General features: G+C 38.2%; 6 protein-coding genes across 6 annotated transcripts; 2 read left to right on the forward strand and 4 right to left on the reverse strand.

Annotated features, from left to right (window-relative positions):
- Positions 1–16242: 16242 nt before the first annotated feature.
- LOC115623949 (basic salivary proline-rich protein 4-like) lies at positions 16243–17563 on the reverse strand. Its single transcript, XM_030518512.1, has 3 exons — positions 16674–17563; positions 16390–16625; positions 16243–16298 (listed from the first exon to the last, which is right to left on the reverse strand). The coding sequence occupies exons 1-3, from the start codon at positions 17561–17563 to the stop codon at positions 16243–16245; spliced, it is 1182 nt and encodes a 393-aa protein (XP_030374372.1).
- Positions 17564–37145: 19582 nt separating this feature from the next.
- On the reverse strand, positions 37146–38752 carry LOC115624045. Its single transcript, XM_030518625.1, has one exon. The coding sequence runs from the start codon at positions 38634–38636 to the stop codon at positions 37998–38000; it is 639 nt and encodes a 212-aa protein (XP_030374485.1). The 5' UTR covers positions 38637–38752; the 3' UTR covers positions 37146–37997.
- Positions 38753–39059: 307 nt separating this feature from the next.
- On the forward strand, positions 39060–40830 carry LOC115623950 (nuclear pore complex protein Nup58). The gene is made up of 2 exons (XM_030518513.1): positions 39060–39947; positions 40008–40830. The coding sequence occupies exons 1-2, from the start codon at positions 39060–39062 to the stop codon at positions 40737–40739; spliced, it is 1620 nt and encodes a 539-aa protein (XP_030374373.1). The 3' UTR covers positions 40740–40830.
- A 217-nt stretch (positions 40831–41047) lies between these two features.
- LOC115623977 (developmentally-regulated GTP-binding protein 2) lies at positions 41048–43158 on the reverse strand. The gene is made up of 4 exons (XM_030518548.1): positions 43000–43158; positions 42679–42879; positions 41955–42619; positions 41048–41367 (listed from the first exon to the last, which is right to left on the reverse strand). The coding sequence occupies exons 1-4, from the start codon at positions 43061–43063 to the stop codon at positions 41206–41208; spliced, it is 1092 nt and encodes a 363-aa protein (XP_030374408.1). The 5' UTR covers positions 43064–43158; the 3' UTR covers positions 41048–41205.
- A 1001-nt stretch (positions 43159–44159) lies between these two features.
- LOC115623988 lies at positions 44160–50749 on the reverse strand. The gene is made up of 7 exons (XM_030518559.1): positions 50631–50749; positions 48162–48343; positions 47420–48091; positions 46491–47349; positions 45421–45872; positions 44708–45365; positions 44160–44650 (listed from the first exon to the last, which is right to left on the reverse strand). Exons 1-7 carry the CDS (start codon positions 50716–50718, stop codon positions 44400–44402), a joined length of 3162 nt encoding a protein of 1053 aa, XP_030374419.1. The 5' UTR covers positions 50719–50749; the 3' UTR covers positions 44160–44399.
- A 7084-nt stretch (positions 50750–57833) lies between these two features.
- On the forward strand, positions 57834–60708 carry LOC115624030 (glycine receptor subunit alpha-4). The gene is made up of 4 exons (XM_030518607.1): positions 57834–57904; positions 57979–58433; positions 59404–60044; positions 60302–60708. The coding sequence occupies exons 1-4, from the start codon at positions 57834–57836 to the stop codon at positions 60599–60601; spliced, it is 1467 nt and encodes a 488-aa protein (XP_030374467.1). The 3' UTR covers positions 60602–60708.
- The last annotated feature ends 240 nt before the right edge of the window (positions 60709–60948 follow it).

A 60948-nucleotide genomic window follows, 5' to 3' on the forward strand; every position in this document is an offset into this window, starting at 1 on the left:
AAAACGGCGTCATCTCTGATACCGGAGTTTGATGGCAAAGCCGAAAATTTGAGAAGCTTCTTGGACGCGTTGCAGTTGGTGGACTCAATTAAAGAGACACACGAGTCAACGGCAGTCCAATTAATAAAAACAAAGCTCAAAGGCAACGCACGCAATTTAATTAGCACTGAGAACTCAATTGCTGAAATTGTTTGCAAACTTTCTGCCACTGTAAAAGGTGACTCAGTTGAGGTTATTACAGCCAAACTGATGAACCTTCAACAGAAGAGCAAGACGGCTAATCAGTATACCCAAGAGGTAGAAAAACTGACAAAGTCTCTAGAGAGTGCATACATAAACGATGGACTTTCATTGGAGATAGCCGCTAAATACAGTACGCAACATGCTGTAAAATCAATGATGAAGAATTGTAACATTGACAGGGTAAAGCTGGTAATGGAGGCCGGCCAATTCAACAATATGAATGAGGCTGTCTCCAAGTTTGTCAATAGTTGTACCGATGCAACTGGACGAACAGATACAATTTTGTATTATAAAAACCAGCAAATAGACAGACGCTTCAGTAATAATCATAGAGCCAGAGGTAATAATAACCATCGCGTTGGAAATAGCTATCGGGGTGGAAATAACTATCGCGGTGGAAATAACTATCGCGGTGGAAATAACTATCGCGGTGGAGATAACCATCGTGGTGGTAGAAACTACCAGAATGGCTACCAACGAAATAACAGCAATTATAACCAAGTCCGACTGGTGCAAACCACGTCGGAAAACCAGTAAAAACCCTTGGGATAAAGAAAACTGTGGAACAAACGGTTCACGCAATAAACCTTAATTTCAATCTTTATGTTACACTAAAAAATGAAGCAACACATAAGTTGTACACATTGCTGGTTGATACAGGTGCAGATGTGTCTTTAATAAAGGAAGATACGGACTCGTTTGATAACGTCAATTATAATAATATTACTCAATTGTCCGGTATAGGTGAGGGAACAACCAATTCCAAAGGATCGGCAATGATAGAACTCCTATCAACATGCTATGCCATCCCTCATGACTTTCATATAGTAGATTCAGACTTTCCGCTTCCATGTAATGGAATAATAGGTATAGATTTTATGAAGAAATATAATTGTCAAATAGACTTAAATCAGGAGAGTGATTGGCTCATACTGAGACCTAATAATATTGATCACTCAATAAAAATCCCAATACATCATACACTTCAAAATAGTTACACAATTTTGCCAGCAAGATCCGAAGTCGTCCGAAAAATTTCCATAAATACTACAAGCAAGTATATATTCATACCAAATCAAGAAATTCAAAACGGAGTATACATTGGGAACTCCATTGCAGACTCTAAAAATATTTTTGTCCGAATTTTGAATACCACAGATAAAAATGCAATCATTCAGTTAAACGAAGTAAATTTTGAACCATTGAGTGATTATGAAATAATAGAAACAAATATGAACAGCAGTCACATTGAGGTCTTGGACAAACTAAGTAAAAATTTCCCACCACAGTTCGAACACGCTCTTACGGAGATATGCACCAAGTACATTGACGTATTCGGAATAGAAACCGAATCGATATCAACCAATAATTTCTACAAACAAAAGATAAGAATGAAAGATGATGAACCAGTTTATATTAAGAACTATAGAATTCCACATAGCCAAAAAGAAGAGGTAGACAAGCAAGTCGAGAAGCTAATAAAAGACAAAATAGTAGAACCGTCAGTCTCAGAATATAATAGCCCATTATTGATAGTTCCAAAAAAGTCATTGCCGGGTTCTGATAGTAAAAGATGGCGTTTGGTGATTGACTATCGCCAGATCAATAAAAAAATCTTATCCGACAAGTTTCCGTTGCCCAGAATTGATGATATTCTCGATCAATTGGGTAGAGCTAAGTACTTCTCATGTTTGGATCTGATGTCAGGATTTCATCAGATAGAGCTTGAGGAAAGCTCCAGAAACATAACGTCTTTTTCCACGAGCAATGGCTCTTATCGCTTCACGCGATTACCATATGGTTTAAAAATAGCACCAAATTCATTTCAAAGAATGATGACAATCGCATTTTCGGGTATAGAACCTACTCAGGCATTCTTATATATGGATGACCTGATTGTCATCGGGTGTTCAGAAAAACATATGATTAAGAATCTTACAAGCGTTTTTGATTTGTGTAGAAAACACAACCTTAAATTGCACCCCGAAAAGTGCTCATTCTTCAGGCACGAGGTAACCTTTTTGGGCCATAAGTGTACTGATAAGGGTATTTTGCCAGACAGCAAGAAATATGATGTCATAGAAAGGTACCCAGTCCCAACGGACGCTGATAGCGCTAGAAGATTCGTTGCATTCTGCAATTATTATAGACGTTTTATAAAAAATTTCGCCGATTATTCGCGGCACATAACAAGATTATGTAGAAAGAATGTTAAGTTTGAGTGGACCGGTGAATGTCAAAAAGCATTCGAATATTTAAAAGTCCAGTTGATGAAGCCTACGTTGTTGCAGTACCCAGATTTTAGCAAAGAATTTTGCATAACGACGGATGCGAGTAAACAAGCTTGTGGAGCTGTACTGACCCAAAATCATAATGGGACACAACTGCCAGTAGCGTATGCATCAAGATCGTTTACAAAAGGGGAAAGTAACAAAAATACAACGGAGCAAGAACTGGCAGCCATCCATTGGGCAATAAACCATTTTCGACCATATATTTATGGCAGACACTTCACAGTCAAAACCGATCATAGGCCCTTAACTTACTTGTTTTCAATGACGAACCCGAGCTCAAAACTGACGCGCATGAGACTTGACTTAGAGGAGTATGATTTCACAGTTGAATACCTCAAGGGAAAAGACAACCATATAGCAGATGCGTTGTCGAGAATAACTATAACAGACTTAAAAGATATACATAAAGGAAACAAAATACTAAAAGTCACTACAAGAAATCAAAGTAAACAGAAAAATCTCTGCGCAGAGAAAGACAAAGTAGATTTGCATAAGCAAACTAAAAATAAAGCTTCAAAGCCCAACGTATACGAAGTCATTATAAATGACGAGGTACGAAAAGTAGTGACCTTGCGTACGACAGATTCAACATGTTTACTAAAGCATGGAAAAAAAGTCATAGCAAGAATTGATGTTAGCGATATGTACTCCAATGGAATTCTCGACTTAGGTCAGTTCTTCCAAAGGCTTGAAAGGCAAGCCGGTGTGCTTAATATCAGCCGACTCAAAGTGGCACCGAGCGAAAAGATTTTTGAAACAACTTCAATAGAATCTTTTAAAGAAATGGGCAATAAAATATTGAAATCATTAAGAGTAGCGCTACTCAAGCCGGTGACCCAAATAAATAAAGAAAAAGAAAAAGAAGCAATACTGTTTACATTCCATGACGATCCAATACAAGGAGGCCATACGGGTATAGCAAGAACAATGGCAAAAATAAAAAGGCATTATTACTGGAAAAATATAACAAGAGACATTACAAATTATATAAAAAAATGTCGAAAATGTCAAAAGTCGAAATCGACTAAACATACCAGAGCCCCATTGATAATAACAGATACGCCAATAAAGGCTTTCGATAGGGTAATTGTGGATACGATCGGTCCACTACCTAGGTCAGAAAAAGGAAATGAATACGCAGTAACTTTAATCTGCGATTTAACAAAATACCTTGTAGCCATACCAATAGAGAACAAAAGTGCAAAGACAGTAGCCAAGGCTATATTTGAACATTTTATTCTGAAGTACGGTCCAATGAAGACGTTCATTACGGACATGGGAACAGAGTATAAGAATTCAATAATTGAAGATTTATGTAAAAATCTAAATATTAAAAACATAACATCTACTGCACATCATCACCAGACTGTAGGAACCGTGGAGCGAAGCCACAGAACATTTAATGAGTTCATCAGGTCATACATCTCAGTCGACAAATCAGATTGGGATGTGTGGTTACAGTACTTCGTATATTCTTTTAATACTACACCCTCAATGGCACATGATTACTGTCCATATGAGCTAGTTTTTGGTAGAACCTCAAATTTACCAGAGTATTTCAATAGCATAGATAGAATAGAACCACTTTACAATATAGAAGATTATGCTAAGGAATCTAAGTTTAGGATAGAACAAGCTTTGAAAAGAGCAAGATTAATGCTAGAGTCAAATAAACATAAACAGAAAATTAGTTATGACAAGAATAGTTTAGATCTGAAGTTAAAAATAGGAGACCAGGTTCTATTGAAAAATGAAACAGGTCACAAGCTAGATTTTAAATATACAGGACCATATAAGGTAGAAAAAGTAGAAGAAAATAATAACATAATAATATCAAATAATAAAGACAAAAAACAAACAGTACATAAGGATAGGTTAAAGATTTTTAATTCGTAACTTGAAGTATGGCCATACACAAGCATAAATACATATATATAAATATCAATAAATACAAAAAAAAATATACATCAATTTTCTATGATTCCATCGAAAAAAAATAATAATAGAAAGAAAAAAATATATATATATACATATACATATAAAAAAAAAATAATAAAATAAAATAAAAATAAGATAAAAAAAAAAAAAACAAAATTTATACATACAAATAAGTATATACATACATATATCAATTTTCCCTTTAAAAACATTATTAAACAAACAAAACAAATAGATTAATAAGAAACGAATCATAAAGATATAAACATATTTCATAACTAGATATACATGAAATTAATAGATAAATAATTTAGAAAATAACTTCATAATATTACGTTATTTTTCAAAAGGAGGGAGATGTAGTGTGCATACATAAGGAGTACACACTGTACGCAGTGCACTCTTAAGAACATACACTGTAACACTTTATTGCAGTGAATAAATTAATTCAAAAAGCCAAGCATAATTCGGACGCGATGTAATATGATCGCACATGCATTGGGCGACATAAGTGCAGCGTCAGTGCAACTAGTGTCAGCCACCTCAAGTGCACATAACATTCTCCCTCGCGCTCTCGCTGCCAACAGCGCTGAGTACAAATACATAAGTAAAATACATAATGCGGCCGCTCCGCTGCCGGCGTCTCTGGCAGCGCAGCTACGAGGCCTTAGCTAAGTTCATTTTAAGTAAAATGTAAGAAATCAGTATAAGTTCAAGTTTTAAGATTGAGTGTCATAAAAGTTAATAAATAATTAATAAAAACTCATAATAAAAAGTACGTATGTTATTACACATATTTATTTTGTATTGTTAAGGAAGAAGAGTATGAACTTGAATAAAGTTTCGCAAAAGTTGTTGTTTAGTATTTAATTATATTGCTTTGAAACAAGAAAATACAATGCCTCTCTTTCGAAAAAAGGGAACATTTCCAATAGCGATTCCTGAGCTTAAGTAATCATCTTAACATATGTAGTTAAGTAGAACAAATGCAAATGTAGTTAATTTAAAATGGATTCCGTTACGGAGTTCAATTTAAATGTTGCATAAAACTTATATAAACACGTCGATTACATGTTTCTTACTTATGAAGTACACATAAGAGATGCTTTGACTTCAAACGAAAAAACGAATTTCTTTTAAAAACTTCATGATAATGTAATATAATTTCACTTTACTCATTAGATAAATATGTGTGGCTACAAATTATGTTACTTTATCGATCATTAATTGAAAGCGAATGTTTCCACTTGGCCTCCAATCCTTTGTTGGCCACTTACGCCTTTTTCTTCTCAAAAGCCGCTTTAATTATGTCAAGAGCTTTTTGCATAGATTTTGGCATATCGGCAGGCTTTTTGGTTCCCGGACTCACCGACACGTAATCCTTCTTTGGCATGAGCTTCTGGCTTATGCTTTGTATAGTCTCGACCACCTTGGCGAATATTGGCGATAATTGCGGCCCCTTCACCAGCTCGGGTTGGGTTCTCTGTATTTTCTGGATACCGCCAATTGCATTCTGCAGTTGCTTTAAAATATTAGTCGTCGGTTGCCAATTATTTTGGTTGTGTTGAAGCTGGTTAGCCTGCTGTGCCGCTTTTTGAACTTGGTCCATAATGTTGAAGTGTGGACCTCCGGGCAGAAACGGATTCCCACCACCTGGCGGAAACGGATTCCCACCACCTGGCGGAAACGGATTCCCACCGCCTGGCGGAAACAGATTCCCACCGGGTGGCGGAAACATATTCCCACCGCCTGGTGGAACCAGATTCCCACCGCCTGGCGGAAACGGATTCCCACCGGCTGGCGGAAACAGATTCGCACCGCCTGTTTGTGGTGGTGGTATAAATAGTGGCGGCTGCGTACTACCCTTGGGTGATATCACATCCATCATCGTATTTGTTAAGGTCTCCACCAATGGTTTTATCGCCGCTGGAACAAATGCCCACAGTAAAGACAACAATGGGGTTAACAGATTAAAACCCAGGAAACTTCGTGGTTCGATAGCATGTGGTGTGTCCTCTTCAAAGTTGAATACAGCGCCTATTTCTACCAGTATTAAGCTTAATAGCAACATGAAGCAGACCACACATTTCGCCATTTTACTAGGAAGTGTGAGTGTTGTCTGAAATTATAGCTCTGGCAATAACGCTACTCTAAGCGATACCGATCAATTTTTAGGTGGAACTACAAGTGTCTTCGGTTTTTTATTTTGTGCTCAAATTACATTTGATTAGTTAAAAATTAGTTACGAAGTATGACTGCTACTCAAACAACAAAGAAATGTTGAGTCGAATGGTCCAACTTTTAAATACCCTGAGTGCACTCCAACAAATCTGTGTGGGTGCAGAACCGAGTTGAGTCATGGGCAGCGGCAACATTTATAGCTGCAACTTCCTTCAATAACGTCCTTTCCAACTATTAACTGCCAAATTTAAGTTAAAAATTCCTGGAATTCCTGTTGCTATGAAAAATCAGTTATAGCGAGAGAGTGGGACGTGCATCAGAAATAAAACATAAACTTGATCTGCCTAAATCTTGGAGGAACCTGTATACCAAGTTTGGTTATTCTAGCTCTTATACTTTATGTCATCCTTTCGATCATACAGACGGACGGACATCGGCTCGTCTTGTCACCCTGATCACGAATAATAATATACTTTGTGGGGTCTCTGTTACATACATTCTCATTGAATAGTATACCCTTTTGGATACAGGGTATACAAATTTTACACCGAACTAAAAAGTATTATGCAAAAACAATTGTTGCAGTTTTTTCATGGATGTAAGAACAACAGGCATTTCGAATTTGGAGCTTTAAGGTAGCTTTTATACATTTTATAACGAAGAATATAAACCAATTAGAATATATTTTGCAAGTTTCTTTCTTATAGTGTACACATCTTTCCTGTTTGGCTTTAAAATAACAAACAAAACTTATTGCAATCTTTCAGGAAAATATATAATTACATAAATATGTGTGGCTACAAATATTGTAAGTTTATCGATCGTTGCCACTTAGTTGTCAATCCTTTATTGGCTGCTTACTCATTTTTCTTCGTAAAAGCCATGGAAATTATCTCCAGGTTTTTAAGAATAGATTTTGGTACATTGGGCGGTATTTTGGGTCCCGAACCCGCCGACACCAAATCCTTCTTTGGCACGAGCTTCGTGCTTATGCTTTTAAAAGTCTCGACCACCTTGGCGAATACTGGCGACAATTGCGGCCCCTTCACCAGCTCGGGTTGGGCTTTCTGTATTTTCTGGATGCCGCCTAATGCATTCTGCAGTTTCTTTAAAATATCAGCCGTTGGCTCCCAATTATTTTGGTTGGATTGAAGCTGTTCAGCCTGCTGTGCCGCTGTCTGAAGTTGGTCCATAATGCTGGAGCGTGGACCTCCGGCCAAAAACGGATGTGACTCGGGTAGCGAAACCGGATTCCCACCGCCTGTCGGTGGTAGTGGTACATTAATTGGTGGCTGCTTATTATCTGTGGATTGTATCACCTTCACAATCGTATTGATTATGGCATCCAACAGTGGATGTAGCGGCGGTGGAACCCATTTAAAAATCACAAAGTACAACATGACCAGCGGAGGAAAAGTTCGTGGTTCAATAGCATGTGGAGTGTCCTCTTCAAAGTTGAAAACAGCGCCTATTTCTACCAGTATTAAGCTTAATAGCAACATGAAGCAGACCACACATTTCGCCATTTTACTAGGAAGTGTGAGTGTTGTCTGAAATTATAGCTCTGGCAATAACGCTACACTAAGCGATACCGATCAATTTTTAGGTGGAACTACAAGTGTCTTCGGTTTTTTATTTTGTGCTCAAATTACATTTGATTAGTTAAAAATTAGTTACGAAGTATGACTGCTACTCAAACAACAAGGAAATGTTGAGTCGAATGGCCCAACTTTTAAATACCCTGAATGCACTCCAACAAATCTGTGTGGGTGCAGTAGAGTGTTGAGCCATGGGCAGCGGCAACATTTATAGCTGCAACTTCCTTCAATAACGTCCTTTCCAACTATTAAACACTCTATTCGGATGTAACTGCCAAATTTAAGTTAAAAATTCCTGGAATTCCTGTTGCTATGAAAAATCAGTTATAGCGAGAGAGTGAGACGTGCATCAGAAATAAAACATAAACTTGATCTGCCTAAATGTTGGAGGTACCTGGATACCAAGTTTGGTTATTCTAGCTCTTATACTTTATGTCATCCTCTCGATCATACAGACGGACGGACATCGCTACATCGGCTCGTCTTGTCACCCTGATCACGAATAATAATATACTTTGTGGGGTCTCTATTACATACATTCTCATTGAATAGTATACCCTTTTGGGTACAGGGTATACAAATTTTACACCGAACTAAAAAGTATTATGCAAAAACAATTGTTGCAGTCTTTTCATGGATGTAAGAACAACAGGCATTTCGAATTTGGAGCTTTAAGGTAGCTTTTATACATTTTTTAACGAAGAATATAAACCAATTAGAATATATTTTGCAAGTTTCTTTCTTATAGTGTACACATCTTTCCTGTTTGGCTTTAAAATAACAAACAAAACTTATTGCAATCTTTCAGGAAAATATATAATTACATAAATATGTGTGGCTACAAATATTGTAAGTTTATCGATCGTTGCCACTTAGTTGTCAATCCTTTATTGGCTGCTTACTCATTTTTCTTCGTAAAAGCCATGGAAATTATCTCCAGATTTTTAAGAATAGATTTTGGTACATTGGGCGGTATTTTGGGTCCCGAACCCGCCGACACCAAATCCTTCTTTGGCACGAGCTTCGTGCTTATGCTTTTAAAAGTCTCGACCACCTTGGCGAATACTGGCGACAATTGCGGCCCCTTCACCAGCTCGGGTTGGGCTTTCTGTATTTTCTGGATGCCGCCTAATGCATTCTGCAGTTTCTTTAAAATATCAGCCGTTGGCTCCCAATTATTTTGGTTGGATTGAAGCTGTTCAGCCTGCTGTGCCGCTGTCTGAAGTTGGTCCATAATGCTGGAGCGTGGACCTCCGGCCAAAAACGGATGTGACTCGGGTAGCGAAACCGGATTCCCACCGCCTGTCGGTGGTAGTGGTACATTAATTGGTGGCTGCTTATTATCTGTGGATTGTATCACCTTCACAATCGTATTGATTATGGCATCCAACAGTGGATGTAGCGGCGTTGGAACCCATTTAAAAATCACAAAGTACAACATGACCAGCGGAGGAAAAGTTCGTGGTTCAATAGCATGTGGAGTGTCCTCTTCAAAGTTGAAAACAGCGCCTATTTCTACCAGTATTAAGCTTAATAGCAACATGAAGCAGACCACACATTTCGCCATTTTCCTAAGAAGTGTAAGTGTTGTCCGAAATTATAGCTCTGGTAATAACGCTACACCAAGCGATACCGATCAATTTATAGGTGTTCGAATTACATTTGATAAGTTAAAAAGTAGTAATGAGCCATGACTGCTACTCAAACAAGAAAGAAATGCTGGAGTCGAACGGCCCAACTTTTAAATACCCTAAGTGCACTCCAACAAATCTTGGTGTGTGCAGTAGAGTGTTGAGCCATGGGCAGAGGCTACATTTATAACTACAACTTCCTTCAATAACGTCCTTTCCAACTATTAAACACTCTATTCGGATGTAACTGTCAAATTTAAGTTAAAAATTCCTGGAATTCCTGTGGCTATGAAAAATCAGTTATAGCGAGAGAGTGGGCGGTGCATCAGAAATAAAACATAAACTTGATCTGCCTAAATCTTGGAGGTACCTGGATACCAAGTTTGGTTATTCTAGCTCTTATACTTTATGTCATCCTTTCGATCATACAGACGGACGGACATCGCTACATCGGATCTTCTTGTTATCCTGATCACGAATAATCATTGAATAGTATACCCTTTTGGGTACAGGGTATACAAATTGTACGCCAAATTAAAAAATATTATGCAAAAAAAATTCGTTCAATCTTTCATGGATGGAATTTTGAATTTTTAGGTTGCCTATATAATTTTTTAAAGAATAATATAAACCAATGAGAATATATTTTGCAAGTACAATCATTTAATACGACAAATGTAGTTTTGTCAATTTCAGATTAGTATCCGTCTTTATTCAGAATATAATCCAGCTGAAACAAATATATTTGCCGTCGTCGTACCTATTGGGTACCATTTATGGTTTTTTCCCCAATGCCGCTTTAATTACAGACAGATTGCGTTCCACCTCTTTTGATAATTGTTGCTTTTTATCAGGTAGACCTCTTGCGGGTGACTTTTTTTTCAAGAACGCATCCGCAACTCCTTTAACTATTTCAAACGCCTTGGCGAAGACAGTCGATATTGTTGTGTCCTTCACAGCATCTGGGGTTTTTTGCTTTATATTTAGAATATTTGTTAAAGCACTCAGTGTATCCTTCAGAAAATTGCCTGCTTGTGAAACAATTTCTTGGGGTTGGAGCTTTAGAGCCTGCTGTGCGGTAGCCTGCAATTGATCTATTGCTTTGCCCTGTGGCCCGGGTGGTGCCACAAAATTCGCAGCAGGTGGTTGTAAAACAATTTGATAGCTTGGAGGAGCTAACAACTTTGCCATTATACCTATTAATCCCTCTAGAAGGGGCCGTATCGGTGCCGGTAATAACGACAAAAGTGTGTTTAACAATGGCGTTAAAAGATCAAAGTTTTTCAGGAAACTGCGTGGTTGAGGGATTGATGTCCTTTCCTCTCCAAAGCCCAAGCTTGTGCTGCATATGAGCACTATTAAACAACTCCAAAACATTGCCATTTCAGTTTCTAGAGCCAGTGAAGAGCTTACACAGAAGTTTGCCGATATACTAAGCTGAATCATTAAATTGAACTATGCGATACCAAAATGTTTCGATTTAAGAAACTAATTGCTTAATTTGGTGTGTAATATTATTTATATAATAAACATCTTGAAGAGGTAAAAATCTAGTGGCGAAATCCGTTACTCCCATTACATTTATGTGAAAACTCATGGCCAACAATGATCGTTGATGTCCATAAAACGGTGTACCAGTCTTTTCGCCACTACATGACCTACAGTAGTGATTTTGAAAACACACACACGTGAAAATGTCCAAAACTAGTGGCGAAAACAATTTCGTATGAGAAAACACACATGGGCTTGGACTGCAATAGTGGATTTAATATTACGAAAGGCTAATTGCCTTACTACTCTAAGATAGAAATGGAATATATATAGAAAGATAAATCTCTTGCAAGGCCGGTTTTGCGAAATTTTTTTCAGACCTTTCCCATTTTCAACTTTACTTCTTCATCGTTAAAGAACTTTTATTGTCATTTTTAATGTTTATGATAGTAGCTGATTCAATTCCATTATAAAATATGCACACCCCTCTTCCAAAACGTGATACGTTTTATTTCCATTTATTTTACATTTTTAATGTAAAAATTTAGATGACCAATCGATAGTTCCGCATTCGATTAACCACCTATTGCAGACCACTTATGGCTTTTTCTTCAATGCAGCCTTAAGAACCGCCAGGTGTTGTTGTACACTCTTGGGCAAATTATTAGCTGTTTGCGATTGAAATGAAATGGGTTGCTTTTTGGGTAGGAGCCAACCACCGACAGTTTTCAGAACTTTAAACACATCTCCGATGACTTTTGAAACGGTCACATCCTTTACAGCGGCTGGATTTTTCTCCTGTATGACCTGCAGCTTTTCTACTGCCTCTGTTGCCTGCTTTAAAATTTCGTTTGTTGGTGGCGTAATGCCTGCGTTGGGATTCACTTTTTGAGCCTGATCTAAAAGAGCTTGTATTTGCTTCACTATGTCCCCTTGCTGTCCGGGAGGTGGCACGTAATTGGGCGGCACTTCCGGTATATAAAAGTGATGATGTATCTGTGGTTGCTCCTTTTTTCCAGGTGATACTACTTTTGACAACAGGCCCGTCAATTTTTGTATTAAGAAGCCTGCTGGTGGTGGCAAAATTGGCCAGATCAGGTTTAACATTGGAGTTAAAAGATCGAAGGTGCGCGGTTGCACAACTAACTCATTGTCATTCGCTTCACAGTTTAAATTGTTTCCCAGTATTAGCAATACTGCAAAGATCGAAACCAACGCCATTTCAGTAAGCAGCAGCAAGCGACGCCTCGGATTGTGAGTTTGGCAATACACTAGTCGGAAATTGGATAGACCCGATCAATATTTGAGGTGGAACAAACGTGTTTCGAATGCATTTCACCTTCATTTTATGCAACAACTATTTTTGTTTGCATAACAACACAATCTGTCCAACAATTACAGGGCTAAGCTATTTAACCATAACCCCAAGGTCTCATCATATTTAAACAAATCATTATTAATCAAAGTCTTTGATAGTTATAAAATTGAGAAGGTCTTGTCCATTATTATATTTTCTAAGAAACATCTAAAACGATTTTTATATAGAATGCTGCTACAAATGTTGCATTTTATATTAACTTTAATATTAATATATGTATAATTTAATATTAACTTTTCTAAGTTTGTTTTTATAAAAAATATTTTTTAATTATGGTTATTTTTAATTGTAGATTTTGCGTTTTCACCCCCCAATTATATAGCCATTGAGCAACCATTCCTATTATTAAACTATATGTTATACAGTAAGCCGGACTATTGTCTTTTTATTAAAGCAATCAAAGAATATGTTTGTTAATTAAATAATTCGGGGCGACCATGCTGCAGATGTTAATGTGATAATGGAGTTATAGTAATAGTAACGATATGAGCTTGCCTATGTACACCATCTTGGCAGGTAACTAAAACCACGTAATAAAGCAGACCGAGAACAATGTAGAGTTTCATGTTCCTCCTTCAACATAAGACGGTTGTTCTAAACAAAAAACTGTGGCACACAGTCTTTATAAAGGGTTACGAGTACCTGTCTAAGATATGCCTTATTCCCTTTTGCAAGTGGAACTGATGTCGTTTAACTCTGTCGGCAGCCTTATATAAGAAATCGTGACGACATATGTTAATATTACTGATTATGAGAAAGAAAGTTATAGCCATAAATGTAATTTCTGCCCAAGCTCTGCCCGCAACTGTTGTTGTTGTTGGCTCAACTCTGTACAGCGCACATGCTCGCACACAGACAGGCATAGACCCGCAATTCCTATGTACATGTGGATTTATACACGTACCCCCTTTAAGAGAGTTCGTATACCAAAGCTGCTTTAAACGATCAACAATTCTTAACTCTTTCTTCAAATTTCTTCATTTTACAATTCAATATTTTTAAAAATATATTAAAAATAGATTTCTATATATTTCTTCTTGTTTTTCCTAAATAATAGTATTTATAGCTATTTATTATACTGATTCTTCTTTCTTTAAATCTGTTTACTTCAAGTTTTATTCTTGTAATTTTATTTCTCTTAAGCTATATTTTGTATTTCCTCTCCCAATCATATAACCATTAATGAGCAATTCCTATTATTAAATTATATGCTATTCAGCAATTACACTTGAGCGAAACTTGGTCTTTTTATTTTAGAAATCAAAGAACATTTTTGTTAATTAAATAATTTGAGGCGACCGTGCTCCAGATGTTAAGTGGCTGGTGGTTCATTTTCAGCGGCATCGTTGGTGGCAGCTCCTTTGCCCGGACCGCCACCATTTGCACCACCAATCTTAATTTTGTTTATGTTGGTATTATTACTTGTAGATTGGCCGGTTACTGAAGCCACGTAATAAAGCAGACCGAGAACAATGTAGAGTTTCATGTTCCTCCTTCAAAATAAGACGGTTGTTCTAAACAAAAAAACTGTGGCACACCGTCTTTATAAAGTGTTACGCGTATTTGCCTGAGGGATGCCTTATGCCCTTTCGCAGGCGGAACTGATGTCGTTTAACTATATCGGCAACTTTATGTAAGCAATAGTGACGTCATAGGTTTCACATGCAACGAGAACAAACAATTTGAAAGAAAGCAAATTGCTTTATTTGAAACGATATATAACTATATTGTCGATATATAGTCATGCTGTCATTGATATTCTTACAAAATGATTCTTATAATATTCCAACTGTGTGTAAATTGCATTTCATAACTGATTCTAAGTGGATTAGAGTAAAAGAAAATAGCGTTGTGCACCGATTTATATAACACGACCTTTAGCAGCAAATCAAAGTTATTGCACTACTTTCTACCCTCTACCATCTGGAATAATAGCGATTGAAATATTTGTATAAGTGTCTAACAAAACTAACTTCCAATTAACAGATATATATTGTGTCTTAATTTAATAATTATTTTAAAAGAATGTAGTAGGCTTTCTTTCTTTGCTTAATTTATTAATTATTTTAAAAGAATATAGTAGGCTTTCTTTGAATATTTTTATCAATTTTTTTAGCAGCAAATTTATAAATTTAATTAAGGAAAATTGCTTTTAAAGTATTCCGTATTTTTAAAATTTTGGTAATAAAATTAATAAATATTTTACAGATTTTGCAACTACAAGTTACAATTGAAAACTATTTTCAGATAACATATGTATTATTATAATATTTGAAGAGACCGACTAATTTCTGTTAGCTAACAAAATTTAACAAAAAGTCACGAAATTAAAAAAAAAAATAAACTCGTCCTTTCTCGGACCTAGGAGAATCTGGATGCCAACTTTGGTTATTCTAGCTTTTATAGTTTCTGAGATCCTCGCGTTCATCTAGACGGACAGACGGACGGACATATGTACAGACGGACGGACATGTGTAGATCGATTTCTCTCGTCATGCTGATTCAGAATATATATACTTTATGGGGTCGGAGATGCTTCCTTCTGCATGTTACATACTTTGCACAAACCTAATATACCCTTTTTACCCTACGGGTACAGGGTATAAAAATATTACCATTACGATATCTGATTACAAATTCAGTTGCCACTTAATATGCTGGAAAATAATGCCCTATAAAAATCTGCAAAAGATTGTAAGATTAAGAGCACGTACATTTATATATATATATATATATATATATATATATATATATATATAAATCGGTTTGTTCTGACTGACTGACTGATTGGCAATCAGTGCACAGCCGAAACGGTAAGAGGTAGGAAGCTGAAATTGGGACACAAGTTGTCTATTATGGTGTGGTGAGCACTAAGTATCACTTAGAAAATTCGAACGCCAAAGGGGGGCAAAACGGGCTCCAAATATTGTATGAAAAATCTGCAATTTGCATTTGAATGTCTTCATACTTGGTTCTTTCCTCTTTCCTCGGGCATGAAAAAAGGGTGATTTCCCGTGGAAAAATTGAAGCACAATCAACACCCTACAGCCCAAACAGTAAGAAAGGCTTTTGGAAAATTCGAGCTCCAAAGGGGGAAAACAAGCTTTAAAAATATTTTAATTTTAATTTTTAGTGGTCATGTGTGTGTACGTTTAACGAAATATTTTGACAAGAAGAAAATTGTAGCGGACTACTGAACAATTTGTTGTCAAGAACAGAAAACCTACTGATAACTAATAAGGTGAAAACATATAGGTAGGTCATGTACACACAAAATAAATACAATCTGAAACATTATATTAAGCCGGGTTAAGACAGGAAATACCTGCTAGTATTTATAAATATACACCAGATGGTAGGTATAAATTGAAATTTTAGATACAGTTAACATTATATAATGCATTATGTGTCCGTTAAAAATGGATTTATTAAAGAACCAATATCAGCTTAAAGCTTGCGGCTGCGCATGTGAATCATAATATACTTCATTATTCCAACCCTGTGGTGCAGGGGTTGGAGGCACTAAGAGCCGTCAATGCCTTAACTGCGAATATATTGGGGAAATGGTTGGTTTCGTTTGGACCCAATTGGCCGGGGAGCTGTTATATAGTGACCATTGGCGCCAACATATATACCGCCACCAGATGGATGACCGAATCCTCCAATGGGTGGATTCAATACTTTAACAATTCTGCCATCCGGGCCAATTATTACATGTCGATAATATCGATAAGGCATATAAACGTATCCTTTGCCAAAATCTTGCACTTCTCCCGATGATCCAATTGGCGGACGTCCTATAATTTCTCCAGATCCTCCAATAGGTGGCCGGAATCCAAATGGCGGACGATTTATGAGCTCAGCGGATCCTCTAAAAGGAGGAATTATTGGTCGAACGGGGGGACGGATTACTCTATACTCTCCAGATACCCCACCAATAGGAGGATGAATAATAGGTCGAATGGGCGAAAGACTTTCACCGGATTCTCCTGCTGTACTACCAGGAGGACGATATGGTGGATATCGAATAGGTCGCTTTGGAGGTCGAAACGGTGGATGGATTTCTCCAGATTCTTGGAATCCTCCACCAGGCGGTCGATATGGTGGTCGAACTATAGGTCGAATTGCTGGACCGATTTCTCCAGATTCTTGAAATACTACACCAGGTGGTCGCTTTATAGGTCGATGTGGTGGACGGATTCCCATGGACTCTTGAGACACTGCACCACTAGGTCTAACTATAGGTCGAACTTTAGGTCGACCTATAGGTCGAATTGGTGGACCGATTTCTCCAGATTCTTGGGATACTACACCAGGCGGTCGCTTTATAGGTCGATGTGGTGGACGGATTCCTATGGACTCTTGAGATACTGCATCAATAGGTCGAACTATAGGTCGAATTGCTGGGCCAATTTCTCCAGACTCTTTGGATAATCCACCAGGAGGTCGCACTATAAGTCGAACTGGTGGACGGTTTCCCATGGATTCTTGGGATACTCCACCAGGAGGTCGCACTATAGGTCGGACTGGTGGACGGACTTCAAACGATACTTCAGGTTTTCCTTTTTCAGGACGAGCGGACACATTTTCTTCTGCCCCTTTCGGTGGCGGGGGATGTGTTACTTTTTCACCCAACTTTTCATTGCCAATATTGATGGTATTAATGTTCAAATTATCGTTTTTTGATTTAGTTTTTCCATCCGCCTTCTTTTTTAAATCATCCTTTGCAAGTGCGACGCCAAGACAAAAGGCTGCGAACAGGACCAGCAACTTCATCTTAATGATGAGTTCTAGGTAGTTGGAGCACATTTTCTTCTTATTGTTAATTCGATTTGTCACATTTTTAATGCGCTTGTCATATGACTAATTAGTTTAATTTAGAACATTAATGACGTTAAATATATTTTCACGTTGCAAAGGTCGAGGCGTAGCGCAAAAATACCATTAAATGTGTTGAAAATACATTCTAAAGAATCAAACTGGTTGTTCATAGAAGAACTCCTCTAAGACCAGATACAAGCTATTTCACATACTTAGTAAACCAATTTGATTTAATTTTGTTGGTTGCAATAGCATTCAAAACGAATAAATTCTTTAAAAATGGCTATCATTTCTTTAACAGCTATATGATATAGCAAACCGATTTGATTCAAATTCAAGTATGTGTTGTGGCTTTAAACAACTTTGTGACTTTAAAAATCGGCCGACTATTTCCATGGAAGCTACATATATGATATAGGATACCAAATAGATAGACGTTGAAACATTATACAATACTACTATTTATCAAATTTGGTTGGGATATCTTTCGAAACGAAAAGTAACAAATCGGCCAATCGTTGATATGGCAGCTATATGATATAGTACACTGATTTGATTAAAACTTAAAGATTAAAAAGTTAATGTTTTAGCATTATACAACACTACACTACACATTTAAATTTGTTGAGGAAGTTGTCGAAGTGGAAATGTTATTGAAAATACGGCAGATCGTTTCTATGGCAGATATATAAAACATCATCGGCTAGTATTAATATATTATCGGCTTAAAAAAATAAGAAGTCTCTACACAAAATTTCAGCGTGCTATAATGCCAGCAGCTATAGTCCCATCGCCGTCATCAGCAGAGACGCCTTTTGGCTTTTTAGTTGTTTTCTTCGGTTTCTTCACTGTTGGTCCTGTAAGCTTTATCGACGCTACAGTAGTTCTGCGGCTTACCACCCATAAGGGGAACCATGTGCCTCCTCCCCCTCCCTGTGCCGAACTGGCTGTTGGCTTGACGGTTATAGCGACAAGTTTATATCCTGGAGGAGGGACAAACTCAGCTGCCGCCGCTTCTTGTGCTGCAGATCCTGCTCCTGCTGCTGCCCCTGTTCCTGCTCCTGCTCCTGCTCCTGTTCCAACTGTCGGAAATTGAACTTGTTGTGTGTCCCCGGTCACATTGTTTATAATTATATATATATTATTTATATTTGTATTTGTGTTGTTCACATGAATAGTCTTGCCGGCAAATGCTCCATCCAGGAAAAAGAGCAACAGTCCAAGAAGCAACTTCATGTCTTATGGTCAACACTATTTGAATTTGCTAGCACGCTGTGCAATTGTTTTAACCAACAAACTATATACTCGCAAAACCGTTATGTAACAAGTGTAACAAATTTTCTGAGCGTTTAACAACGTCTGATCATCATGAGAGCTAGCAAAGAGCAAAGAGTTATTTAAATAAAACAGACAGTGTATTTAACTTATTCTTGTTCTCGACACTTTTGAGAATCAGCCTATCAAAGTTTTGTTACTCTACAACTAGAGGAAAAAAATTAAAATCGCTAGCTTGTTTTAATGCAACTTTTATCTTCAATAGACAGTCTATATTCGCTTTTGAGCCAAATATAAAGCTGGTACTAACATTAATAATATAATATTTTTAGATTTAATATATTTCTGTAATTTATTATCTCTTACACCAGTAAAAAGATAAGAGTTACACGAGCACTTTCAGCTTAAATATTGCTTATTTTACTTTCAAAAATGTTTTAAAAATTGAAAAAAGTTGAAAGAGTTATTTTTGAATTCAGCTGTTATTTATATGTATTTATTAGTGATGTAATTGTTCTATTTGAGAACTAAATTTGAATTCCAATATATATTGAAAATTAAAATTAACATTATAAAGTTTCTTATTGTCTTGCTTTGTCTAACTTTTAATGAAGAAGATTCTTCTCACGGACAGGTGCGATCGTTTTATTATTTAAAGACAACAATCAGACATAGTTGAAGGGAACTTAGGAAGCGAAATTTTGTTATAGAAACGTTAAATATTTTTAGACAATTTACATTTATACGTTCCGTTCAAAAAATGCTATTTTTTTCTGACAAAAATTATTTACATTTTATTATGCCATAATCCTAGAGAACAATCCCAGATTGAACTAAATATGTTTTCAAACATTCTATATGTTCGACTTTTCAAGAATTAGCAGTAGAAACAGATAGTCAGATAGATAAATTTCTTCACTATGATTTAATCACTCGTTTTAGGTAAGCCTAAAATTTTAGAAAGGAAATGATGCATAAAGTACTAAATTAGTCGAAATATTTTGTTAATCTTTACATTTTGCGAGAATACTTATTAGGGGGACTTCCCCTTCCGCACTTTACGCGCCTCGTTAGCTACCGGGTTGGCTTTCCTTTTAGCCGAATAAATCTGTTTCTGTGGCAAAAATATGAATATGAATATAAATACGAATATGTGAATAAATAGCATGTGCAGTATGGCATGCGTTTTTATGACATAAAAACCCTTTCTTTATATTCGTGGTACTCCTCGCTCACACACGACTGAGCAAAAACTTTCACACTCACACACATACACACACACACAGAGAGATTGAAATATGGTTGGAGTGGCTGCCAGCGCAGATGTTAGAAACATTTTTGCGCTGATTTTATGGTATATTTATTTTTATTTGATATTCATAGCATTCGTGTTCACATCTAGTATGCATGTCTGTTATTTATTCTTCTGTTGTTGGCAACTTTCGCATTTGACGAACATACACTTCTTAAGCACTTGGTTCGACCTCCCCATCTTCTCTCTGATCTACCAACAAATTCCCAGCCCACAAGGCAGCTGATGGCATTCCCATCACAAGCCGGCAGCGTGTGGCTGACTAATTAAATTTTAAACTTAACATTTTTCACCTTTCATTTTTCTCGTTTAATTAAAAGCGTGCACTCAATATTTAATTTATTATATTGTATATGTAATATGCCATGGGCTGAATTACGTTTATTGTTGCAGCGCGCAGCGAAGAAATGAAATTAACAACTAATTAATTTTCTTCATAAAGCAGACAAAATAGCCGCAGGACTACGTCCGTCCAGCTGCCGGATAGATGGCCAAGTTCTACGACTGAAGTACGAGAGTTGGCCATCGCTCGCAGGCAAAGAACTTTGCTATTTTATTTCCATTGCTGGAAGGGCTGCCCTTTAACAAAACAGTTCCGCTGTATGCCGATGCGAAGGAACTTAACACAACTTTAAGCCGTTTTTATTCTACTATTCGTATATTTATATTTCAAATCCTTTAGTAAACGAGTGAGCGTTAAAGTCGTGGCAGCCCAACACTTCTTTACCCTGAACCCACTGCTATTGTTGCTATAACTATTCGATTAAAATCAGCTATATGCTATAAGTAGTAAGCAGATTTTTATGCCCCTTCAAAAGTCAGGAACTATAAAAAAATACATTTCGTGTTTTGAAACGATTCTGAAATTAATGAAAAGAGGCTGGTACTAAGATTGATTTGTACATCGATCGTTCCTATGAGAGCTATATGATATGGTGCACCAACTATTTATAATACTTTAGATTATTGTAAGGATCTACAAAAGCTCGTAAATGTCAAACTAAGTTGCAAACAAAAGATCTACAAAGCTCGTAAGGATCTACAAAAGCTCCCAAACATAAATCTAAGTTGCAAACAAAGTTTTTGGTAACAAGATTGTTTTTTAAAACGATCGTTCCTATGGCAGCCATATACTATGGTGGACAGAATATGATAAGATATGATTAGATTATATATAAGGCACTGCATGAAATTTATAAACATCAAATTTGGGTGAGATTTTTACTAAATGTGATTTTTCCAGTGATCGATCGTATGGCACCTATGTAAAATATTGAACCTGTAAATGATTCGTAATAAACTCGTCCTGCATATACATATAACAAGCCTATTTATAGTGGTTGGTGTCCCTGGTACTTAAGGTTCAAAAGTTCCCGGTGTTCATACAGCCGAACAAAGGTTCAGACGGACGGACGAACAGGCGGAAATTGTCTATTTCAATTCGTCTCGTGGTGCTGGTCATATATGTATGCAAACATATATTTATACTTATTTCAAGTTCATACGTTTTCTTTAAAATTTCCTTAATAACGATTTCCTAAACTGAGCTCGTTTTATAAAGATTTCCCTTCTAAAGCTTACTTTCTAATTTCGATAGAAATATAAGTGCTTTTATTGTAAATAAAATGTTTTTCGTTTAGTAAGCGTATTATATTTTAGAACATTCCTTAATTGACCGATTTTTTTTAAGGAGATAAGCTGCCTACAAGTGATTTCCCCCTAAGAGTTTCATAGAAGTTAGTATTTTTGAAAGTGCATAAAGAAAACTAACACTAGCAATAAAAGTTATTATACTTTACGCACAAAGTATGGGAGTTTCAGATCCAAATAATTAATTAAGAGAACTTACCAACTGTATTTGCAATTAAGGAGAGTAAGGCTGCCTTTAGTTTAGCACTAGAAAGAGAACGAAGATGAAAGATTATTTTTAGCTCAAAGCTGGCTTATTTCGAAATTTCTTTATCATCTTCAACTTATTTTATACAGAGCATAGAAGTTCCTGATTTAATCTCCATCAACTTAGCAGAGAATAACAGCCTTTAGTTAACTTTCAAATACGGAGGACCTATTTGAGACTTATTAGACGATCGATTATCTAACTGCAGTAATACAAGTTTTCATATTTTAAGCACAGAGTATAGAAGTTCCTCATAGAAGCGCCATCATGTGAACTGCAACCCCAACTGTACTTGCAACTAATGCAGAAATTTATTGTGACTTTTGCCACTGACGGCAACAGCTGCTGCATATTCTGTGTTCATGTCTGTCTGTCTGTCCTTCTGTTTGTCTGTCGGTGTGTGTTTTTGGGAGACTATAGCTATAGCTACAAATTGAACCCACCAGCCAGCCAAGCGACTTGAGTTGGAGTCTGGGGCTGCCGAAATATAAAATAAAAAAAAAACAGACACACACATGTCTCTCTCCCTTAGTTTTATCTGAGCTCTGCACGCGGCACATTTGCATATTTCGTGCATTGCAGCAACAACAAATTTATTTTATTTTATTAATGTGGAAAATGTAATTTCAGGCATTTGCTTGCAACTGCAGCAGTGGCAGTGGCAGTGGCAGGCGCCGTGGCACAAAGGCAGCAGTGGCGTCCCAAAAATTGGCATGTGGAAAATTGCAAGAGCCTCAGAAGTTTGCCGAGCTAAAAATAATTTGCGGTTAGACACAAGAATTCAATCAAAGTGGCTGACAGGAGCAGCAACAACAACAGCAACGCTCGTTAGATCCTTGTTGCCTGTCCTGTAAGAATGTGCTTTGACAGAAAGCTGCCAAAAAGTCTGCCAATCCACATTGAGGTGAGAGCAGTCGGCCAAGATTAGATTAGGACTTCATTGTGTGCTTTGCTCCTGTGAGTTCACACAATACATTTCTGCTGTCGTTCACGTAATAAAATGCAAGCAGAGATAATTTTATAATAAATTCAGAAGAAATTTCTAAGTTCAGAGAAAATTCCTGAATGGGAAACGTAAATAAGATAATTTTTATTCCAGAGATAATTTTATAATAAATTCAGCAGAAGTATTTAAGAGTTCAGAGAAGATTCCTTAATGGGAAACGTAAATAAATGTATTTCTTAATTTTCAAGATAATTTCAGATAAGATAGATTAGACGAGATAACTTTTTTTCAGAGATAATTTTATAATAAATTCAGCAGAAATATTTAAGAGAACAGAGGAGATTCCTTAATGGGAAACGTAAATACATGTATTTATTAATTTTCAAGATAATTTTAGATAAGATAGATTAGACAAGATACTTTTTTTCAGAGATAATTTTATAATAAATTCAGCAGAAATATTTAAGAGTTCATTGAAGATTCCTGAATGGGAAACAGAAATATTACATGTACTTTTTAATTTTTAAATCATTTCTTAGGTGAAGAGCTGTCCAGTTTTTTTTTTTTTGCCATGTACATAAATATTTGATTTATCAGAAGCTGGCTAATAATAGCACGCGATACAGATTCTAATAATAGATTCGATTCACCTGCCATTTGTAAGCCTCCAACACGCTCGTTTCGATTAGAAGTGTGTAATCTAATACAGCACGGCACCACGTGCCATCTACTCCTTAAACTTTGTAGTTTCCACAACAACAATAGAAGAAGAAAAAAGGAGAACAACTGATTCGTAGAAACTTTGACTTTTTATTTCGCTAAGCATTTTGTTTGTTTTGAAATTGTGCAGCACTTGGAAGTTTTCAGAAACTTAAATGGTAGTGTATGCGTTGGCTGAGGGACAAAAGTCGAATCAAGTCGAGTCGAGAATATCTGACACGTGCTTAAAGCTTAGAAGCAGCTTTAAAGTAGTTTTGAGTGCAGAACGAGCCAACTTTCCATTTTGCTGTTATTCGTGCCCCTTCCGCAGTTTTCCCTTCATTTCCTTTATATATTTTGTTGCTTTGTATTTGGCTCTAATGCACTGGGGAAGCAGTTGGCAGGACTTAGGCAGTGAAGACGACGACAACGACCCTTGGCTCATAAATAAATAGAAATATCTTTGCCGGTTTTGCTTGGCAACTAGCGCATAAATACCGAGAACGGCACGCAAAGCACTAAACTAAATCCTTTAACTTGTGTATAAGTAGTGGTAATGGGATAAGTCCAGGCAGGACCTGGCAGGACTAGGCAGGAGATTCAGGACCACAGCAAAGTGGCACTTCTTGCACTGCAATGCAGCCAACGGCCTGGAATCGGGCATCGAGTGCTTGTTGTTGGGGTCGCATGACAAGTGATGTAAGCTGCCAGGGATAAGGGAAGGGGAGGGGTGGGGAGGGGAGGGGAAGGGAGCGGGCTGCCAATTGCCCTCTGACTGCACACAATGCGGCAATGAGGCAAATTCAGCTGGCACTGCCACTGCCACTGCAACTGCTGCCTTTTCTATTTTCATTATTATTGTTGGCGTGGCCTGGAAAAACCACAAAAATAAGCCAAATATTTTGCGGCTGCAAGGAAGTGGCAACAGCAACGGCACTTTTCATAATCTTTTGCATTTTATGGTCGAGCGGTGGCAAACAAAGTCAAACAGGCAGCGCAAAAATTCAAATGAATACCAAATTGTGGCGCCCACAAACACACAAACAGCGGCGGGCGGCCTGGCGGCTGGCGGCTGCCGGTGGGCGGTGGTTGGCGTTGCACGGAAACAGCTGTTTCCGTTACAAAACTTTCAACCTAACCCTAAAAATGGCTCGCCATGCCAACAAAATTATTATTACGTTTTATGCGAATTAAACGAATCCGCATTGTAAGCTCGCAAGCGGAAGTGCTGGGCGGTCGGTTGGGCGTGGCATGTCGGATGCGTTCAGCGAATAAATTTGCATGCATGTGGCAAGCGTTTCTCAGGCAGCAAACGCGAACAATCATGCCCCGGGGCTCCCCCAACCACAGCTTTTTTTTCTCAGGTCAGGTAAACTCACTTCATTGTTTAGCTAACGAGCCACGCAAAAAATAGGGTGTTGAACACTAGCGAGTGGAATGCCAAGCATTTAAATACTCTCTACTGTAACACAGTATTCACTATGAAATGCATTTTATATTAAAATGGCATTAAAAGACTGAAGGATATTGGAGTAGAGAGTTGAAGCCCAACTCTTGAATATCCTTAACTCAAGCTTTTCCCGCTACAGCCTTAGAAATAACCGCTCTTATATAATGCAGTGCCTCTTTTTAAAAAACTAATTCAAAACTTCTTACTTCAACTGATATATTTAACGACTTCTTGTAATAAAATTCGCGCGTTTGTTAGCCACATTTGGTGTCCTTAGCTGTTAAGGCTTTAAAGTTTTCAATGTACAGATATACAGATTGCTGAAACAAATATAGTGAAGCAGTCATAGCCAGTTAAATAAAATCAAGAGTTTACGAAGAATTTTGGAGCCCATTGGCTTGTAGACATATTACAAAAATATCGTATCCTGCATACTAATATAGCTGGCGATCTGGTGAATTAACACTGAAACAGATAAGCTAAGTCTCAGTTTAGCGGCATAAGATTGTTTTAAACACATTTACCTCAACTTATACTAATAGTTATACCCTATACCTTAAAGGTAAGAGTAGTTTTAGATTATTGATATGCTTTATTACATCGTTAATTGCTTTGAAACTTAAATAAAATATTTAAAATTTTTGTTTGATTTTCTACACATCAAAGAAATTCGATAGTTGGTGGGTGCTGGCATTGAAAAGAGTCGACTAATTCAGTTACATTTTAATATACATTATAAATGTTAAATTGTAATTAAGACTGAACACCTAGTTTAAGTTGTATTTGTATTTAACTAAAAGTTTAAGTTATAAATATAACAGTACAATCAAAAAAAAAAAAACATTACAATTGCATCTTCCGATTAAGCAGTATTAAGAATAAAGCAAGCTGTTAGAGCTAAAATAAATATGAATTTAAAAATAATAGCACGCCCACCTGCTGTTGTAACACACATTGCCAATCTTTGATGCATACCCTTTCATACAGCCTGTGTAGGGTATGATAAAAAGGTAGCCACATAAATTGCCGCAACACCCCGTTTCTGATTAAACAACATGCGCATGGCCAAGGTCGTAAAAAATGGTGATGGAGAGCATAAATATTGTGGAGCGCATAAAAGTATGCTACAAAAAGTCACAACCTTACACAAATTCATGAGTTTTCAGTGCAACACACACACACACACACACAAACACACAGCAAGGACCTCAACTATGTGTGTTCATAGTCGCTCGGTAGTTGGTCAACACTAGGCGGAAGTTAATATTTTTGCAATTTTGCGCTGAACTTTAATTTGCAAAAAATAAAAAGGAAGGAGGAAAATAGTGGAGCGTACAAAATTTATAACGCCCTGCCTCCTCGACGAGTGCAAAATTAATGAGCCAACTTAAAGGCGCGCTGCCAGCTCGGACACAGCCTCCACATCCTAATTTCGTATGCGGCACACACAAATCTTGTCATTATTAACAGGCTCCGACACCGTACAATGGCTGCTTCCTTTTAATCTGCTGGAAAAAACAATTTCTCGTTGCGGAAAATTGGTTGCAAATGCAATTTTTTACAAGATACTTATTTATATTGATTTTTTACACATTTTATGTGCAAATAAATATTTTATGGGTTTTTTATAAGAAATAACAAGAAAACAATTGCATCATAGCTGCAGCAACTAGAGACAACGATCTTTAAAGCGATGTTTTGGGAAAAATGCAAACATCACTGTCTTACTTCTTAATATCGATTTTTTTTAAACTATTTAAAGTGACTAGTGCTTTAACATACTAAAAGTAACTCCACTTGTTGCACTAGGAAGTAATTAATACTAAATAAATAATTATTATAGTGCCGAGAACCAAGTGCATCTAAAGAAGCCGAATCTTTACAATATTAAACAGAAAATGCAAAATGTTGTTTTAGAAAAGGATATTATTACAAATTTTGTATCTAGCATAATGTTGTCAAGATGTCCTAATACATATATGTATGTATGTTACATGTATGTGTGTGCCAGCTACGTTCTGCGAATCAGAACACCAAAGCAGGACAGAGCATTGCTGGCCGCAGATGCTCCTTAAAACCAAATATAATCGACGAGCTCTTGTTCCTTAACTAAATATATTATAGTAGTATTATGGAGTGCTCGATGGTGTTTAGGCGAACAGCGATTATAGCAGTTATATAAATAAATTAAATAAATATATATTTTCATAATTTTTTATATAATTTAAAAACAAATAATAATATAGTACGTAACTGTAAATAAAATTTAACAACATTTTTTATGGAAGAGCATTTTTTCCACAGTTCATATTATACTTAAAATTCGGAACTAAAAATTCTGAAGAGTAGAAAATACGCTCAGTAATAAAATGGAAATTTAAAAAAAAGACCAGCCAAGTAAAAAAGAAGCCATAAATCATAATTAATTTTCATTTAAAACTATTATTCATTTAACCTTTTAGTACACATGAATAGCTGCCGGACTGGCTAAAAAATCTTCCCCCTCCGGGTCTGAGATTCCAATTTTTTTTTTTCATTTTTTTTCTTTTTAAAATAAGCTTTTAAGTAATTCTAACCTTCTTTTCTCTTGATATTATTTGATTAGATTTCTCCTTCTTAGGCTTTTCTTGCTTATCAGATGATTTTTATAATTTTTATATATTTTCCTCCTATGTCGACATAAATAAATAAATAAATCAATAAATAAATAAATACTTAGTGCTATTCCCTTCTCTTCTCCGCTATTTCCTTCATTATTTTCTATTCTTTGAAAAAACCTTTACTATTTGTGAATCAGTTTTTGCTTTTAAGGAGCTTCCTTTCAGAACTTCATTTGGAGTTTGTTTAAATTTTAAGAGCATCACTTTTAAGTGTAAACGACTGTGCCTGCTGGAGGTTTGGCTGCCTTTTGCTCGTTTGATTTGCTCCATTAATTTTGAGTGGTCGGTCTGTCGGTTTGTCGGTTGGTCGGTTGTTCGGCCTCCGTCCCTCGACCCTCGGCCGCTCGTTAAACTTCTGTCACATCAGCTTTGGTCGCACTGTTGTTTGCTTGTTGATTTGTGTGTGGCTCTTTTCTGGGTGATTAAGTCATTCATCAGACGCCAAGTCCAAGTTTTTGGCTTTTTTTTTCCAAGTGCACGCGGTTTTTTAATGAAGCGCGGCGCCAATTTTTGTTTGTAAGCCTCTTGGGCTGTCTGCGTGTGTGTATGAGTGTTGAATGATGGAACAGTCGTGCCACATTTACAAAATAATTAGAAGCGTAATGAGTGGCCGTTCATGTTGGGAGCACACGCTCCGTTTCCAAGAAGTTGGACTGCTTGCTAGCTATCGAGCTTAAATCCAATTGAAAACTTTGCCTGCTTCGAAAGCGAATAAGCTGCGTCATTATTATGCAATTTCCTAGATATTCCAATTTACAAATAGTACGTGCCCAGCAACACGTTGCGTATACGCAATATGAGAGCAATGATTGGACATTTTGCATCGCACCCTCACACACAAACAGACACACACACACACACATGTACAACTATAATAAAGCATTCAACTTTAAAACTAATCGCTTTTAATTGGCATTAAAGCCCTACAGCATAAGGTGGGAATGGCTTTTTAACAATATAGTGGGGCTAGGGCCAGGAATAAGCGCAAATTTCCAGTTGCAAGAAGTGTATCTAATTTTCAAATGATTTGTAATCAACTTAGAAAAGAAAACAGTAGTAAGTAGGGATTTATTTCTTAATTAGTAGTTTCTAAAAGTAATATTATAAAGCCTTCAAATATAGCAATTAATGCGTTCATTCTGCAGCATCCGGTAATACATATGGGTACTCAACAATAGTCGACTAGTGTTGAATATAAGTGTTTCTAATCTAAACATATTTCGTTACTTCGAAGCAATATCAAGACAATTAGGTAATAGAAAAGAGTATCTGGTATCTGCATGATTCATAGACTAACCTATACATACTAATAGAATAGGCAGGGAAAAGTTGCATGAAAATTGAAGGACGGTTTATTTTTTTAATTTTACGCAGGAAGCTAGTCAGATGATGGTAGAATTCATTATTTTTATTGGAAAGCTGCCTTTTCTTAATTTTTAAGAAAAGTTTTGCTTGACTTGATATAGAAGATAATCGGCGAAGAAACAAAGTTTATTTATTATAATATAAACAACGTTTTTCTACAAAGATTGATTTAGCCATCGATTGTTTCGATGTTATTTGCTGAAGTTATCTTCACAAACAAACAGAAAGGTATTCTGCTAAGTACGAGTGTTCAATAGATCGGTCCTATGGCAGCTATATCAAATAATGAGGATATACACGGTTTGACATAAACTTCTTTTGCTTATGGACGAGTTTACATATAAAGTTGGGTGTCTCTAGCACTGAACGGAAAAACAAACAGACAGAAGGACGAAAATTCGACTTATCATGCTAATAATAATATTTGTACCTATAACAAGGCATCTGCCGAGCTCCCTTCTGCATGTACATATATTGAGCGCTTTGATATTCTAGTATACTTTTTACTTTTCGGATGCAGGGTACACAAATGCTGAAATATTTGAGCAAACAACACAAATACTGACCTGCCGAATGCTTAACTAACCACAAAAGTTCTTTACATTCATTCGTATTTCGTGTCCTGGCAACTTGTACTGACCTTGTTGTTGCATACTTTGAAGCATTGAGTCTGCAGTTCACGTAAAAGTTATCTAGGAAAAGATGCAGAAGCTGCGATAAAACAATTCGCAAATGCAAGCATAAAATGTGCAGGAAGTAAACTTGAGGCGGAAACAGCAACAACAACAACAACAACTGCGAAATATGTGTTTCAAGGCAGAAAGGATTATGACACGTACCGAAAGCCCCGACGCGTTGCACGTTACATGCGGCGGTAATGCGATGGCATGTGATACACACCTAACTGTGTGTGTGTGTGTGTGTGTGTGTGGATGTCCTGGGGCAGGACTTAACTCACGTCTGCCTGCAGGCACTAGAAAATATATATGTGTATGTCTGTGTGTGTCCCTGCAGTGCAGAAAAGTACGAATTACAAAATTAAAACTGCTTTAAAAAAAGCACACAAAACAAATTAATGCAACTGCAAAGAGAAATGGAACGAAGTGGAAGCTTCATTTTCATTTAAATCCGAATGCTGTGCAGCGATTAGCCAATTATAAAGTCCAGGTTGGGAAAAAAATATAAAAACTTGCAAAATAAAGAAAATACATAACATACATTTAATTAATGTTTTTTGCAATATTTGGTGACTAATTTGTGAAGCTAATAAACAGCTAAGCTTTATGGCTATTTGCTATATTCTCAATTGCACGTTTGAACCTACCAAAGCTTAAAATTGTGTGAATAATGTTTTTAAAACTCTCTTAAATATTAAATTAATTCTTAAATTACAGCCCTACACAACTTCTCTCTTAACGAATCGAAGCTGCGAGCACTGTTGCCAGAGAGCGATTAAAAAGGCGAGATCAAGCGACAAAAATGTGGAGAACGGGAATTAGAAGAGTAACAAAAGGAATGCGAAATCACGCCTTTGTTGTGTCGCCTTTTTCGCCATTTACAAATTAAAGGCGTAATTTTAATTACTGATAGAGAGGGAACATGTAGCACACCTAATTCAGCTTTTACACGGTCTCTTTTTACACGATTTTGATTTAAAACGGTTTGAAAATTAATAACTTTATTCCATTTAGCACAATTCAAAATAACATATGATTAATCTCTTTTTTTACACGACTTTTTCTGGAACCAAACTACCGTGTAAAAAGAATTTGGTGCATATAAATTCTCATATAGTATTTGTCATTAACTAAATTTTATATATTATATATATATAATATGCCCATAGCATTTCTCTATGCACAACAACAATACATATAACTCGTAAAAACGAGACAGAAAATACTAACAGAATTTAATTGTACATTTTGCATAGACGCACTTAACATTAACTACACGAGTATGTACAAATATATTGCAATAATTATGTGCATTTATTATTATTGTTAATTAAACAAATGATAACTGAACGATTTTCCTATAATTGTTCGCATTTAACAAACACGCGCTGGGACGATCTCTACAGTACAATGGAAACTGTGATTTAACTTGCATTTGCAAGAAGCTCACTGCTACAACACTTCAAACGTGAGAGCGAAGGAATTCAAAATTGAAGCAAATCAAATAACTAACTGTAAATTATTTAGAGTACAAAGCAGTGTTGCAAATTTGGCTTTTTTTTACGTCAAATCTGGTTGTTTTTGAAATGAGATTGGGGGAAGCGGTAATTCTGGATTTTTAAAAATACATTTAGCTTTTTTGCATAAAATGATTAGCTTCATTTCACTCTCCTTCCCGTCAAAACAGCTTTTTTCCTTCTAAAAAGTTGGCAACACTGGTTCAAAAAAAAAAAAAATGAGTGTCGACTGAAATAACAACTGATCGCAGCATGAAGCTAGACATCGTTTGATAATGTACTTTTAGTTGGTTGAACATGTTCGAAGGTTGCACAGTGGCTCCAACTCCAACATGTTGTAATAGCTAAGTTAGATCGGCACAAGAGCTTGCTCCTTAACAAACTTTCTTGTGTATGTATGAGTGTGTGTGCTCCCTGTAGGTATTGGTGCTTCCATTATTAATAATGCCTGCCTGCTTTCTTTTTGTTTACAGCTCTTTTTGTCACTTTTGTTTGTAATTTTTCAGCAAAGAGAGCGCGTGCGGGCTTAAGAGAGAAGGCGGAGACACACACACACACAATGACAGTTTTTTGCGTGCGTGTTAGTGACAGAAATTATTCTTGTTGACACATAAAAATGTTTAACCCTTATTTTCCCTTTCCGTTACTGTTGCTATTGTTGTTGTTGTTGTTGTGAAAATGAAAAATGACAACAGATGATAAAATGCGCTTAGTTGTTTTGGTTGTATGTGTGTGCGTGTGCGTGTGGGTGAAACGTTTTGTAGACTTTGATGTATTTGGGTCAGCTTGTGCAGCAATTTGCCAGAAGAATTGTCGAAACAAAAAATGTGTATTTGTCAATTGTGTGGCAGTTTGTTTATATCTACTCGTATATATTTGCTTTTCGAATTTTATGCTGACTCATTAGGAACAAGCTGGTGGGATAAATGCTTTTATGCTTTTAATTGGCTTTTAATTGTTGTTGCAGTTCTGTTTTGCATTTCAAGTGTTTGGCGTTATTTAAGCTTTGCACGTTTCTCGCTTTGTTTGTTGTTTTTGTTTTTGTTTTTTCTCCCCGCCAGCTCATTAGCTTAATAGAGTTTTCGGCTGTGGCCGCTAATGAAGCATAGTTTTGGGCGCCTTCAATTAGCAATGCTGACTTTTTTTCCCGCTGCGACCATTAAATCTAATGGCAGTTGCTTAGATACAACAACAGCCAACAGCCCCACAAGCGCTTCAAAAATGTGCCAACAAGCAGTGCCAACCAATGGCCGGATATATCATTTTGACCAAAAACCGAGCCAGCAACAACCAAAATACCAAAAAAGTTTCGCAAAAAAAAAGCAAAAAGTACGCAGTATGTTGGCAGAACCTGCGGTCACAAAAGGGCAGTAAATTAAAATTTACCCGACATGAAATTGAAGTGCAATGTATTTTTCATTCCTTTTCAGTTTTTCTTTTACCGCAGCCCTACCTTTTTCTGGTTCATCGCATTGCCCTACTATGGCACTACTTGGCATATGCGTGGCAATAAGTTAATTAGACCCACAAAGTGGGCACAGAAAGGTTGTTCAAGTTTTACAAATTCTACAAAATAGAAATGTCTATTTTTTTAATTTTTAATATAGGTAGAATTTATTAAGGTAACGAACGCTTTAAAAAAATTAACAAAAATAAAAACACAATCCAAATTTTAAGAAAAGCTTTTTTACGTTAAACTTTTCGATTGTAAAGGTAGTTTAAAAAAAAAAAAAAGAAATTGAAGAAGATCTAATCAAATATAGATGGAATTTCCAAAAATACAAAACAATTTAGTTGCGGAGTATTTCTAAAATGTTTAAGATTTTAAAATATATTAAAATATATAATCAAATATAGATTGAAAAATACAATACAATTCAGTTGTGAAGTATTTCTAAAGAGTTGTAGATTCGAAAATATTAAAATATATAATCAAATATAGATTGAATTTCCAAAAATACAATACAATTCAGTTGTGAAGTATTTCTAAAAAGTTGTAGATTCGAAAATATTATGTTATGATTCGTGAATTTCTTTTTCAATTTGAATTTAATATATAATATCAATCTTTTCCGAAATGATTTCACAAGTCCTTCAAGCAAAAGCGTAAAGCGAACAAATATTATGAATCCTGTTACACAAAATTCACAAATGTTTTGAAACGTATTGGAACGACTAAATATATATATATATTTCAGTCGTTAATTCAAAGCTTAATAGTATGGTAAAACAATTTGCATACAAATTTGTGTTATTTTACAAATAGACATTAAAAAGTAATTCGCAATGAATTTTGTAGCAGCAGAAAATTATATCTAAGTACAGTTAGTTAGTTAGTTTTTGAAATAACATTACATACGTGCAGAATTCGACCAGTTTGTGCAAATTACTTGCCCGTCTGACCATAGCTTAGGTCCTCTAAAAAAATCTATTTTTATGTTTAAAGTTTCCTTTGCAGCGTCTTCTTTTAGAATAACACTCATCTGAACATATTTTAAAATTTTTGTTTCAAAAGCGAATACACTTCGTAGTGCCATTAACTGTCAGTGCATTCAGTCGGCGTTGTTGCCAGCCTTGGGTTTATTGCCTGACACCCCAGGCGGTTTTATTTGCTTTTTGACTCAATGCCTCAATGTGCAGTTTGTTTTTTGTGCGCCACCGCTTCCCGATGGGCTCGTATTTTACGTTTAAAGTTTTACGTTTCCCCAAAACTGACATGGAAAAGCAGATTTTCGTCCTTCCTTTTTTATTTAGATGTGCAGGCAAAGGCCGCTGGTCGCTGTCCGCTGGCCACTTTGCAGGCTGCGGCTTCCAGCATGCAAAGATTAAATGGCAGAGAGAATGCAGCTTAAGTTTAGGAGACGACCAATGCGGCGCCATTTTGTTTCAATCAATTATCACGCCGCTTGTTTTGGCAGCCATTTTGTTAGCGAAATCACCCCTCGCCGCACTGACAGCCGCAATTTGCCGTTAAACGGCAATTTCCGCAGCGATTATTCACGTTAGTTGCAGCCACAAATATACAAAATACAAAATAAAAACATACTAACTAAAAAGCAGAGCTAAGCCAGATAAACGGAGGCGGAAATACTCTCTTATTTTTTGATGGAAAGGTTATGTAGAGTTTATTTTCGTTACACTTTTGATTGCTAAAAAAGGTACGCCTGATACCCCGAATACCCTGCAACTAAGCGATAAAAGGGTATATTTCTTTTATATTCTCTGTTAACTTTTAAGATTAATGCGTGTAAGTATTCAACATTTTCAATTAAAAATGTAGGGATGGAAATTTTTGGATTCCAAAAACCGAGTGAAAAAAGTTCATAAATTAATTGCTTGATCGTTCCAAACATTGTATTGGGTTAAATGGTTTATATTTTAAATATATATTAGCTTTGAAATAAATGTATAGTAATACCAGACATGTTTTATTCAATTAATAAAAAGGTCGGCTAGTTTTAGATCACACTGTCCATACTACATCGAATAACTTTATTTTCTTCTCTTCTGCCAATTGTTGCAAACACTATCAGGATGGTAAGGGTATCAGAGTTGGGTTGTGGAGCCAAGCATTGCAATTAAAAACAGCCGTCACAGTATTTAGTCTATATTTTATTTTTATTTGCTTTTCGCTTGCTATTTTATTTTATGGCATATTTTTTGACACTTTTTTGGCTTTTTCTCGTTTTGGCCAACAAATATTTATGTAAGCGGCTGCAGTTTATTTGTCAAACTGACATGCAGCTGTCCCGTTCCAGCGGATTAGAAAGATTTATCGCACAGATGCAAAATAACAACAGCAACATTTTTGCAGACATTTTTCCCCATTTTTTATGCCGTTGTTAGCGCAAAATATAGGTATCAACATACTATAAATTCGACATTGAATCGGTTTTTTGCGGACTAGGGATACTGGTTATTTTAAAAAGATGTTGCTTTAAGTTTTTGTTTTAATGAAAGGAGTAATGAGAAAAGTTGACGCTTTTTATAAATTCATATTTCAGCGACTACATAGATGTTTGAAATATTCATACGAGTATACATATCTTTGTGGGTTCATATGTAAGTAGACTTTTATTTTTTTAAATTCAGGAAATTTAAGAAATAGCTTTTTAACTGCTAATAATTAAAACCTGGTTTGAGGAATTGTATTTTTAATTTTTTTTTAAATTACTAAAAATTGCGAAGCACTCGTTCTTTCTGCAATTGTGAGAAGAAAATGTTTATATGAAATTATCACAAAGAAAATCAATCAGTTTTTTTTTTATCGAGGACCAAATTTTATAAAAAACGTGTTTAAATATCCAAGTTAAATGCTTCTATTCGGTATTTCGAACCATTGTTCTGTTCTCATTGTATTAAGCTAGAGATGTGTTCGCATTTAGATATTTCAGTTCTTACCAAGCCTTTTAACTAATCGAAGTGGTTGTACTCACCTGTGTTCTTTGTACTATATATGTCCTTGTTTATTGCATCAACAATTCGCTTACCAACGAAAACAATTGTTGCACGGAAATTTAAAATTTAATCCTGGCAACAAATTCAGCTCCTTAAAGAAAGATTGAAAATTGTTTACAAATTAAAATAAATTGTATATTATATTATTTATATTAACAAAAGAAGAATAGAAGAGAGAATAAAAGAGAAAAAAGAGAGAAGAGAGCCACATCCTGTTGTTACCTGACCAATTGATTTAAAACAAGAAAGGAATGCTAAAGTCGAGCAGGCTCAACTCTTAAATACCCTGTACCACCCCACAAAAAATAAATTTAATTTAATTAATTAATTAATTAAATTAATTTAATGTATCGGAGAAAATGAACAAACTCGTCCTTTCTCGGGCTCAGGAGAATCTGTATACCAAGTTTGGCTATTCTAGCTCTTATACTTTCGGAGATCCTTGCGTTCATACAGACAGACGGACAGACAGACGGACGGACAGACCGGCGGGCAGACGGACATGGCTATATCGACTCGGCTTGTCATGCTGATCAGGAATATATATACTTTGTGGAGTCTGCCACGCCTCCTTCTGTGCGTTACATGTACACTCGCACAAAACTAATATACCCTTGTACCCTTTGGGTACAGGATATAAAAATTATAAATATACAATTTAAAAAAGCCTTAACTCCTAGTTTAAGCTTTAACTGTATTTTTCTTTAAGTTTAATTCAAGTAATTGTAAATATTAACAGTACATAATTGCAGTATAATTTTTTTGAAACGATTACAAAACGTTTAGAAAAGGCATACGAACGATTTGCAAATCCATAATTTTTTGAAAATAAATGTTACGAGAGCTGTGCCGCTCTTAACCCGAACAGTGCTGCGAACCCAATCGTGCTGAAGTTCTACATGTGTTACAAATTTAATTTGCTTGCGCCAATGGGAGCATATCCTTGGCAGCTGCACTTTCCGGCGACGAAACGTCAGCGTTGTGTTCGAGTTAATTGAATTGATGCATTGTTTGGCTTTGGCCCCCTAATAACAACAACAACTGCAACAACAACAATATGTAAGGACAGGCATTGGCAACAGCACTGCATGGCATGTATTTCATATATTAGTTATTGATTTCCCAGGTTGGACTGCAGACAAACACAACTGAGCAAACATACATACATACATACATATGTATATTTGTTGGCTAAATAGCTCGACAGCCAAATTCGCAATTAAAGCTAATGGCCAGACAGGCACTTGGCTTACCCTAACACTCTCCTCCTGGTTTTACAATTTTAATTAGTGATCGAGAATTGGGAAAACATTATTTAACGTTTATCGTTATTTATTTCACATAAATGTCTGTATTCCTCACACATAATCGAGGCTCAGTAAATAATTGCCAATTTTGCTTCAATAGGCGTTACATGATGAACAATTTAACATTATTTAGGGCTTATTATTCTTTCATACATATGCCTTTCAACATAGTCAGAAATCAGGCAATCAATCAATTAGCTACTGATTTCTTTTATACTCTACATGATTGTAAAATGTATTATTATTTAGTTAATAACTTCATGTGCTTCTTACATAATATGATAACATTTCTTTTGCAAGAGTCGAAATTGGGGAATTACTTCAAACATAATCAGACGTTAACTTATTAATTTTAAGTTATTAATATATAGAATCCATACATAATAGAAAACTAAGTATTTTTTGTATAAACCACATTTAAATTTAGGAATTCATTTCCATTTCATAATCCACAGCAGATAGAGAGTTAAACATTCTTTACTTATGGCTAAAATACTCCACACATAATCGGGAGCTTACTATTAACGACTTCTTACTGCATATATAGTTTCATATTTTGGAATCTCAACATTATTAGTTGTTTCCTTTGACAATGTTCGCCTTAAAGATTATGTACTCCATACATAATAGAAAACTAAGTATTTTTTGTATAAACCACATTTAAATTTAGAAATTCATTTCCATTTCACACTCCACATCAGTTCGAGAGTAAAACATTCTTTACTTATGGCTAAAATACTCCACACATAATCGGGAGCTTACTATTGACGACTTCTTACTGCAAATATATTCGCCTCATAGATTATGTACTCCATACATAATAGCGGGCGCTTGATGTAGCTTAAAAATTATAAACAAATCAACTCAAATTCTTGCACACCGATCGACTGCAGCACGGCTTCTCATCATCATCAACCGCTGGCGGTTCAGTTTCTTGTAAAACCGCTGGCTGTTCCACAGCAACGATGGCTGCATCCACATAGTATTGTGGCGGCAGTGGTGGTGGTGGCGGCGACGATGAGGGCGAGAGTGTTGGGGACGAGTCCTCAGTCGCAAAGGAAGAGGTGCGGCGGCGCAGACCCGCTGGCGGAGAGTTAGGGTGCGTGGTAATTTGTGGCAGTCCCAAGGCCGTCACGGATCCCACATACTGCTCCTCGTCGCTGTCGCTATCGTAGAGGAACTCCTCGCCACCCAAATCGATGAGCAGGCGGCGTAGGTTGCGAAGCTCGTCGTGGGCGCGCGAAACTTTGCGTTCGAGTGCCTTCATCTGGGACTGCGGTATGACCGGGCAGCCCAATGCGTGCAGAATGTGCATTAACGGATCATCTGGTGGCGGCTCAATATCCGCCATTTGCTCCAGTATCTCCAGCAAACGTGGTAGCACACCTGTATCCATCAGGTATTGATTATTTTCCTCTTCAATTTCCGACATTTTCAACAGCGATCGCAAAATGTGCGTAACTAAAATTTGTGGCTGAAAAATAACTGTAGATCGCATATGGGAACGAATCACCACCTAGTGGCAATAACTTGTACTACGTGCACACTGCACAACACTGACGCGTATTTACTTATCGGTTACGATTTTAAAATGTGGTCTAATTTCATGCCTAAATATATCGAATTTGCGTAAAGTTAAATAAGCATGCACAAATGTTCTATACATTTGATTATTTCATGCTTACGCGCATTAACGATGTATTTAAATGAGTGGCGGCGCTTTCCACCACTGGAAGCACACACAATCATCGATAGCTAGAGAGCCGTACGTGACAGACACTATCGATGTGCGCACAGCCATCCGGTAGGGTCACACTTACACTCAAGCAGAATAATTTCACACATGCACGCAATTATTTGTAATTGTTAGTTTCAAGGCGAACAAAATCGAATAGTATTTATAAACGCGCAGCACACAACGATGTCTTTTTTCGGCACGCCAACAACTAACACGGGCCTCGGCGGCCCGGCGCCCGCAAACAGCGGCTTCGGTTTTGGCGCGTCAAAACCAGCAAATGCGGCACCGCCGCCAGCCTTCGGTAGCACTCCGACGTTGGGCGCAGCAGCGGCTGCGGCAGCACCAGGTTTTGGATTTGGAAGCACGCCCGCCAGTGCCGCACCCACTATGGGATTTGGAGCACCGACGACGGCGACGACTGGAGGCTTGCCAACGTTTGGAGGGACCGGAACTTTGTCAGCATTTGGCGCGCCTGGAGCACAGACTGGAGCTCTGCCAGGATTTGGAGCGCCAGCAGCAACTACCGCACTGCCCGGCTTTGGAACAGCAGCGGCCACAACAGCTCTGCCAGCCTTTGGGACGCCGGCAACATCCACTCCCTTGCCCAGCTTTGGCTCCGCTGTGCCGTCAGCTAGCGTAGCGCCAAGCTTCAATTTTGGCACACCGGCAACAAGCGCGCCGACCACAGCACCGCCGGCCTTTGGCGCCTTTGCGTCGACAGCCACAACAGCGGCCAATTCGATGATACCCACCTCTCTAGCTGGTGGTGTTGGGCCATTTGCCTTCAATAAGCCGCCGCTGGGCGGAGCGCAGCCAACGACAGCGGCCAGCTTGAACTTTAACACGATGACGACAACGGCGACGGCGCAGCCATTTAATACGTCTCTGCGATTGGGTGGTGGGAATATATTGGCGCCGGCCAGCACAGCCGCCAGCACAGGCATCTTTGGCAAGCCACTGACCAGTGGCGCACCACAAGCGGCTGCGCCACCCGCTTTTGTAGGCCTAGGCGGCATAGATGTGAGCGCCACACAGCCAAAGTTGGGTGACAGCGCGAAGGATGGCGTCAAGGTAAGGCAACACTTTTAAGGGGGAAGGATCATTAACTTTACACCTTTTCTTCATCAGCAGATTAAGGAAACACAAGTGCCGGATGAGATCGTCAAGACTGTGGACGCTTTGAAGGCCTACATTAAGCAGCAGAAGACCATCTCTTCGGACATTGGACGCACCTCCACCAACAAGTTCACAAATGTGGGCGTGGACATCATGAACATCCAATGGACACTGCAGGAAATGGCCAATTCCGTAGACGACAACAATCAGCAAATCAAATTGATGAGAAACGAGACGGCGAAGGCTATACAAGCACTGGAGATGGCACAACGCACACAGGATACGCCCGCCGGTCTGCAGTACGAGAACAATATGCCCTTTCAGTATTTCCAGTGTCTGGTCGCCAAATACGAGCAGGAACTCATTGCAGTCCGAGAGCAAATCACTCTCACCGAATGCCACATGCAGTCGCTGACGAATCCGCAGAGCATCTCGGCCGAACATCTGAAACGCTGCTTCCGTCAGCTGAACGAGTCCTTTGTCTCCCTGGCCGGACGTCTGCACGAGGTGCATCAACGCGTGGAGGAGCAAAAGGAGCAGTATTTGAATCTGCGTCGCTATAAGCTGCGCGATGCCAGCAACGTCTTTGAAAAGATTGACAATCCGCCCGTCAAGCCCGTAGAGCCCAACCGCATCGGTTCCGGGCCAACGCCCTTTTCCAATATATCTGCGATCACCACACTAAATAGAAGTTATGCCTCGACTGCCGCGGCGCCCTCCTCCTCCAATCTGGCCACAGGCAAATGATTAGAATTTACTCAGAAATTCCCTGTTATTGTTAAATAGTGTATTTCTCTTTTTGGAATCGAAATAAAATGATGTCTGCTCTTTTATAGAATTTACTGATATTTCAATAAAAATATCAATTCCTCCGGGTCAGCAAATTTCCAATCCGATGATTATCACTCGAATTTACTCAAAAGTTCACGATTGTTAGAGCGATATTAAAAAACCTCTTGACGAGGTAAGAAGCGAAAATAAGAAATCACAAACATTCGCTCTAATATTATTGAATAGTATTTCTTTGGGAATTAATTTAATATATAAATGTTATGTTCTTTTATAGAATATATAGATATATTTCAATTCAATCGGGCCAAGCATTAAATCAACAAACGCGTTCCATATTTACTTTTTATAAAAAATATCCTTACCGTCTCAGGATAACGACAGCATTTCCCCAACACACACAATGCACATTAAAGCCAACTCCTCATTTCTTAACCACCTGAATGACATCCTCGTCGGCCATCACGTGAGCAATTCCTACACGCTGTGGCGAGTATTTCGTGCTTGTCCCCCAAACCAGCGCGTACTTGAATTGTGCCGCCAAAGTACGATGAATGGCATGACAGACGTGCTCCACACTGACACCCTGAAATCGGAAAAGAAAGATTACATCGAATTATCTCGGAAAAGCAAGTAAGATCACATAAAATGATATCAACTCGATGATATCTCTCAAATTAAAGCTTTTGTTACAAAAGTTTGAAGTCGATTTGTTTTAAAAACACGCATTTTGCAAACCAACTTTGAAGCTATTTTTCCCCCTTTGGAGTTCGAATTTCCCCAAGGTGTCATGTTTGTAATTGAATTTCCGTATGGGACTGATTACTAATCAGTCATTTAGAAAAACTGTGTTATATAGAGAGAAATTATTATAAATAGATAGGTTTGTTTTGGAAAACTAATTCCAAATTCTCATTTTTCTTAAATAGTACTAGTTTTAAATTCATTTGGCTGTAAATACTCTCAGATAGATAAACAAATATGTTCTTACAACTTCTCTAATGTCAAGAAAATAATTTGAGAAAATCTAGGGATTCTTTTCAAGATCTTCCAATTATAGATTCCTAGGGATGGTTCTTATATAACCAACTATGAAATGTATGCCGAGTTCTATTTTTAAGCCATTTATATATAACTTTCTTTAAGATTTCCAAAACTCTGGCGTCAACTCACCCTTCGCAGAATCAAACCATCGTCGAAATCTGGAGGCGCACCCGGCTTCTTGGTATAGACCCGTATGAGCTGCAAGGCTTCCCAGAGGGCCTCCAGCATGTAGTCCAGATTAAGCTTCATGTTACAACTGACTACGATAGAGAAGTCCTGTCGGGCCAGTCGATCCACCTCCTCAATGGAGATCTGATCGATCTTATTGTACACATACAAGCATGGCAGATAGACGCGATTCGCAGTGACCACATCGATGAACTCGTCCTCGGTGCAATCCTCCCGGAACAGCACCTCGGCATTAAAGATCTTAAACGAGTGGAGAATGGTTTGAACCATTTTCTCGTTGCAGCGCGTCAGGGAACAGGTGGCATTGAAGCTCAGACCACCGCCCTTTTTCTGTTTAAAGTAAATGTTGGGCTTCCGCTTATTCAGCCGTATGCCCACAGACTCCAATTCCCGTTCCAGCAGCTCACGATGCACATTCGGCTTTGTGGCGTCCAGCATCATCAGCACCAGATCTGCCGTACGGGCCACGGCAATTACCTGACGACCACGACCCTTACCTTGGGCAGCACCCTCAATGATACCCGGCAGATCGAGCAGCTGTATATTGGCGCCCTTGTACTCGATAACTCCCGGAATGCAGGTCAGTGTGGTGAACTCGTAGTTGGCTAAGCAGAAAGGTTTCAATTGGTTGGAGCTATACATTTGAATTAACATGACTTCGTACCCGCCTCTGACTCAGTCTTCGTCAATGTTGATAACATGGTGGACTTTCCCACCGACGGGAAACCGATTAATGCCACACGCGCATCTCCGCTCTTCAGCACATCGAATCCTTCGCCCTTCTCGCCCTTCTTCGACGGCTCCAGCAGCTGCGATCGATACTTGGCAAGCTTTGCCTTCAACAAGCCCAAATGGTATTCGGTGGCTGCCAACAACAAACAAAGACTATAATTCTAACCTTAATTTTTGCCAGCGTTGCGAATTCCGCTGCTCTGCGACCGGCGACCGCGCCGGTCACTCGGATGTATACGTATTTTCCACCCACCTTTGTTCTTTTGGGTTCGCGCAATTTCCCGCTCGATCTCTGCTATTTTCTCTAGGATACCCATTTTGTTGCTGTCGTGTCTGGGGCTCGCATTTAATGGTTACCCGTCGCAAGCAATAACAATTTGATGTTTATGAATTTTAGCTGCGAGCTAGGGAGTAGTAGAGACGGGTGCGTGACTGTGCGTGACTTTGCGGACAAAGAGTTATTCGATGTTATGTCGAACGAACTGTAAGTGTTTTTTTAGTGTACAAATTAAAATGAAAGGGATTAATTTGAAATACATAATTTTAAAACATAAAATCATAATTACTAAACTAATCCGAAGGCGGTAGGATTGAGGTTAATCTTTAGATAAGGTTAAGCACTACGTCAACAGCTGGCAAGTAAATGGTAAAAAACATGTACATTAGAGTAAGCTATGAATTATAGGCACAAAATAGGAGTGTTTCCAATTGGGGATCATTGTAGAGCTAGGTGCTTGGTATTACATATAAAATTCACGTGTCTCAAGGTTTGTCATCGATAGACTGCGAAACTACTGAACCGATTTAAATCAAATTTCACAAGCATCTGTAAATTGCCCTAACAAAGGATAGGATTTATAAATATATATAGAAATTTAAAAATTTAGTATACATCATGTACAAAAAAATGTAAATCCACTCTAAAATAAAGTAATTATGAAAATAGCAGCTGTTTATAAAACATTTTTAAATTAAAAAGAAATATTAGTGAAATGCTCAGTGAAATAATACTAATAATTTAAATATTTCACGACAGTTTTAAAAAAATGGATAAATTACTATTTTAAATTCAGGTAATAATCAGAAGCAGATAAATGCAGCTGCGACAATGTTGCGTATTTGCTAATTTCGAATCAATTGTTACTCTTTTTTTTATTAATTATATTTAGATTTAATATTATTAAAATATTTGCATCGAATGAATTAATGTAGATTTGTTTTGAGTTTTAGAAAAACGCCAATTTTGTTCATCTTTTTAATAATAGTCTCATCTCTAAAGCCTTTGCACACGCCTGCTGACAGTGTGACCGTAGGTGCTGTGCAACACAATACCAAAGCAGAAATACGAACGACTATGTGCTAGTATTTTAATGCTAGAGTTGTGGGCGCGCATTTTAAAAAATTACCCCTATCTAGGCTAGTATTTCTTATTTATTTGTTAAAATAATCAAAAAGGACATTTATCAAAAATCAAAAAGTTAACGTCTAATTAAAAAGATAATCATAAAACTACGATTTTGTGCCTGCGCATTGTGCGAACGCATAAAATATACACAAATACACGCACACACAATTACAATTACAATTTACGAGTAACACTCACACGAAGACAGTTATGTAAATTACAAGAGGGAGGAAAAAACTTGAGACTGCTTAGGTATTGGCGTAGTAGCCATTGCCGTCGTTACCCATGAACTCAGTCCAGCGCTGGGCGTCGATGTGGTCCAACTCGGAGCAGACCTCGCCCGGTTGCAGGGACCGGCAGGTGCAGGTGATGCCGATCCGCGTGATAATCAGCTGTGATTCATATTTGGGAAGCGCTGGCTCGGCGTCCACCAGCCGATCGGACAGGCACTGCTTGAGGAACTGCTTGCGCAGCACACGCAAGTTATCCATAGTGTAGCCTGAAAGCGACGAGTTTAAGCCCATTTTTGTAGATAAATATTTAAATTCGAGCTTACTTTTATAGGCGCTTATTTGCTCCTCGACGCAGTTGAGATCCTGCGGCGAGAATAACGGCGGGTAGGCCTCCGACTCGCGTATATTGAGCACGAAGGCAAAGTCTAGCGACGAGGTGGCATTTCCCAGCGCCTTTAGCAGCACACCCGTCGACGAAATGGAAGCTAGGTACCAGTCAGTGGGCTCCTCTTCCGTTGCAGCAGACGCAGTTACCCCATCGCCATCCTCCACAGGACCAGAGCTGCGGCTGCTCGCCATGTTTGCGGTGCTTTTTAGGGTGCTGCTGTTCTCGGTTTCGGCACGACGTTGTCGCTTGCGGCGGCGATAGTCCGGCATGCTCGCTGGTGTGGGTGGCAGATTGGCAGCAGCAGCCGCAGCTGCATCGGCTGCCTGTTCATGTGCTTCGTGCTCCAGCTCCAAATCCCACAGACTCAGCTGTGACTCGGCGGTCAGTGGAAGGCCTGTAGTGGTCTGTAAAGTAGGGACCGAATAGCCCTCGCTGCGCACGTCTCTATTGCCAGCGGTAGGATATTTGCTGCGCAGGTGTATGGGCCGCTCGTTCTGATTCTGCAGCTGTGGTACCTCGTTGTCATTGTAGAGCAACTCGTATTCCTCGGGCACACGCAATGGGTTCGCATTTTCTGCCGGCTCATAGTCCTTCTGCGAAAACTAGATACTTAGTCGAACTATTTACACTTTTTCTCCCTCTACTTACAAACTCCTTGTAGCCTCCGGCGCCATTATTTCCCAGATAATAATTGCCTCCGGGTTCATTCTGGGCCGCTACCGCGGCTGCAGGCAACAGTTCCTGCAGCACCTCCTGCTCGATGAGTGGATTGTGGAGCTTGCGGTGCTTCGCATGCTTAGCAGCCAGCGACTGCTCCGTTTGTGCCTCAGCTGCCGCCTCCGCCTCGGCCACCTTGCGTAGCAGCTGTTCGCGGTTTTGGAGCAACTTTTTGAGCAGCTTGGGATGCTTTAGTGGGGACTGTTTGCTCTTCTGAGCTGGACGCAGAGTGCGATTTAGTCGCACCTCCAGATCATCCGTGCTGAACAGCACCGCACCCGGTGGTTCAATATGCCTGGCTATGGCGTAGAGCTTGACTACAGTGGACTCATTGTAGCGCAAACGACAGGTGTCAGCGCGGGCTTGCAGAATGATGTCACTGTCTGTTAAAGAAGTTATAAATTAGTAGGTGATTCCATAAATCATGGATGTTCTAAGGATACGGCGAAGAAAAGAAAAAGGAACTACTGCACTCTTACTCTCAGATAAGAGTGTCTGCTAAAGAAGTGATATATTAGTAGGTAATTCTATTAATCTCGGGTGTTCTAAAGATCCGGCGGATACTGTATCAGGGCCATAAGTTTAAGTAGGAACTACTGCTACCCTACTCTCAGATAAAGAACACATTTACATTTCCGAGAAAGACGACATCATTCTCAACCGAAGAACGAGAATCCCTTATAGCCTCGGGTTCGATCAATACATATAGAGATATGTTTATACGAATACAGGAAACTCTTCAAAACTCAGACTCAAAAGAGGCTAAATGGTGGTCGTAATGGTAAAAAGATATATAAGTGCCCATATGCTGAATACTATTTCAGCCCACACAAGTCCCAATTAATCAGCTGGAAACCCCTTTAACCGAAGAAAAAGATTCCCAGTGGTTCAAAGATACGGCCCAAGTTCGTTTGGAACACAATTAATCATTTCTTCGTTACTATATTTTCCTGAATTCCTCCATCTATGAGAGTCGCCTAAGTATGTTAATGAGCACTCACCTGGCACAAACTCGTAAGCATCCTTGGCATGGGGCTTATCCCGACACTGTAACTGCCAATGCAGAAAGAAGTCCCCGCCAAAGCTTTGCGAAATGGACACACCGCCCAACAGGCTGCTGGCTCCTCCCGAGTCTGTCATCATCGCATTGAGCAGAGGTTGTCCATTGCGGCCATCTAGTATGGTTGTCTGCGAGTAGTAGTAGACGGGAAAGCCGGGTCCAGTGTTATACTTGACCATGAAGTCAGTGACATTGTCATTATTGAAGTGCCCCGGCACAATGGCGCTGACGCACTCGCTGGCCGGGAATGTAAAGTTCCAGAGCATGCTAAAGTTTCTGCCATCGAAGGCATAGACCGTGCTATTGAAGGAAGCTACAACAACATCGGCGACATGATCGCCATTAAGATCGGTGAGTACGGCGGGCACCATGAGGCCCGAGCGAGGCTGCTGATAGAGGGGCGTGAAGTGCTTCTCGCTAGTGTAGGCCATGAGTGCGTGAAGACGCAGACTGTAGACGCCACCAGCGGTATTCTGGCCACCAGTGAGTATCAACAACAGCTCCGTGCCATCGCCCCTTGTGATCATCTGTATGGGCACAAACATTTCTTCGCGATATGGTGTGGGTATGGTGCGCAAAACTTTGCCCGTTTTGCCCGATATCAGCTTTATGTGGCCTGCCTTTGACTCCTCGCGCTCCTCCAGATGGGCAGCTAGTATTTCGGGCACGCCATCATCGTTTAAGTCACGCACCACATTAATAGTATAAAGATCCATGACAATCGGTGAGTTAGTTTCGACTTCAATTTCTCGATAGGTCCAAATAACATTGCCTTTGCGTCCATTGATGGCAAAGATCATCTGGAAGACACGGCACACAAGATATTAAGACAAGAACATTTACCGAACACCAGACTAAGTTGTAACTCACGCCCAAGCGTCCGGCAGCCACACAATCGGGACTGCCATCACCATCTATATCCGCACTGCAGTGCAGGGAGAATACATTCGCCACACTCCAGGTCTGCCAGAGCAGCTCACCGGTGCGTCCATTGACGGCAATCACGCCGCCCTCGCAGGGCACATCGTCGCCCTGCTGCGCGGACTGACAACGCGGCAGCGGTATGCCTTCATAATGGATATTATCATCCACGCCATAGCCGAAGACAATGTCCTTAATGCCATCGCCATTTAAGTCCGCCGCCCGGAGCGGACTTTCGCTGTTCATGCGCGCAAACGTGCGTGTCCAGCGATTTTGCACACTAATCTGAGTGCAGGGCACAAACTCGCTGCCCTGTGTACTGCCATAGGTACCTCCAGTACCCCTGGAGGCAGCGGCCAAAGGACCAGCTGCGTAGTCAGCACTGCCATCGTTATGCCACCAGGACTTTAAGCGCTCCAACGGCAAGGGGAAAAGTGTGAGAATGAGAGCGGCCAGACTAACCAGAGCACATATAACCGTGAGGGCGGCGAGGGCATAGCAGAAGGGCTCACAGCAACGACAACAGCGTCTGTGATGCTTCTTCATGATGGGTGAGCTGCCGGAACTGTGCTTGCGGCGTGGCGCCATCAGCGGACGCTTCAGCCCCTGCTCCTCGCTGCGCTATAAGAGCAAACAAAAAAGAACAACATGCTAATTCAATTTTATCAATCAATGGTCTCTTGACACTCACCTTGGCCGAGCGCGCATCCTTGATAAAGACCTCATCGTCCACGTCATCGCTAATGTCCTCATCGATGGAGTCGCGCACAGCAATGCGATTGGAGGGCACATATGGTCGCAGCTTGATCATATTTTCAGCTGCTTCCTCGATGCCAAAGCCCCTGCAGCTGCTTAAAAGGCTCTTCGCGGCGCCTACAAATATGCAGCACTTATACTTTTTGAATTTTGAATTATTTTACGCACAGCTTCTTTATTTTTATTATTCCCTCTACAGCGCTATTGCATTTGCATTTGTGCCTGCAATCTGTCGCCCCTTACTTGTGTGTAAAAATCAATAATCTCTCGCTCAGCTGTGTGCGTTGCGCAGCGCCTGCGCCCTAGCCAGCAAACCCTTCGTCTGGCTCCCTTATCAACCGACCGGGGAGGGCAGCAGACACGTGTTAGACGCTGGCCACAGGTTTGTTTATCAACACACTGCACCCGACCATCACCTGAGCCACCGAGCAGGCAACTGTTGCGCAACCAGTCCCATATGTGCCACTCAACTCAACTCAACTCAACTCCCTACGCAACCCCTCCCGAACAGAACAGAACCGACCCGTCCCGACCCGACCCGCAACGCCCAACCCTCCACCGCCAACCACAGCGACTGCTTAATAATAATTCAAGCGGTTCAATGTACCCTCATTCAGTTTCATGAATGAAGTGACGCGCCATATTTGCCCGCCAGCTTGTTGCTCCTCTCTCGCCCTCGCTCTGCCTCTCTCCCTCGCACACAGAGTTGCTGCCCATCCGTCCCAACTACAACTCTATGCTTTCCATTCACTACAGTGCTTCCGCATGCGGACAAGTGGGTCACCACCGTTCTATGAATACTTGTACTCGCATGTGTGTGCTTCCTCTTCCTTTCTTTTAACTAGCGACTTATAAATAATTCAAGATATTTGGTCTACCTGTGGTTTGGCTTCTTACGCAAGTGAAAGGCATTTACTCGGGCATGTGATTAGTTACTTAAATACTGCAACAATAAAGTTAAGGCTTTAAGGCCTCCATTATACATATGTAGTAGGAGTGGTTTGTATGTGATAAGGTTCTTACTCATGGTACAGGTTTAGTTGGGAATTATAAGAAAAAAATGGTTCATTTTTACGCAAATTGCGATTCGCTATTACGTTTTTTGAAAAACAAATTAGAGGGGGAGATTATACTCTGCTGTGCAGGTTTGTTATCAATTGTTTTTAATATAATAAAATAAAATAGTATACCAATTGAAAATAGTATACAAAAGAAAATTCTCAAAATATCTCTCACCAAAATTATGTAAAATTATAGGTTCAGATCAGAGTCACTGACTTATATAGATTTCTCATAAATAAAAACGTTAAAACTTCATCTAAAATCCCTTCCTTGCAAATCTGTTTCGAGTATTACAACTAATTGCAACATTTTTCTGAATTTTTTCATTTGCTTACTGATTTTAACTCTCTGTAGAAACAAACATTTCTTAGAGTACTTGTATATGAACTAGTGTAGAATATTCTTTTGTAGGGCTTGCGACACCTTTTTTTCATAATAACCTGGTAACATTCATTCGACTTAATGATTCCATAACGAGCCTCCCATTAATTGGCAATGGGAAGATAATGAAATATTCTATCAACAATCTCTAAATTAATTGAAAATAAATGTTCCCATTCTAAACTTTTGGAAAGGACTACTTTTTTTGCACTTCTATATCATACTATATAATCTCCAATTACTTGTATATATTTGAAATCTATTAATAAATAGAAAAAATGTGTCAATCAAAAAGATTGAATTGTGATTGAATTCTCATATCTCTTTCTCCTTGCTTAATTCTAAAATGTTAAAACAATTTTAAAAACTTCAAAAAAGTCGATATCATTATTTTTAAAACTAAAACAAATTATGTTTCCAAAAAAAAATTCTAACGCTCAAAATATCTATTGTTAAGAGTGTTCGGAGTGTTGTTATGTTATGAAATGTTCAATTAGAGTTTGAAAATATACCCCAATTACTAAAATTGAAGGAAGTTTTCTCATGATACGGAAACTAAACCAGTTTGCTTCTATATTCTGAAGCTGTAAAAATTGTATTTACATGTGTTTTTCATTTGGAATTTTTAAGAGTATAGGGACTAGTATGTGATTATAAAAATAACTTTTATATTCGCATTTCCATTTAAAACTTTAAAACATACAAAAACATCCTTCCATTTTCTACTATTGAGAAGTTATAGAAATTTGTCTTACATTTGAATTTCGTTTTTCATTGGAAAGTTAGAAAGATAGGGACTATTGTGAAGTCATAAAAGTCGCAAAAGGATTTAGAAGTCTAAAACACATATTCGTAAATGCTTAATGGTTCACATTTAGGACTTCTTTGACAGTTTGCTTGCCTATCTAGATAATGACATGTTTTCAACTGACTTTTGCCAACTCAGGCGCGTGTTACTCACACAGCACTTTGACCTTCAGCAGACGAAAATTCCAAAGGTCGATCTTTTCCACAGAACCACGACCTCGACTTGGTCTCTGACGCAGCATCTTGTTGCGGCAAAATAATTCAAAGAGATGCTCGTACATTTCCAAAAATATATATATTCTGTATTATGTTTGAAAAAAAGACACAAATTTCATGACGTAATGTAATGTCGCTGGTGAAAAGTCAAACAAAATGAAACAACAACAACAACCTTTTCGATTTGAACCCCTTTCCAACGTAGTACCACCCTTAAAACTTAAGAGCACCACTTAAGCGCAACGGTTGATAAAAAGCGGACGGACTCGAGAGCCAAAAGCAAGCACTCAGGACAGGTCACGAAAAGCAGAGCCTGCAGCTTGGCTGACTGCATTTGAATAAACTATAGAAGAGAATCGGCCGCTTTTTATAGCGGCGCAGCAAAGAAGATGCCAGGGAGGGGTGCGGGCGGTTGCTTCATGAACTTAAGTGTGTTATTATCGCATCAGAGATAATTTAATAACGACGATGCTGAAGAAGATGATGATGATGACGGCGACGAGTTGTTGCTGTTGTCGGTTTGGTTATTAGCGGCATTGGCAGGGGCCAAAGGATGTGTTGCTGAAGTGCACCAGCAAGGCGTTGAGTGCTCTGCTGGCTTGAGGAGCTTCCCCTTTTTCCCCCCCTCCCCCACAGTGGTGCCAACAGCAAACGCAAAAGTTTTTATAGTTGAAGGAAAAAAATGTTAAGTTTATGATTTTCATTTAAGATCTCATTTATTTTACTTGCATCTGACTAGAAAGAAGTGAAGTGGGAAGTTAGAGTGAAAGAGTTGGATCTCTTTCGGTGTTAAATAAAAAACAGTTCCCTGTTTTCTAATCAGCCCTGCTACACAGAAGCACATTGTCAGCATGGCTATAACTGAAACCTGTCAAAGATATCGGATAAAACCGATCGGAAAGAAGGGTTTGGTTATTTGTTTTGTCGGTTTTCCCCGCGCTCAGAAGTTCTAGCCAGAGTTTTCTGCATGTGCCTGTTGTCAACAACAAAAAGTGGTGCGACGCCTTCTAAAATCGGCATCATCTAGAGTTAGCCCGGTCTGCTTCATCATCGGCATCATAAAGTCTGTGGATCTGAAGCTTGAGATTGTCGAACCTATACCATAAACCTGATCAAGAAGACCCTTGCAATCCATAAGAAGAAGGATGACAAGTTCTTCGTGATAATGGTTCAGGCACGAGTCCAGAAGACGAACAAGAAAGGAATGCTTAACTCTTCTGAGTAAAATTCCAAAAATTACGGGATTTATGGGAAAAAAGAACGAATTGCAGGGGAATGGGGGGGGGGGGGGGGGGTATCAGAAAAAATAAACAAACTTGATCTGCTTATTGCTCAGGAGAACCTGAATACCAAGTTTGGTTATTCTAGCTCTCGTACTTGCTGAGATCCTTGCGTTCATACAGACAGACAGACGGACGGACAGACAGACGGACATGGCTATATAGGGTAGACAAATCTTCTGCTTCTGCTCTAGATGCCTATGTCAGTGGAGCCACAGGAATTGTGGTCGGTCTTATTTTCTTCTTCATTAAAACATAATAAATGTTGAGCTCATTTATATAAATACAATGAAATTAAAAATTAAATTAATATATACAATAAACATACTATTTTTGCCAAATATTCCAAAACTTAGCACCACTGTTTGTCGGTTGATTTGCGTCTATGCATGAATATGCGAACACAGCCACTTCAAGGTTATGGCATCATTTTACATCAGTGCCGCCCATCCTTCGCCATCCTTCAGCCACCACCCCGCATCTTGGCACAGGTGTCAGGCGGAGCGGCTTTAATTATATATTGCAAAAATACATTTTAATACTTACTATAGAAATTGTCTTGCTGCTGCTGCTGTTGTTGTTGTTGTTCTCAGTGCTGCGACAAGGTCGTTGGTAGAAAGTGAAATTTTCGTCACTGCCAGAGCAAGTAGTCGCCCACTTGAGATTGCGTCAAGCTCCGGTTCATTAAAGTCGATTTTTGATGGCTGTGGGGCCGGCTGTGATTTATTTGGGGCCCGTTTCTGGCATTGTGACGTCATTGGATTACCTTCTTACCATTCATTAGCAAGGCAGTCAGGCAGACAGGCAGACAGCCTCAGTTCTCTGCGCCAAGCATTGCAGTCAAGCTTCTTATCCTTTCCAGCTGTTGTGAGCGAAAATTTTGACATTGTCGTGGACGGCGTTGACGTCGCTGCGACAAAATGGCACTTGGTTGGCCACTTTAGAAGTTTTCGCTGTTGGGAATTGTTGTTTCGAAGCAGCGACTAACAAGCAAATTGATTGAAAAGCTATGGCACTTCAGGAGCATCTTCGACAAGCGCTCGTTACGAATTTCACAAAAAAAACCACATGAATAGTTAAAACGAGAGGGAATGATGAGAGTATTTATAATAAAAATGTGTTATATTTTTTCATATGACAATATTAAAATAATAAAATATGTATACCATGAAAATTATACATAGTAATTAAAGAGAGTTTATAAAAAACTTTTTTTCAATAACTTTCGACTAACATGTCGACCAAGTTAATAGAATTTTCAAAGTACAAATATCCTAATATTATTTACTGTCAAATATTTAAATTGAATGAATGAATGCCGATAAACTTTTTCAAACGACATAAATCTATATGAATTAAAAATCAATAAATAATCTCTTCTGTTAGTTTTCAGATTTTAATTTTAAGCTAACATTATATAAATAAATAAATCAATAATAGTGGGAGATATATGGAGGGCGGGAAAAACACAAACTTTTCCTTTCTCGACAATAGCAGAACCTGGATACGAAGTTTTGCTATGATAGCTCTTCTATTTTATGATATGATAGCTTTCATACAAACGGACATACATGGGTATATCGATTCGTATTGTCATGCTGATCAAAACTGCAATACCTGCTTCTGTTCCACTTAGTAAGGGATTTATCTAAAATAATTTAACTTTAATTAGAATTAAAGTCGTGATAAAACAAGAAAGAAGGGCTAGAGTCGAGCGGGACCAACTCTCTTTAGTTGAAATAAATTTAGTGATAGTTAAAGTAATTATTTAATAAGTGAGCTTAAGTGATCAGTAGTCTAAGAGATTGGAATATTTGCACATATCTATATGTTTAAGGTACTTAAACTAATATAAATTTCATATAAGTACACCTAATTCTGTTTAAACACGGTATATTGGTTCCAGAAACAAACGTGTAAAAAAAGACATTGATCATATGCAAAAATAGGTGATTGGTTCCTTATCTCTAAAGAAATATATATGCAATTTCTAATATTCAGACCGTGTTATATCAAAATCGTGTAAAAAAAAAAACAGAATTAATGATATTTATATGAAGGACAAAATACCTAAAGAATATTCAATTTTAAAATCCAATCAGCTTGCAAAACTCTTGTCAAATAAATTGATAATAAATATGTAAGTAAATCAAATAAATAAATAAATTTATAAATTATTAGTTAAATAAATTTACTGACTCCGCAAACTACTTTTCCAATTCTACCTTCCAGCAGTGCTTATTCTTGAGAAATCTGATTGCAAACTACAATAGATAAAATTCTTGTTTTTTTTTTTAGAAAGTTATTAACGAAACTACATATGCATTATACTTGTAAATAAATATATTTCTAACGTTTTTCTCTGCCATTCCAATCCATAAATTGCCACCTTCATACATGTGATAGATTTCTGCTAATTTAGGCACATTTTTTATTGCACGTCCTGCGTGCGTTTCTGCGTTTGTTGGCCAATCGATAAACCGAGCTTACTAACGGAAATCTCAGCACTGGCTGGCTGTGACAAAACCATAATAGCTATGACGACAGAGACGAACCGCACATTCTGAGGCACAGTCTCCGCAGTGCTAGTAGCAGCAGCAGATTATGTGAAAGGCAATGCCAAAGTACTCGACGAAATTATGTTAAGTGACTTTGACTAGAGGGTAGGGGAGGGGGAAGGGGGTGCGGTCGCAGCCAAAGACAAACAAAAAACGCATATAGAGGTTGTATGGGTATATATATACATACATATATATCATGAGAAAGCTATATATAGAAACTCAGAAAAAAAAATGGGCAGGATAGGTCGAGTCTGGTCTTCTGTCTAAGATATAGAACTTTTGCTTTACATGCATACATATATGCACATATATTTTTATAGGAAATCAACAACAGTTTCTTAACACACACATACATACATAGATACACACACACACATACATACATAGATACACACACACACATATGTACCTCCCACATTGGTGCATCCATCGGCACATTATTCCTGCTCCTGCCATTCGTTGGTGAGCTTTTCAGCTGCCTTGCAACGTTTTAAATTCAAATCGTTTGCGCCAAAACGTCAGTTGCAAGCGAAAGTTCGAACTGTGTAGACGTTGAAATCGGAAACAAAATCGGATAGTCCTATATATCATCACACTTTAAAGGAATCCTCAAGTAAAGAGTTCTAGAAAAGTGTGTGTGTGTAAAATCAGTTATTTAAACCATAAATTATATCTGAAATTAAAGAAACATATTGCATATTTTCTACATAAATATGTAGATTATGCATATACAGTGTCTGCAATATGTTTTGTGCTGTTACGTAATCATTGTGAGAATATAAAATATGCATAAACTAATTGGCGTTTAATGCGTATCTTAACAATTCTTAATCATCTGCAATAAGAAGAAAATTAAAGTTTAAACTTGATATTGAAAGGTAGAGTATACATAAAAATAAATATGAATATAAAAACCAACTTAATAATTTTTAACACACAATTTTTTGCTGTTTCGTCAAAAATTGCAATAAAATCTAAATTCGAATATGAACATTTTCAAAAGTAATTTTAATTCTAGTTCATATCATATAGTCTTCATATAGTCAATTTTTTTTGAGATCCAAATACAATTTCCAAACCAAAGTAGAATGCACAGTAATAAGTCTATCTAGAGACCTTTCCAACGTTTTTACCAAAATATATTGATTTTTTATTGCGTTAGCTTGCATTTTTTATATATCGCACTTTTTAAAAATAAACTGAAAGTAGAGAAAATTATAATCGAACAGGTCGTCTTAAAATTTAAGATTTCATGTGAAGTTCCAAAGAGGCTTTCATTCAATTACAAGTAGTTTTTCTTTTAGTTTTGAAATTAATATTCTAATACTGTTTTTTTTTTTAATTCTATATAATAACTATTATAATAAACGTTTCTAACTATTCATAATCAAAAAAAAAAAAAAAAAAAACTAATTCAGCTAGAGAGCTAAAATTTAAACACATCTTCTATTTGACATAAAAAGTTCAAACTAAATTCTACCCCAAATGGATAAAATCGGCTCTACACTACGTAATAAATAATCGTGTTACTCGATAGAGGTTTTTAAAATTAATTTAATGGGACTGACTTCTCAGCCAAACGTGCTTCATTTTCAGTTATATAGAACATGTAGAACAAAGAAAAAAACAGGAATTACTATAATATGCCAAGTTTGTCGGCAATATGGCCATCAAACCATCTGTAATCGAAATATTTTCAATTCTATTGTACGAATTGTAGGTTTTTATTTTTTGTTATCAGTATAAAATATTTTATAGTAATAGACAAGTTATTGTTATTCATAATTCCTAAACGAAACGAAACACTACCTTGGATGGAAAGTATGTAACAGGGAGAAGGTAGCATTTTTGGCCTTTTAATCAGCATGACGATAGAAATTTATCTAGACATGTCCGTCCGTCTTTTCGTCTGTCTGGACGAACCCCCGGATTTCGTAAACGGCTGACCCCATATTGACCAACTTGGTATGTAATATTCCCTCCCCTCGCACCAGAATATCGTCAAAAAACAAAAAAAAAAAAATATATATTAGATATTATTATTATTTCAAACCCAATTTGAAGAATTTGTTGTTGCAGATCTGACGCTTTTGTTTTCACTTCGTAGCTCATTAAAGATAAAGATATATAAAGTTTCACTACTTTGTTGAAGTGTAGTCAACTGAAGATGAAATGCTAACTTGTAACATTACTGTAAAAATTACTTAAATATTAAAGGTATGGACATCTGACGTAAAAAATCTGACGCAAACATGCCCGTAGTTCATTCCATGAAACTTTCTATGTTTCCTTTTGGATTTAATGAATATACTGACTATATAATTAGTCAACCTAATAAGTACTTGTTATTACTGAGGACTACTACTAAGGTAGTCTCATTTAAAACACAAAAAATCTTTTTTAATTTCGGTTTACTTGCTTGACATTGCTTGAAAGTAAATTAAAATTTAAGTTGTCCCAATTTCGAATAGAGGCAGTGAAATCTTCTCATTGCCATGCAGAGGCAATTGTCCTTGTCTAATGCGCCCCTCGCTCGTGCATTCTTCGACGACTTGTGCCGCTCGCTCGGTTCGGTTGAGGCGCTCGTAATATGGCACAAATAAATTTTTTTCCCCGCATGCCACATAAAAGCGCATGGGCCACTTAAGATGCCGCAACGCATACCAGGCCCCCATCCACGGTCTCCAGCCCCCCGTCCGCCAATGTTCCTTCCTAGTTTGCCAGCGCTATTCGCAGCCGCCGCCGCCTTCTTCGAGTGGTTTTAATTGTGAATTAAGTCGCTATTGTGCACATGTATGGATATATATGCATATAGGGGTTTGTGTGTGACATGTAGAGAGATAGTGAGAGAGCAAGAGACAGGTGCAGGCTTGCCAGGGTTGCCGCAATGCCGAGGCTATTGTTCAGGAAACGCGGGCAGTGTCTCGTTTATTTTTTGTTTTCGTGTCCGTTGCCTTCCCTTCATAGATTTCTTTATGTTTTATTTTTATTTTGTTTACATCGGTGGGCATTATAATTGTTGCTGTTTTTGTCAATCTGCTCGGCCGGCTGGAAGGACGAGCACAAGCACGTGCATGACTGCCGTCCCCTGCTCAGTGGCATCCATCGTCTTCCACTCGATGTATTGTCAATGCCAGTGACACCGTTCGAGTGTTCTGCTTTGATCTTGGCGCAAGGTCATGGGCCAAGCGGAAATTGCCGCAAATCGCCCCTAAACTAATGTGTAAATATTTTTCAATAACTACACTTTTGTTGCTTACTGTACTCACTCGTTGCAGACGCACGCACAGCTCTACAGCCATGGTAGCCCAAATCCTATTACTAGGCATACTCATTGTCTGCCTCAAACAATACGTCAAGGCTGAATTTCAGTAAGTATCCAAAACTAGAAATATATGTAGGAGTGTATATATTTTGAACCGCCATAATCCCTAATTGTTTTTAGACAAAGTCTTGCCATAACCGATATCCTGCCCGAGGACATTAAGCGCTATGATAAAATGCGTCCACCCAAGAAGGAGGGTCAGCCCACAATTGTGTATTTCCATGTCACAGTCATGGGCTTGGATTCCATCGATGAGAACTCAATGACTTATGTGGCCGATGTGTTCTTCGCACAAACCTGGAAAGATCATCGCCTACGCTTGCCCGAGAACATGACACAGGAGTATCGTTTGCTTGAGGTCGACTGGTTGAAGAACATGTGGCGACCAGATTCCTTCTTCAAGAATGCCAAATCGGTTACATTCCAAACAATGACCATTCCGAATCACTACATGTGGCTCTATAAGGATAAGACCATTTTGTACATGGTGAAGCTAACACTAAAATTGTCCTGCATCATGAACTTTGCCATCTATCCACACGATACACAAGAGTGCAAGCTACAAATGGAGAGCTGTAAGTGAATATTAAAACTGGTCTTTGGGGGCCTTAAACAAAAGCTATTAGTTTTGAATACTGTTGAAATTTCAAATGTGATAGTATTAGTGGCATTCTTTTATTATTAATTTTTATTAATTTTTCAGTTATGATAGTATTCGTAGCATTGTTTTATTTTTATGTTCTTACACAGATTTATTGTGGGTAGTATAAATTCTTCTTTCCTTTTAGGTTGTGTTAATTTCTTTGTTCCCTGCAAAACAACGAGAAACTTACTTCCTATGTCAGACGAATCAGACAAGCCACAGAGTCAGAGATTTCTTTTCTTAAAAAAATTTTTTTATTCTTGTTATTTGAATATTTTATTTTTCACTTTTTGTTTGCAGTCCACAATTCAACAATTCAATTATTATATATTATTGTAAGAAATAGATAATGAAAAAATATTAGCGAGGTGTCATGGGTCTACCGAAAGGACCAAAATTCTTGGAGAATTATAATCTCAAGTCTTTTAATACATAAATAATAAATAAGTGATTTGTTTTTGTTCAAAGTGATCCAGTAATTTTTTTGTTAGGCTTCTATTCTCTGAACTATAGATTTAAGCCGGAAGACATCTGAGACGTATAATATAGTCGTTTTTGTTGTCATTATAAACTTCATTCGATGATATAGTTTCGTTATAAAAGCATCATGATTCTTGAGTGTGGCCATGTAACGAACAAATCGGATTGTTTTTTTCTATTTCAGAACCCATTCAATGATTTAGTTTAGTTCTGAAAAGTATTTGTGGCTTTAAAGAGAACATTTGATTATTTTTATTTAAAACCAATTACAGACCTTTGTCGGTCTAAAAAGTACTTTTTTTTTATGTGTAAATCGGTTCATGAGGTTCCAAATGGGGAAAATCAGATACGTTTTTCGCTCTTCTTAAATTAACTTTGTATTAATTCTTCCTCTCTCTCCCTCTCTCTACATTTTTACCCAGTGTCACACACAACCGATGACCTGATATTCCAATGGGATCCGACTACACCTCTGGTGGTTGACGAGAATATAGAATTGCCACAGGTGGCTCTCATACGTAACGAAACAGCAGACTGCACTCAGGTCTACTCCACCGGCAATTTCACGTGCTTGGAAGTGGTCTTCACACTGAAACGGCGGCTGGTCTATTACGTTTTCAACACCTACATACCAACATGTATGATTGTGATAATGTCTTGGGTCTCATTCTGGATAAAGCCTGAGGCAGCGCCAGCCCGTGTTACATTGGGAGTTACCTCTCTGCTAACCCTTTCCACCCAGCACGCCAAGTCGCAGTCTTCGCTGCCGCCTGTCTCGTATCTGAAGGCTGTGGATGCTTTCATGTCCGTCTGCACAGTGTTTGTGTTTATGGCTCTGATGGAATACTGTCTGATCAATATTGTGCTCAGCGATACGCCTATTCCGAAGCCCATGGCCTATCCAGCCAAGCCAGTGCCGGAGCAGGCCCAAAAGGATGGACCAGCGGCGACGGCGCCACCGCCAGCGAGCAGCAATATGTCAAAGAATCCCATGTTGCCGGTGCCGGATGAGAAGATTGAAAAAATTGAAAAGATTTTCGATGAGATGACGAAGAACAAGCGCGTAAGTTGAATTGAAAAAATCAAGGACAACTTTTCTATATATAGAGAGTTCCTCTAAAACTAAAACTGATTCTGAATCTGGAGTTTATTTCTATATAAAAAATTTGATACTGGAATTTCTTTCTACAACATTTGTTTTTCAATTTACAAATACTAGTTTAGTACTTTAATTTATTTTTTTTTTTCTTAGCACGCATTTGTTTTTTTGAGTGTAGATGAAAGATTATGTGACACTTTCTTTTCCTTGCTCTTGCACAGGTTGTGACCACCACACGACGTTTGGTGCGTCCGCCGCTGGATGCCGATGGTCCATGGATTCCGCGTCATGAATCGCACATTATGCTTACACCCACCATTGCGGCACCACCCCCACCACCGCCGCCACAGCCAGCGCCACAGCCCGCAGAGCCAGAGCCTGGCCGGCTGATGAAGCTGACACCCGCCCAGGAGCGACTAAAGCGCGCCATCTACATCGATCGGTCTTCTCGTGTGCTCTTCCCTGCGCTATTCGCCAGCCTCAACTGCATCTATTGGATTGTATTTTACGAGTATTTGTAAGATACCCGGCCACGTTAGCGAATGCTTGCTATCTCCGTTGTGTTGGACGCGCGGGTCTGATGTAAATATGTTCGATTTGCCAGCGCTTAGGCAGTTCTATAGTAACACTCTCAATGCAAGTAATCGAGTTGTAACTTTATCGTAAATTAAACTTATATATACTAATTGTTAATTGTTCAAATGCAAAAACAAATCTCTTTAAGTCACACACAATTAGCGAATCTTAAGCGTATGCGCACAAGCTTTAAGTCAATGGCAACGAATTTTAAAACAACTAAACAAATACTCGTATATTTAAAATAATAACAATTACTGTTGCTCATATCTATAGTATTTCACTTATGGCT

The sequence above is a fragment of the Scaptodrosophila lebanonensis genome, unplaced genomic scaffold (genome assembly GCF_003285725.1).
Source record: "Scaptodrosophila lebanonensis strain 11010-0011.00,11010-0021.00 unplaced genomic scaffold, SlebRS2 tig00000053-arrow-pilon, whole genome shotgun sequence".
Taxonomy (NCBI): Eukaryota; Metazoa; Arthropoda; class Insecta; order Diptera; family Drosophilidae; genus Scaptodrosophila; species Scaptodrosophila lebanonensis.

Coding starts and splice junctions, on each gene's coding strand:
- LOC115623949 (XM_030518512.1), bottom strand. CDS start 17,563: ATGTGCTCCAACTACCTAGAACTCATCATTAAGATGAAGTTGCTGGTC. Junction 16,626..16,673: donor ATTGGTGGGGTATCTGGAGA/GTATAGAGTAAT, acceptor TCCTCCTTTTAG/AGGATCCGCTGAGCTCATAA. Junction 16,299..16,389: donor CGGTCATCCATCTGGTGGCG/GTATATATGTTG, acceptor ATATATTCGCAG/TTAAGGCATTGACGGCTCTT.
- LOC115624045 (XM_030518625.1), bottom strand. CDS start 38,636: ATGCGATCTACAGTTATTTTTCAGCCACAAATTTTAGTTACGCACATT.
- LOC115623950 (XM_030518513.1), top strand. CDS start 39,060: ATGTCTTTTTTCGGCACGCCAACAACTAACACGGGCCTCGGCGGCCCG. Junction 39,948..40,007: donor GCGCGAAGGATGGCGTCAAG/GTAAGGCAACAC, acceptor CTTCATCAGCAG/ATTAAGGAAACACAAGTGCC.
- LOC115623977 (XM_030518548.1), bottom strand. CDS start 43,063: ATGGGTATCCTAGAGAAAATAGCAGAGATCGAGCGGGAAATTGCGCGA. Junction 42,620..42,678: donor GAAGACTGAGTCAGAGGCGG/GTACGAAGTCAT, acceptor CTTTCTGCTTAG/CCAACTACGAGTTCACCACA. Junction 41,368..41,954: donor ATGGTTTGATTCTGCGAAGG/GTGAGTTGACGC, acceptor TTCCGATTTCAG/GGTGTCAGTGTGGAGCACGT.
- LOC115623988 (XM_030518559.1), bottom strand. CDS start 50,718: ATGCTGCGTCAGAGACCAAGTCGAGGTCGTGGTTCTGTGGAAAAGATC. Junction 47,350..47,419: donor TGGCTGCCGGACGCTTGGGC/GTGAGTTACAAC, acceptor CGTGTCTTCCAG/ATGATCTTTGCCATCAATGG. Junction 44,651..44,707: donor GCAAATAAGCGCCTATAAAA/GTAAGCTCGAAT, acceptor CGTCGCTTTCAG/GCTACACTATGGATAACTTG.
- LOC115624030 (XM_030518607.1), top strand. CDS start 57,834: ATGGTAGCCCAAATCCTATTACTAGGCATACTCATTGTCTGCCTCAAA. Junction 57,905..57,978: donor TACGTCAAGGCTGAATTTCA/GTAAGTATCCAA, acceptor AATTGTTTTTAG/ACAAAGTCTTGCCATAACCG. Junction 58,434..59,403: donor CAAGCTACAAATGGAGAGCT/GTAAGTGAATAT, acceptor ATTTTTACCCAG/TGTCACACACAACCGATGAC.